At 43.8% G+C, this 72,089-nt stretch overlaps 1 protein-coding gene across 2 annotated transcripts; it reads left to right on the top strand.

The window, feature by feature from the left end:
- Positions 1-24,720: 24,720 nt before the first annotated feature.
- LOC120997105 lies at positions 24,721-56,484 on the top strand. Of its 2 annotated transcripts, none has more exons than XM_040427041.1 (3): positions 24,721-24,843; positions 30,156-30,280; positions 55,592-56,484. In XM_040427041.1, exons 1-3 carry the CDS (start codon positions 24,769-24,771, stop codon positions 56,142-56,144), a joined length of 753 nt encoding a protein of 250 aa, XP_040282975.1. In that variant the 5' UTR covers positions 24,721-24,768; the 3' UTR covers positions 56,145-56,484. The 2 variants fall into 2 exon arrangements, with proteins under 2 accessions (XP_040282975.1, XP_040282976.1); XM_040427042.1 differs by lacking the exon at positions 24,721-24,843 and adding an exon at positions 27,456-27,609.
- The last annotated feature ends 15,605 nt before the right edge of the window (positions 56,485-72,089 follow it).

The raw sequence follows: 72,089 nt of genomic DNA, 5'->3' as shown, positions 1-72,089 counted from the left end.
CTCCCATGGAAAATTACGTAGTTGATGCAGTGTGTGGTAAGTTGAATTCGCAATGCGATTAATATAACATGCATTAATTGCAAAGCGATTACAACTTAGATCTGAGTTCCTAATGGTTGTATTGCTAAAATTGACGAATATAACGAATATAGCACTATATTCTCAATCTTCATTATATTCTAGCAATACAACCATTAGGAACCCAGCTCTAAGTTGAAATCGAAATGCGATTAATATAACCCGTATTAATCGCATTGCAATTACAACTTAGATCTGAGTTCCTAATGGTTGTATTGCTAAAATTGACGAATATAACGAATATAGCACTATATTCTCAATCTTCGTTATATTCTAGCAATACAACTATTAGGAATCCAGCTCTAAGTTGAATTCGAAATGCGATTAATATATCTTGTATTAATCGCATTGCGATTACAACTTAGATCTGAGTTCCTAATGGTTGTATTGCTAAAATTGACGAATATAACGAATATAGCACTATATTCTCAATCTTCGTTATATTCTAGCAATACAACCATTAGGAACCCAGCTCTAAGTTGAATTCGAAATGCGATTAATATAACCCGTATTAATCGCATTGCGATTGCAACTTAGATCTGAGTTCCTAATAGTTGTATTGCTAGAATTGACGAATATAACGAATATAGCACTATATTCTCAATCTTCGTTATATTCTAGCAATACAACCATTAGAAACCCAGCTCTAAGTTGAATTCGAAATGCGATTAATATAACCCGTATTAATCGCATTGCGATTGCAACTTAGATCTGAGTTCTTAATGGTTGTATTGCTAGAATTGACGAATATAACGAATATAGCACTATATTCTCAATCTTCGTTATGTATTAATCGCATTGCGATTACAAGTTAGTCAAATTTGTGACACTGCAGCTTCCGAATGAATCTAAGATGGATGCTGTCCTTGCTTTTTGATAGGCGGTGGGAGGGTCTGGAAGGGTCTGGGAGGGAGGTTATGCTGATTGGCTGGAATGTGTCTGCTGACTGTGAGGTACAGGGTCAAAGTTTACTCAATGATGACGAATAGGGGGCGGACCGAACATCGCATATGTTTGCCCGCTGCGACGAACGCGAACAAGCTATGTTCGCCGGGAACTATTCGCCGCCGAATAGTTTGGGACATCTCTAATCATGAGTCATTACAAGCAGGGCATTACTCCCCAGATACACCCTAGCAAGCTTATATTACCGCAGATAAAGTGCTAGAAGATGTGTGAATGATAGCAGCAATCCGATATACACCTCAGTGTTAGTGCAGGCTATTAGAGGCTAAGTGCTACACAGTGTTGAGCAGTGTGCCCACTTACTAGCGCCCCAACAAGATGAACAGATGGTTTCATAGTCTTGTGACAAGAGTAATCGTCTTGTCATAAGACTATAAAACCAATAGATGGCGCTGTTCATGAGTCATGAATAGCGCCATCTATTGGTTTCATAGTCTTATGACAAGATGATTACTCTTGTCATAAGACTATAAAACTAATAGATGGTGCTGTTCATGAGTAGTGTAGATTGAAAGTTTTCCATGCAAATGTTTTTTTAGCTGAAAAACAAGGCAGATTCTGCTCATTTGCATGTCTTTCCCATATGCCCATATTTATGCAAATTAGTTTTTACATGACAAAACTGTATAGAAAGGTTATTGAATATTATGTTAGGACAATCAGAAAACTTTTTGGCACCCTGATGATATTGATCTAGGTGCGCAGGTCCACCCAAGCCATCCAACAGATCTGAAGTAACTTTGAGGCTTCAGTCAGATGAGAGCTGGTTTGGAATGTATCATAGTGCACAAGACTGTCATTGTAAGGTATGCTGACTAAGCCTGTTATCTGTCTCATGGATAGATTGATGGCTTGCACATACGTGGCTTTTGGCATATAGCCTTTGTGTGGTTGTCTATTGTATTTTGTAGATAATAGGAGTCTAAGACGCATCCAGCTTTCCTCTTAATGCTGTTTTCAAACCATTTTGATGGTGTTTCCATCAATTTCTAACCTTTTTTTGTGAACCAGACACCCTCTTCTCTTCCAAGCAGGGGGTGTTTGGGGTTATCCCATTGACTTCATTGTGCTCAGGTGCTCGGTAGAGCACACGAGCATACCGATGTGTTTGGCCAGAGCACCCAAGCACTTTGGTGTTTGATCAACACTAATTCCAATTTTTTTTAATCTTCTTATTTGGGACAGAAACCAATCAAAATGTAGAAAAAGTGTGACAGGGAAAAAAAAATTATTACCCAAATGAACATCCTCTGGATGCAACTATACTATACACTGCCATTGTCACACTAAAATATTGTGCACTTGTATATGGTTGAAAAATTGCAACAGTTCCAATAAAATGTCACCTAGCTGCACCCACACTATATGTCCAGTAAAATAATATTATTAGGGCACTTATAAAGGATCGAAAAATTGCAATGAGTTTTTGAAAAGAAAAAAGTGCACATGCTCAGTGTATGCAGCAAAATAAATGTTGCTGGTGGTGCTGGGAATATGCCTATAAAATACTTCTGAACTGTAGAAACTTTGCAACAGGCCTTTGGACAAAAAGGCTGGTTCATGCACAGAACAAAGAGTACCGTCGCTTTGATGTAATTTTTGTGCAGTCCATGCAACAGGTAAAGTTGTCCATGCAAGACATTTAGTACACTAACTGTCCCTGTCCTGTCCCTAATGATAAAACCTGACTTTCTACCTAGTAATTCAATCTACCTAACTAAATATATCTTCTTCATATTCCTTCACTGTCAGTGCAAGAGCATATAATGGCTGGTTTATGTCTGTAATTGTTGTCTGTCAGAGACATGGCAGACACATCCTATCATATCAGTGGCTGAGCTCATAATGGCATCTGTGCTTCACAGCTAGCATAGAGCTTCACAGACCAGCCAGTCAATATTTTCCCAATATGACTGGCTGAGGCTGAATTCAAAGCACTGTGAGCAAGCCCACCAGCCAGGGCTTAGCCCGGGATCATATGATCCTCCTAATTCATTCTCTCTGTCTTGTTTCCTTCGCTAGTGCACTGGATTGTAAAAGTAAAATGATGGTTGCTGTTTTGCTCAATTTGTCTGGATACCTTCCTGACTGCACAGAGCTAACCATACAGTACGGTGGAGGAGGGGTAATGATATAGGGTGTTTTTCAGGGGTCGGCCTTAGCCTGTTAGTTCCAGTGAAAGGAAATCTAAATGCTTCAGAAGACAAGGCATTTTGGACTATTGTATGCTAGTGATGAGTAAAGTTATGAAAAATTTGATTCGGCTGCTTCACCGAATTTCACAAAGAAAATTGATTCATTACAAATTATTTTGTCATGAATCACATTCCTTTGTAAGTAGCAAGCACAATGAGGGGGAACTGCCATCGTGCCATCTGATATTAAAGTTAACGCCTTTCAGGGGTTAATCAGGGTTAAAAAAAAATATATACTATATCCATTTGGTTGTGGAGGGACCATCGCACCCATCTTGATTGAAGAACCAGAGCAAAATCTCACGTCTCACATGTTTCTTCAAAAAAGATGGCCATTACGGCCTCTCCATTAGCATTTTTTTTTTAATGCCATTTCAGGTAAAATAGATTTGATACCCTGGAGAGCAAGGAAATTTGGCTTCGTGGTGAATCAAATTTTTCTTGAAATTTGGATCAAAGTCAATTTGTTTCTCTTCGATTTGCTCATTACTCCCTCTAGCTTTGTGGGAACAGTTTGAAGAAAGCCCTTTTCTGTTCCACCATGACTGTGCCTCAGAGCACAAAGAAAACTCCATAAAGACATGGTTGGGGAAGTTTGGTGTGGAACAACTTGACAGGCCGCACAGAGCTCTTACCTCAACCTCACCCAATATCTTTGGAATTAACTAGAATGGAGATTACGAGCCAGGCCCTCTCATCCAACATCACTGTCTGACCTTACAAATTCATTCATAAACTTCTAGCAGGAATCATAAAAGAATGGCACAACATTCAGTCATAAGAAATTACACAACTTGCAGTCATAAGAATATATGCTCTATCTTTTTATTTTGCATAGGGCAGAATTCTTGGCTCTGGCTTCCAGCTCCTTTTCTTCCCGACCTTGGCTGCTCTGCTATGCTCCGAGGATGTAAAGATCCATTTGACACTGCAGGTCGCAACGGTTAACTGCTCATCTTCTGTCATGTCAAATGGTGATATGACATATGGGGAGCATCAAAATGGAAGTTTACAACCTCGGAGCATGATGGAGCAGCCAAGGCTGAGGAAGAAGGACCCAGGAGCTAGAGCCGGGAAGCGGGTAAGTATGCCACCCCTCCCCTTCAGCCCAAAAAATAGGTGTACAAACCTTTTAAAAAACATAAATGGTATGACTTAGATGAAAGAAGTGATAAAAATGTTTAATTTTGCCAAACAAGGTCCAAGAAAGAAGCAGTTTTAATAAAAAAAAACTGAATGCAAGAACAAGAGGTACAGCCTAAAATTAGTTGGAGGGAAACACAGAAGCATTTTACTAATAGAGTAGTAGATGGTTGGAATAAACCTCCAGCAGATGTGGTTGGAAATCATCACTAAGAGACTGTGAACCTGCCTGGGATAAACCTATCTCCATCCTAAAAGACAAATAAAAATGAAATAATAGAAGGACAAACTAGTCAACCCAATCTTTTTCTGCCATTATTCTTCTACAGTATGATTCCTAAAAATAAAAATCTGTGAAGTGAAAAAAAATAATGATGGAGCTGAATCTTTTGGCAAAAAAAACTAAGAAAACAAAAACAAATAAACATGTAATAAAAGACGAAAGTCAGGTTATATATAGAGCAAATTTCACTTAAGTACAGAAATCGAGACCTCACACAACCATGTAAATAGGGAAATAAAAAAATGTCACTTTTAAAATGCAGTGAGGTAAGAACAATGAATTTCTGAAAAAAATTAATTGATGTGCAATACATTATAGTTATAGTACATGAGCGCAATAGTCTTCTATTTCATTTATCAACTGCAGGAGATTTTGAGAAAAGATGTAAAACAGAAGACGACGCAAGTAACATCCTGGGAAAGAACTGCAGCAGGTGCAGGCTGTGAAATCAGTACCCTCCCCACTGTTGTCTTCTCTGTCTTCCCTCTTCCTTTCTTCATCTCAGTGTCTTTTATCATTTATTTTACCTCCTAAGAAATAAAATTTTAGATAATTATGAATGTAATTTACCCTGCACAAAGTGTTTAATGAGCCCAGGTGGAGGCTGCCAACACTCCAGACAGAGCAATTATTTTAATGTTATTAAAGGAAAGGTGTCATTAGTAAATTAACCATTGTTTCATTCAAGCTTTTATCTTAAACATGTTTTTAAAGATTCTTTTACATTTTCCTGTCACTATCTATATGAAAAAATCCCAGCCTGCAGTTTTTGCACTGGATGCAACACCTAATATAATGATGTCACGTCCTATTCTGTAGAGATTACTGCTCAGCAGTCACCCCATTATCATCACAGGTAGGATTAAAATGCAAAATAGCACATATATAGAGAACTCAGGATCCACCATTTTCAGTTGGTGATGGTCAAAGTTTATCTACTCCTTCCGTGTAAAATAACCTCTGTACATGTCAAAGAGCATACTCACAACACTCAAGTCAAATGTGTCCGCTCCTGTCTGACCTGTCTAAATGTTGTTAAACACAGCTCAAGTAAGATGGATGCTGTCACGTATGCGGTGTGGGTGGAAAACTCCACACCGAGCACAGGAGGGAAGGGGAAAGGAACGAGGCCTGAAAACTAGGGTAAAGTTGAAGGTCACCTCCTAGAATAACCCTAATCCAAGTCCTGACTAACTATCAGTATAAACTGACCTTGATTGTAGGAAAGTTCATACACAGGAACCTAGAGCCCTAACACACCCTGTAGTGCCCTGGTATAGTGACAGGACTTGAGACAACCTATTCCTCCACCAGAAGGATGAACAGAGTCTCCCTCAGGCCTGCATACAACAGACAGGGAAATACAACAAACAAAATACAAATAGGAAATACGACACTTAACTTCATGTGGAGCAAAGGCAGCGCCAGCAGCTCAACCGAGAACCAACAACCAGCTAGCCCAGAGTCCAGAAACTAAAGCTATAAACCGCAACCCTAGAAGCAGTAATAAACAGGGGAAGTTACATGACCAAACCAACCACGCCTGCCAGAGGTGAGGTCATTACCAAAACAATACAGACACAAATGATCCAGGGGGAACCATTCAGATTAACCCACGTGTTGCCAGTCTCTCTGATCTCCTTGACCCTGTCACGGGAGAATCCGTGACAGCTGCCCCATCATAATGTTTAGGAAAAACAATGAGAAAATCTATCTCGATAGTATAGTGTTGTCCTTTGTATTGGAAGACAGAGACTGATGACAGCTAAAAAAAAGGAGAACCTTGGGGGGAAGAGGGAAGAAATGTGGGGTCAGGCAGAGGATGACAATAAGAGTATATTCGGTAGCTGGGAAGTTCAATGGTGCAGGGCAAAGTGTTGTGAAGAGCACCAAAGAGAGGTAGCCAGAAGACTGGAGGTCACAGAAAAACTGGGAGATATCAGCCTCCAGTTCCATTTGCATCTCATTCAAATTTTGTGGAGCCTGCACTAACTTAGTTTAGTCCTAGAAATGAGTAAACCTGGCAAGATTTGATTTGTTTCAAGTTCGCAGAATTTTTCCAAATATTAGGTTCAGGTACAAATTGATCCAACGAGATAGATAGAGAGAGCCTAGTACACAAATGAGTGTTTCTCAACAATATATATGCATTGTCCTCAGGGTACTGTTTCTCAATATAAAGAGTTCCAAGTACATGTGTGCAGAATTGTAGGCCAGGCGATACCCCTCTCAGTTTCTGGGAAAGATATTTAACTTAATTAGCTTTCCTAAACCTATCTGACGCCAGCAGGTGTTAGGCTTGATAATTTGCATATATTTTCCCCAGAAATCAAGAGGAACATTGTCTTTCCTACAATAGTCATCATTAGTGATGAGTGAAGTTATGAAAAATTTGATTTGGATACTTAAACAAAAATCCAGAAACAAATTTGATTTGTGACAAATTACTTTGTTACGAAGCGCATTCCTTTGTATGTAGCAGTAATGACGAGGGACAGCAATCACACCACCGCCCCCCATCATTGAACACCTCAGATTCTGCGTTTATAGTGTAAGGGATCGCTTTCTCAAGCAGGGCGGCGATGACAGATTCCATCTCAGACAACGGGGTTCAATTCCAAATGGTGCTTTATTCTGGCACTTCAGCACCAGCACAAACACAAACCAAAATAAACACCTGCCCGTCTGGGCTCTACCTAATACATGTGTTGTCTCTATCTCACCTATAGAGCACAGTTCACAAACAGGGTATCAGGTTCCGACACTCAGCAGGTCAGCTCATAAGGCACAGTCCCACGCAGGGGAGAGACCCGGCTTCACGCAGCCTCGTGGCCCCTCAGCCCTTCTGGCTGAGACCAAACACAGCCTCTGCAGGCTTCCCCCTTTCTAGGGTCACTTCCTCTCCCCTGGACTCCTACACTGAGGGTTGGTTTATCCCTCAGTGATTACAGCCAGCTTGCCTCACCGGTGGTGGAATAGGGGTGTGGACTGAAATATCCACCCCCTCTACACCTCTAGCATGTATGAGGCCTGCCCCTGCCTCACAATAGGCATCTGGCAGTCAGTCACTGTAATCTTCTCTTGCAGCAGTGTCATGAGGGAGAATCCTGGACTGCACCAAAGGGCCCACTGAGAAGGGGGGGAATATGCTTAATAAAATGTAACTTTTAATTCAATGTGCAGTTAAAACACACCACAAAGATACAGCGACAAAACAAACATAAAAAAGGGGTCCAAGCCTGGTACCCCAATGCTGGTAGGGAGGTCCCTGGGAGGTCTGAAGGAATTGTAACTGGCAATCTTTGTTATTTTTCAGCATTAGGGATCAGGTCCTGGATAGGGACAGGTATCCGGACGGGGTCGCCCTTTTCGGGGCGGGTTCTCTGTATAGGTAGGCAGAATGGAAACAGCCCCCTTCCCCTCATCATAGGGTCAGATAGGGTACAGCTTTAGGCTACTTTCACACTAGCGTTCGGGGCTCCGCTTGTGAGCTCCGTTTGAAGGGTCTCACAAGCGGCCCCGAACACATCCGTACTGCCCCAATGCATTCTGAGTGGATGCGGATCCGCTCAGAATGCATCAGTCTGGCAGCGTTCAGCCTCCGCTCCGCTCAGCAGGCGGACACCCGAACGCTGCTTGCAGCGTTCGGGTGTCCGCCTGGCCGTGCGGAGGCAAACGGATCCATCCATACTTACAATGTCAGTCAATGGGGACGGATCCGTTTGAAGATGACACAATATGGCTCAATTTTCAAACGGATCCGTCCCCCATTGACTTTCAATGTAAAGTCTGGACGGATCCGTCTGAACTACTTTTACACTTAGAATTTTTTCTAAACTATAATGCAGACGGATCCAAACGTCTGCATTATAGGAGAGGAGCCATCTGTGCAGACACCAGACGGATCCTCTCTGAACGCAAGAGTGAAAGTAGCCTTACATCACCTCTTCAGACGCCACGCTCCCACAGGACGACCTCCAATCCGACTTACACCTGACTGAAGCAGATAGTCCCTCCGTGTTGATCCCAGTAGCTTGTGTGGTCTGGTAAGACTGCTTGCACCTTCACTGGTGGAGCAGATTTTTTCTATTCACTACCAGCATTGGGGTACCAGGCTTGGACCCCTTTTTTATGTTTGTTTTGTCGATGCATCTTTGTGGTGTGTTTTAACTGCACATTGAACTAAAAGTTATATTTTATTAAGCATATTCCCCCCCCTTCTCAGTGGGCCCTTTGGTGTTGAACCTTGGAATATTAATGAGGTCCTTATACCTTTGAGTTTTAATTGCATTTTTGTAGAATCCTGGACTGCTATGAACTAGAAGCATATGCTTTGGTGAAGAATCTAGTTTCTGTTGGCAATCGGGTTCTACTATGAAGGTCTTCTGGTGAGCTCTTCCATCCTGCCTTTGCTGTGGAGCAATACATTGCCACAACTGCTGGTGTGATGATTGGGGGAGCCATAGCATATGACAGTCAGTCACCCCTAGTAGTGATACAAGGGATACTAACAGCTCAGCTCATCCTATGGCCACATGTGTTGCCTTTCATGGCAGGGCTTACAACTGGAATTTTCTAGCAGAATAATGCTTGCTCGGTTTCCCAGGAATGTCCATACCAGATTGCAACACTTCCTTGGCCTGCCTGTTCATCATATTTATTAAATATAGAGCATTTATGTTGGGACAGCAGCTTCACCAAACTGTGGTGTGCACATAGGCGGATTGGCCATAGGCCCTACAGGGAAATATCCTGGTCTGCCGATGCCCAGGCCACTTAATCCCTTCTGTTAGCTGTCAGCAAGGTACATAAAAACCTGATGCTCTCTGCATTAATTAATGTAGGACCATCAGGAACTTATGCTAATGAACAGTGGCAGCAGATGCCCTCCTGAATTAAATGATATTGCCAACCACATGGATGATAATACAACTTGATATTGCGTGTGGTATTTTGTGCTGCACTGTAGTATTTGTTTCTTCTGGGGCAGAATCTTGTGCTGCACTGTATTATCTGGTTCCCCTAGGCAGTATATTGTTCTATACTGTGCTATTTGATTCTACACTGTGGTATTTCTGGCCCCTGCCTACTTCTGTTGTCCTGCCTTCTGTCAATTTGGACCCGTCTACAACATGAGGAATTTTTATTCCCCCAGCGCCACTTTAAGGTTCCAGTCTTCCCTATAATGTATATCTATAATCTACAGGCTCAGCTGCATCATCTTTGATCAAATCTGCTATACAATACCATAAAGAAATTGTATGCCACCATGCCCAACCATATCTCATCTTCTATCCAGATAAGAGGCACTATCTCATCATGTATCCAGGTTAAAAGACGTATCTCATCATGAATAAATAACAGTGGGGCACTCTCTAAAACAATGGGAACAGTGGGTAATGGTGTATAAAATTTTTATTAATATGACTAAAAATGCGTCGTTCACCGTAAATATTCCGAATAATTCACAATATTGATTACATAAATATAGCAGCATAGATGGTAGATGTGCATGCTAAAACAACATTGTGAATAAATAAGGGTAAAACCCAATTGGCAATACACAGTAAAAATCAATCAATAGAATCAATAGACACTTCGCCTCCAAAAATATCAAAAGTTTCTTTAAAAAGTTCTGGATATCCACATATGTTAATAACACTCCAATCTCGATTATTGAGCTCCAATCTCAGGTCTCGATTAATAGCACTCCGATTTTAGGTCTCGATTAACAGTAGCTATAACCAGAGCGGCGTCCCACTTCTTAGCCTGAGACAGCGGCGTCCTGCTGTAATTTTCGAAAAGCGATCGCTTAATTTTCATAGACAGTCCGATCTTACCCGGAGGATTTTCGACAGATAATCTCCTACCCTCGTCTCGATGCACCTGCTGGATGTGTCGGTGCTTCGGTCCCGGGGGCTGTTTGTTCTTCGAACGAATCCCACGCCACCGCCGGAAGTACACGTAGTCTCGCTGAAGGTAAACTTCCCTTGTCCAGCAAAGACCTCCTACAGCTGGCGTTCTCAGGATCGTTGCAGCATTAAATTGTTCACCTCCAAAATCGATCGAAAGTCTCAATCTGTGTTCCAAACATGGGGGTCCGTTTACCAAATGCGTTTCGGAGTTAGAGCGATTGACCCCTTCATCAGTGGCTAGTGTCCCCCTATTAGGGCCCCTCCTTTATAGGGCTGCTGGTTCATAGAAAAACCTGATCATGGATCGTCCGAATTTTGGATCATCCGAATTTTAAATGTTCTGAGATTCTGTGGAGTAATCTTACCAGAGCAAATGGTTATTATGTTGGATTGCATATGTCCAATCATACGTCAGGGAACATCAAAAAATATTCTATAAGCATAAAATTGTCATTATGGACTTAAAATTACCCAAATCCAATGTTTAGCAGTCTCTGAAGTCAAAATCCTTCCATACATTTGTTATTGCATCAGTCCCAAGTCCTATGGTCTAAAAAACGCACCGTCGGTTCCAGTGCGGTTTCGGTGTGTTTTTCATAAAATTCTCTAAAACTCTATTAAAAATGTTGAAACTGATAAGAATGGGCATTAAAAATAGAAAATGTAATATAATATTCAATTGGATTACATGCATTGTCTAAATTGTTATAAATACATGATTAAACAGTCAGCATAAAATATGGCCTTCCCCAAAAGTTCTTCTATACATGGGATGTTGATTGGGGAGGAGATGGGGGCCCATCCCAGAGGAAAAACTGGACAGAAAATAAAAAACTGCCCAGTTGATCGTCTGTAAGGGGCGCCCATCTATAAGAAGCCAAACAATTCGAATTCGGCATTTAAGCCGTGTTCAATTCGAAAATTTGTTTGGTTTCTAGTCGGGACATTTTTTCTATATGATTCCCACCTCTCCAATCTCTATGTACTCGATCAATGGCCATAAATTTCAAACATGAGGGATCTTGTTGATGTGCTACTTTAAAGTGACTTGACACTGAGTGGTTTTCGAAGCCCTTTTTTATATTCGCAATATGCTCTGCAATCCGTTTTTTAAGGGGTCTCTTGGTCCTGCCTACATATTGATATCTGCAGGGACACTCCATTACATAAATAACATCTTCCGTGCTACATGTAAGAAATTCCCTAATCTTATGGCAGTATTTGTTAGTAAATGACACTAATTCTGTTGTCTTTTTAGGGAAAGAAGTAATCTTACAGTTGTTACACTTTCCACAACGGAAAAAGCCCTGAATGCCTGCCCAACTCTGAATAGACGAGGTCTTGTCTCTCCTCTTTTGTACAGTGGGTGCTATTTTGGTGTTTAAATTCGAAGCTTTTGTGAATGTAATTTTTGGATTTGGAGTTACCAAGGTCCCTAGCATTTTGTCTTTCATCAAAAGATGCCAGTGCTTTTTAATAATAAATTGTATCTTCTTAAAATCCCCATTAAAAGATAAAACCAAACACAAATCCGTATTTCCTGTGTCTGTGTCTCTTTTTTTTTATTTTCAATAAAAAAACTCCTCCCTATTCATCTTTCTGACCTTATCCAAGGCTGTGTTTAAAATTTTGGTGGGATATTCTTTTTTAAGAAACTGTTGGGTCATTGTTCCTGCTTCTTTTTTTAATTCCATCTCCAATGTACAGTTGCGCTTTATTGTGCGCAGCTGTCCTTGCGGAATATTGATTAATCAGCTTGGAAGGTGACAGCTGTTGAACAAAATGTAACTGTTACATGCTGTAGGTTTGACAAATGTATTGCAGTGTAATTTGCCCTCTTTATTTGAAATACATATATCTAGAAACTCTACTGAATCCTGACTAGTGGTTCATGTAAAAACCAAGTTGCACTCATTGGAGTTGATGGACTTTAAAAATTGATCCAATTTTTCCCTCCCTGCCTGCCAGATAAAAAAGACATCATCAATATATCTTTGCCAGAGCACCAGGTCCGCCCCCAGCTTCGGCTGAATATGTTCTTGTTCCCATTGTGCCATAAATAAATTGGCATAGCTGGGAGCGAACCTGGTGACCATGGAAGAGAATGAGGCGATTGAGAGTCGTCCTCCTGATGACGACAGCGAAGTCTTGTCTGTTGGGACTCTGGCACACATGGTTGACTTTATGTTATGCTGCCTTTCCCGTGATCCTCGCGTTACTGTCATTTTGGCCAATACTGATTAGTGGTTGTTTAACCTTCTTGACCCTCACTACAAAGAGAACGTCTCATCTCTCATTCCTGTGGTGGAGAGGACTAGTAAAATGGTGCAATACTAGAAGGTCCTTGTGGAAAAAATTGCTCCAAAAATTTCCGGCTGACAACGCCGGCAGCAGAGTACTCTTGGGCAACCGAGGAGGGGAGACAAGGGGAACACACAGCAGTTCCAACATAGGCAAGTCAACACTCTCCAAGGCCTGGGACAGTTTCATGACACCCTGCCAGCAACCTCACCCTGATGCGCAGCCTAGTGTCACAAGGAGAGAAAAGTTTTGGAGGATGGTAAAGGAGTACGTAGCAGACCGTGTCAGCATCCTCAGTGATCCCTCAGTGCCTTACAATTACTGGGTGTCCAAGCTGGACACGTGACACGAACTGGCGCTCTAAGCCTTGGAGGTGCTGGCCTGCCCTGCCACCAGTGTTTTGTCTGAGCGGGTATTTAGTGCTGCTGGTGGCATTATAACAGATAAGCGTATCCGCCAGTCAACTGAAAATGCTGACAGGTTGACTCTTATAAAAATGAACAAGGCCTGGATTGCCCCAGACTTCTCAACTCAATACACTGTATTCCCATGCACCCTTTCCACCACAAAAAAAAAGGTATATGGTTAAACCTACCTTTTCTCATCCTCCTCCTCCTCTTCCATCATATCTACATGCTTATTCATTGCATATAATGCCCTCGCATATAATTTTTTACAGGGTCAGCTCACCTGCAGGCCCTTGCATATAATGTTTTACTGGGTCAGCTCAACTGCAGGCCCTCGCATATAATGTTTTACAGGGTCAGCTCAACTGCAGGCCCTCACATATAATGTTTTACAGGGTCAGCTTAACTGCAGGACCTCGCATATAATGTTTAACAGGGTCAGCTCACCTGAAGGCCTTCGCATATAATGTTTTACAGGGTCAACTCAACTGCAGACCCTCACATATAATGTTTTAGAGGGTCAGCTCAACTGCAGGCCCTCACCTACAATCTTTTACAGGGTCAGCTCACCTTCAGGCCCTCGCATACAATGTTTTGCAGGGTCATCTCACCCGCAAGCCGTCGTATATAATGTTTTACAGTGTCAGCTCACCTGCAGGACCTCATCTACAATCTTTTACAGGGTCAGCTCACCTTCTGATGACTACAGCGAAGTCTTGCCTGTTTGTTCTCTGGCATACATGGCTGACTTCATGTTAGGCTGCCTTTCCCACAATCAACGTGTTATGCGCATTTTAGACAACACAGATTACTGGTTGTTAACCCTTCTCGACCCCCACTCCCAAGAGAACTTCTCATGTCTAATTTCTCTGGTGGAGAGGAAAAGCAAAATGGTGCTATACCAGAAGGTTCTTGTTGAAAAATTGCTCCAAAGTTGATAGGGCAGACATCCAAATGGATCGTCGCCGTCACAGGGACGTGCGATTGCCTAAAAGTTATCTAAAGTCAACAAAGCGGCAGAAGGCCATCAACAAAGCGGCAGCAGGCCATCACCTACAAGTCCTTTCTCAGTAGCCAAGAGTCTGGTCAACAGAATCCTCACCATGATGGCACACTGGGTGAACGTTGTGGAGGCCGGGAGCAAGTAGGCTGCTGGCACCAGACTCGCCCTCCAATAGATCCTCGCTAACGGAAAGTGTACTCATTCCAATAACAGGGCCTCTTAAGAGTGCTGAATTGTTATTTATCGTCACTACATCCCCGAGTCGGGAGTGGGAGTGGCAAGGCAACCAGATTTCAGTCATTTACCTCCCTTGGATGTGGTAGCCGTTTCTCAGGCTCCCTCTTCGGCATCGAACCCTGATTCCCCGTTACCCATGATCACCATGGTAGGCACAGAAAAGAACATCAAAAGTTGATATAGCAGACAACCGAATAAATAGTCGCCGTCAAAGGAACGTGCAATCGCCCAGAGGTTATCTAGAGTCCCCAATGCGGCAGCAGGCCCTCGAGCCTAATGTTTAAGATGGTCAAATCAGCAGGCCCTTGCTCCAAATGTTTTTGAGGGTCACCAGCAGGCCATCAATCATAATTTTTCAAGGGTGTGTATGATGCCCTCCTTTATGTGTAACAAAAGGTGTTTTGGAGTGCCGATTCCTTGTAGTTTTGGCAGCCCTACTACATGAACTATTGTACCACAATGTGAATGAGGCCTTCCTTTATGTGATATACAGGTTGTATGGGAGTACCTCTTCCTTGTAATTCTTGGCAGCACTTGCACTTATATACAGGAAAGAATGTTTTGTAACAATTTTTTTTTTTCAAAAGTTTTTTTTTCTTTCCGGTTTTGTGCATATTTGTAACAGGGTGCCGAAAGTGCACTCGGTCTCCCATCAGCCGCAGACCTGCTGCTTAGCTTCGGGAGCAAGGATCTGTGTTTGACCTCGTTCCCAGGGCAGCTTTGCTAGCTGGGAGGCTCCCTGCTCCTAGGTCTGCCTTGAGCGCCGAGCTGATCACTCGGTGCTCAACTGGTCGGTCTGTCGGTCATGTGACGCTGGCCACGTCACATGACCCTCACTCCCCACTATAAATACAGGCAGCCTGCTGGCCACAGGTTGCCTGTTAATTTAGGTTCCTGGCATTTGTTGGATACCTGTATACTTACCTGATCCTTTTCCCTGACAATCCTTTGCCTGCTACTCCTCTGGTATTTTGACCTCAGCTTCCACCTGACTATTCTTTGCGGACTCCTTTGGTACTTCTCAACTCTCCTGATATTTATGACCCTGCCTTTTCCTGACCATTCTTTGCTTATCCCTCTGTACTGCGTTGTCCTCTTGGTTTTGACCCGCTCCGTTCACTATCCGTTATTTGTCTTGACTGTCCTTCCCGCACGTATCCTAAGTTAGAGACTGACGTCCAGTTGTCCCCTGTGATCAGGACTCGTGAGGCAAGTAGGCAGGGCCAGGGGTGAGAGTGGAGCGCAGTGGTCACTATCCTCCCCCCTGTGTGTGTGTGTACGTGACCGTTACAGATTAACAGGCCCGATAACCACTGTATAATGAATCCTCTGGTGACCCTGACTGACCATGTCTCTAATCTGACGCAGATGGTGCAGGATCTAGGGGAAAAACTCTGTTCTTTTGAGTTAGGGCAAGGTTCTTCCACTCCTCAGGCCTTCAGTCTGCATTTTGAGCCCCAGATTAAGCTCCCAGAACCCTTTTCTGGAGACCGGAAGAAGTTTCTCTCTTTTAAGGAGAGCTGCAGACTTTACTTCCATTTGCGCCCCATGTCTTCTGGCCCCGAGAGTCAACACGTGGGCATTATCATTTCCGGACTACAGGGTGATCCCCAGGACTGGGCGTTCTCTTTACCTGCTGGCGCCAGTTGTTTAACTTCTGTGGAGGGGTTCTTTCAGGCCCTGGGTACCCTCTATGATGAACCAGACAGGGCTCTGGTAGCCGAGATGGCTCTAAAGGCACTGGTTCAGGGCAATCTACCTGCGGAGGATTATTGCATCCAATTCAGAAGGTGGTGTGTAACGAACCAGCCCTAAAGAGTCAGTTCAGGTCAGGTCTGTCTGATAATTTAAAGGATCTTCTGGTCAGTTATCAACTTCCAGAGACCTTAGAGATGATGACCCTTGTTGTCCGACTTGACCGACGGGTTAGAGAGAGAAGACAGGAACGACAGTTCTCTTCCCAGATGGTGGTCCAGCCAGAGGCCTATCCCAGAGACAACGCTGAGGTCTCCACCGAGGAACCCATGCAGGTTGGCATGACCCGAGGGAATCTTTGCCGCAGACGTGGAGAATGCTTTAACTGTGGAGATCCTGACCATTGGATCAACCAGTGTCCTAAGAAGGTCCTCTTTGTCAAGTCTCCTAAGACAAGGCAACCTAAAGACCAGGTACACCCAGATTTTTCAAAATATAAGCTTTTGGTACCCATTACGATTTCTCTGGGGGTAGATAAATGGCTGGGTAAGGCCTTTATTGATTCTAGCTCAGCGGCCAGCTTTATTGACTCTGAGTACACTGTAAGATTGGGTATTCCAATGTTTGCTTTAACAACTCCTATCCATGTCATGGCTATTGATGCTACTCCTCTTTTTGGTGGTACGGTGAGCTCATGTACCTCAGAGATTTCTCTAACCGTGGGTGTGTGCCACTCAGAGAGATGATCCCTTTTAGTCCTGGAGAACCTACCGGTTGAGGTGGTACTAGGGTTGCCTTGGCTCCGACTACATAACCCCACTATAGATTGGTCCAAGGGGGAGTTGGTGAGATGGGGGTCTGATACTTTACCCACTGTTGCTAGGGAATATTCTGATGTATTCTGATCACCAACCCCGGAGGTTCTATTCCCCCCCCAATAGACCTTATGATTGTACTATAGAGCTAGTAGGGGGGGGGGGCAAGTTTCCTAAGGGGCGAATTTATAATCTTTCTATGCCCGAACGCAAGGCTATGGAAGATTATATAAAGGAGAGCCTTGGTAAAGGGCATATTAGACCTTCTGTCTCTCCTATGGGGGCGGGGTTTTTCTTCGTTAAGAAAAAAGATGGTGGTCTTAGGCCATGTATCGATTACCGGAGATTAAATAAAATCACTGTCCAGAATAGATACTCCCTCCCATTGATTCCGGATTTATTTAACCAGGTTCTGGGGGCAACCTGGTTTTCCAAGATTGACCTGAAAGGGGCATACAATCTAATCCGAATCAAGGAGGGAGACGAATGGAAGACGGCGTTCAATACTCCGACAGGACACTTTGAATATCAGGTGATGCCTTTTGGACTAAGCAATGCCCCAGCTGTGTTCCAAAACTTTATGAACGACATTCTTAGGGAGTTCTTAGGTAAATTTGTTATTGTCTATCTTGACGACATTTTGATATTCTCTCCTGACTTCGAATCCCATGTGTCTCATGTTAAACAAGTTTTAGAGGTGTTGAGGGAGAATCAGCTATCCGCTAAGCAAGAGAAATGTGTCTTTGGTGTACAGGAGATTCTGTTTTTAGGGCATGTTCTGACTCCTCACGCCTTCAAGATGGATCCTGGTAAGGTACTAGCAATTAAGGAATGGGTAAGACCTTCATCCTTAAAGGCCTTACAACGGTTCTTAGGTTTCGCCAATTACTATCGTAAATTTATTCTGAATTTTTCTGTAATTGCTAAACTGTTGACCGACCTTACTAAGTAAGGGGGCAGATTTGGAGAATTGATCTTCTGAGGCCATTTCTTCATTTGAAAAATTAAAAAAGGCATTCAGTAGCGCTCCCATTTTGATCCAACCTGATCAGGAGAGACCTTTTATTGTGGAGGTGGATGCGTCCGAGGACGGTGCAGGAGCAGTCCTTTCACAAGGTCCTACTAGCCTCACTAACCTGAGACCGTGTGCCTTCTTCTCCAGGAAATTCTCTCCCACGGAGAGAAACTACGACATAGGGAATAGGGAGCTGCTGGCCATTAAATGGGCATTTGAGGAGTGGAGGCATTTTCTGGAGGGGGCAAGGCATTGTGTAACTGTTGTCACTGACCATAAAAACCTTATGTTTCTCGAGTCTGCTAAGAGGTTGAATCCCCGTCAAGCCAGATGGGCTCTGTTTTTTACTCGTTTTGATTTTTCCATTAGTTTAAGGCCGGGAAGTAAAAATGTGAAGGCAGATGCATTATCTCGGAGCTTCCATGCTTTTAAACCTACTGAGGTACCACCTGAATCCATCCTACCAGCAAAAATCTTCATAGCAGCTCTAACCCAGGATATCTCGGCTCGCATTGGGTCTGAACAACATCTGGCACCGGTATCTACCCCAACAGATAAGTTGTTTGTTCCCGTACAATTTAGTCTCCAGCTGTTGGGTGAGTGTCAAGATTCTGCCTTTTGTGGACATCCGGGTGTTGAGGGCACTAAGTATCTGGTTTCTAGATCTTATTGGTGGCCCACTCTAACTAGGGATGTCAAGTCCTACGTGTCAGCCTGTGAGGTTTGTGCCAGGTCCAAGACACCTAGACTCGCCCTGCTGGTAACCTATGACCCCTACCCATTCCCAGTAGACCCTGGTCCCATATCTCGATGGACTTTATAACTGACCTACCGCCGGTGGAGGGTAAGACTGTGGTTTGGGTAGTGGTCGATAGGTTTAGCAAGATGGTCCATTTCATTCCCCTGTCTAAACTCCCAAATTGCAAAACCCTGGCGTCTATTTTTGTGAAAGAAATTGTTCGATTGCATGCTATCCCGGAAAATATTGTTTCTGACAGGAGTGTGCAGTTTGTGTCCAAATTATGGAGGGCCTTCTGTCAACAATGTCTAATTTCATTGTCTTTTTCCTCTGCCTACCACCCGGAGAGTAATGGGCAGACTGAACACAATTCTTGAGGTTGTATGTTGCTGATGACCAGCAATTATGGGTTAAATTTCTTCCATTGGCTGAATTTGCTTTGAATAACTGTGTCAATTCTTCTGCTGGGGTTTCACTTTTCTTTTGTAACCATGGTTTCCATCCCCATTTTCATTATGGGTCATCCATCTCCACCTCTAACCCTGAGGCGGATAGGCTCTCCTCTGAACTGTGCACAGTTTGGGCCCTGGTTCAATCGAACTTAGAAAAGGCGCAAAGTTCGCAGAAACTCAATGCTGATAGGAGACATTCTAGGGGGGTGAATTTTCAGGCTGGGGATAAGGTATGGTTGTCCTCCAAGAATCTCTCTCTTAAGGTAGATTCTAAAAAGTTTGCTCCTCGTTATATTGGACCATATAAGATCACGGAGGTGATTAACCCGGTATCATTTAGGTTGGAGCTGCCCGAGTCATTCCACATTCATAATATGTTCCATAAAACTCTACTTAAAAAATATTTTGAACCGGTAGTACCATTGAAAGCCTTGCCTCTGCGGGTTCTTGTTAATGATGCTGTTGAGTATGTGGTGTCTAAAATAGTGGATGTCAGGAATTCCTTGCAGTATCTGATTCACTGGAAGGGGTATGGACCTGAAGAGAGATCTTGGGTACCTGCCAGGGAGGTTCATGCTCCTAGACTTGTTCGAAAATTTCATTTAGAGCACCCTGAAAGGCCATCGCCTGAAGTCTTGGGTCCGGTGGCCCCTCATAAATGGGAGGGTACTGTAACAGGTTGCCGAAGGCGCACTCGGTCTCCTATCAGCCGTAGACCTGCTGCTTGGCTTCGGGAGCGAGGATCTGTGTTTGACCCAGGGCGGCTTTGCTTGCTGGGAGGCCCCCTGCTCCTAGGTCTGCCTTGAGCGCCGAGCTGATCACTCGGTGCTCGACTGGTCGGTCTGTCGGTCAGCACAAGGTATCCAGCGAAACACACCACAGGGGCACAACTAAAGATTATGACTGCTGAAGAAGGCTCTTCTTCCCCAATAAAGCACAATAAAGAAGGCATCTGCCCTCAATAAAGGACAATTTTTGGCCCAGTTTTAATTTTGAAAAGCATAAGAAATCCAATAACTCAGTGTTATTAACAGGCTGCTTGTTACCACCGGCTCCCATCCGTTTACCCTAAACAATATAAGTCAGTGTCACTCTGACATTACTAATGCTGTCTTTGAATTAGAGAGCTTGAAATTACCTGGATATAGGACATAAGAGACCTCAGAATGTCATACACAACTATTTAGGGCAATCTAAGCACTTTTGATTCCGGTTGAATTTATTTGTACCCGAATCAAATCTCCTGACAGTTTTGTTAAAATTGGACCGCAAATTAATTTCAAGAAATTTGCTCATCTCTAGTCCCCTGCAGTAAGGCACCATTCCAGTCCTTTGGAGCTATAGGTAACATCAAGCCTTATATGCCCACAGTGAGAACACTTATAGGTACTGTATAGTATATTACCCACTTAATGACTAGCATTTTTTTTCTTCGCCTTAGAGATGACCAATTTGATTGTAAACAAATTGGGTTTGTTCCGAATTTTGCAAAAAACTTTCTGACAAATGAAGTTTTTGCAATTTGCTCCAGATGAATCACGTAAAAGTGGCACCCAGTGCCCTTTTACTGTGAATATTGGTGAGGAAAACCATGAGGGAGGAAGATGGAGGATCACATGACTCTGGGAAGAAATGTGGGGGAGGGGTTCAGACAACCTAGATCAGCCAATCAGGGGACAGTAGGCAGGCAGCTCTTTATGCTGTGACAAAAGAATCGTCACTCTGTCTTCGAATTGTGACCTAGAAGGTTATTTTGTGGCAATGTCTCACAAAAAATAATTGCAGACACAGGCCAATAATCTAAGGACATGATAAGGAGAGAATAGGGAAATATAATTGGGTAGATTTTATGAAATTCGTTCAGGGAAAGCTTTGATAGAATGAGGACTGGTTACCAAGTTGTGTCTTTAATATAGCTGCTGGCAGCTAGCTCTGCATTAAACCCAACCCCCTTGCCCCAGCAAGAAAAAGAAACTTAAAAAAAAAAAAAAATTGTTTCTGCAGTTCATATGCCTAATGCCAGCACCCCAATAGCATACATTCCATTCCAAGCAATTGCACATTTTTTCCATCTAAAAAACTGTTTATATTTGCTGTTTTTTAATTGAACATACAGTATCAGTGCATTGTCAATACCAGTGTGATGTGTGTTTGTAAAAATGGAGTGACATTTAATTATTTCTCTGTATTTAAATTACATTATAAAAAAACTTTTGCTAGTACTGTTTAATATTCTGTGTTCAAACATGTGAAGTTTCATTGATAGGAAACGTAACTTTTCATTTATAGGTGTCACAATAAAATGTCTGGGAAACAGAATAATATAAAATAAAATTACCATGCCTCATCATCTGAGACTTAGCAGGTTGGTAGTAGCAGCACCAGCTATCCAGTCAGAAGTTGGGTAGTAGGGAACGTTCTCCCTGGCTTCCAACAGGCACCTATTATTGTGAATAAAGAAGATGAGATTGCGGACTGGATGAGTCACTCCTCCTCTTAGTCACAGCAGAATTATGTACAGTATATGTCACTTCTGAGACATCTGTGCCTAGGAGCCAGGGGTCACCATAATCCTCTTGCTACTCCTCCTTAAAACCCCAGAGACGTTTTTTAGTTGTTTCCTCTCTCTATTCACTGCCCCCTGTAGTGGAGTGCCTTCTTTTTTTCTAAGTAGAGGTAACAAAAACCCCATGTGCTATAAAAGATGGTCAAGATAGTCTCTCTGTTGACTAGTGTGAGAACAGTCAGCATTTGGACCGAAAAGAGGAGGAGGTTCAGGTGGAGGCGTGGTGGTGTAGCTGTATTGGTCGTGATAGTAGCGGCACTTGCAGAGACAGTGGTGATGGTAGGGGCAGTGGTAGCAAAAGTAGCACTCGAAGAAAATACAGAGCAGGGACTCAGGAACCGGTCAAGGAGCCCAGGATGACATATTGCAGTCTCATAAAAGGGACATGGAGGATGAGAATGACAATTATGTTGAACAGGACCTGAGCTGGATGGGGGTGCTGAGGAGATGTCATCAGAGGAGAAGAGTGTTGGCCATAGCAACAATAAACAGAAGCGGCAATGTATGGCTAGAACCTCCCCGAAAACCTCCAGGACCAGATCTGGTTATATTATGGTTAGCTTGTTAACTTGTAATGTTGCTGATACTGTGGAAGCAGGCTCAAAATTTGCAACAAGATATGTCAGAAGAATAGCTTGCACGTCTTGCTGGCTGCCCTGTAGCTGTTGGGAACCCACAAAAAGAAAATCCCATGAAGGAGGAAGTGGATTATGATGAGCCACTGGAGAAAGAGCAGCAGGAGGAGGAAAAGTCGATAGTGCAAAAAGACAAGGCTGATGATAATGATGATGACACTGGTCATGATAACCAATCATCTCAGTGTGGGGGGGGCAGAGTTGGAAAGAACTGAGTCCACGGATATGCAGGCCAGAATGTTAAGCTGTATGCTTGCTTGCTTATGTACTGACAGGTACGTACTATATCATTGCTTACGTACTTTATCATTCACATCAAGCAATCTGATCACTGGATAGTCATTCTTTTAGACCTTCATTATCAAAGCAAAATAGGGGAATATTTTCCTGTTGCAAAGAGTGAGGACAAATTGCTTTATGACCAGGATACGCTGTGTACACAGCTTTTGGCAAGCAGACACCCGCGGTATTGCTGTCCATAAGTCTGAGGCACCTCTCCTCCTCGCACAGAGTCAACCACCTCCCACCATTTCTGCTACCACAAGCATCTGAAGCCACAGCAGCCAGTTCAGTATCATCAAAATGATGGAGCAATTATTTTTATGTGCCAGGGCAAGCTTAGGCAAATCAACAATGGAGACCTACCTGGACTCTCGCCTCTCTCTGACACATACTGTGTTCCCTGACCCCCATAGACTTCTGGGGAGGCAGGCTAGAACAGTGGCCCAGTATGCTCTCTCCGTTTTTTTTTTGCCTGGCCTCTAGTGACAACTCAGAGAGGGTTATCCAAACAACAGGGGGCCTTATGACACCCAAATGGGCCGTGTTGTCCTCTGCCAGTGTCCAAAACATTACTTTTGTCAAAATGAAGGATACATGGATCCATAAGGATTTTCACACCCTCTGGCTGAGGCCGATAAATAGATCTACCTTGCTGATGGTGCCCTATCATGCCACTGCTGCTGTCTGCCTGTCTACCATCTTGTTCCATACTGTATGACCGCTTCTGCTGACATCATGCCACTAAAGCTGTCTTTTTGCCTACTATCATATTCTGTACCGTGTGCCTGCTGGCATCATGCTACTCCTGCTGTCTGTCGGCCTACCATCATGTTCCATACTGTATGATTGCTGCTGACCCTACCACCAAAGCTTCTACTCTCTGCTACTAATTCTTACTGCCATTACCATTGCCGCTACAGTTACTGCTACTACTACTACCCCTAAAGAGCCACACAGACATGTACTGCTTGTATGTTTCATGCTGTGCTGTTACTGTTTTCACTATAATTACCCTAGCCTTTACACATCCACACTATACTGCTGCTGCTCCCAAATAAAAGGGAGAATTTTTCCAGGCTTATTCAGAAGTCAAATTTTTATTCTAATATAACACTTGTGTGTGTACCCATACAGACAAGCATTCTGCCCCTGTTAATAAATAATTTTTTGGACACTTGTTAAGAACAAGCCACTGCTTCTTATGACATTACTATGTGTTTATAAATAGGGGCAGAAATCTGCTCCCTTAAAGGCTTAATTTTTGGATGTTTGGACCCAACAAGCTACAGTCTTTTTTTGTGTTTAAATACCATCAGCCTCTGATAAGGGACAAATTTTGGAAGCTTTAGAACATAAAAAAGCATAACACGTGTTACGCCACAGTCTTTTTTTAAATACACTGTTTGTTAACACGGTCAACCATGCGTTTACCCATTGCTGCATATGTAAGTTTTACTTTTATTTGATATTGTTGTCAATGTGTTCATAAGCTTAAAAAGTAGTGAAGAGAGGTCAGTATCATAAAGCAATGTTTCAGGCCAATTGGAACATATTTGATTTGTGTAGAATCAACATAAATTTTTTAAAAAAATTGAGTCCCCATTGATCATGCAACAGTATAGATAGTGGCAATCAAAGACATCTAAAATGATAATAAAAGAAGAATTAACCTAATCATTGGAAATATTACACAGTTCCCATATGTCAACTCTCTTTCGGTGCAGACAATTGACATGACACAGAGAAGCTTTCTGAGAGAGCTAGTGAACACCACAGCAATATGCCCATAATATGCACCCAAGGGTATGAGTTTATTGCAAATACTAAGATTGTTCTGTTTTTGGAATCTTATTCCCAGAAATGATCTTTAATATACAGTATAATGAGAACAATCCCATGGTGGTGATTTTTTCTTAAGAAATATTTTAGAACTTCTATCTACAGAATTACTCAATTATTTTGTTTTGAAATGAGAGACTAAACAGTAACTGAAACCACACCCCAGTCATAGAGATATAAGTAAGCCTGGCAAAACCAGAGCATGACTGAACCTCTGAGCCTGGACACAGAAAGTACTGAAGAGCCTTTGACAACCTCCAGAAGCAAGACATCGCAGGTCAAATATAGATGGAGTGACCTCATGATATAATATATATATATATATATATATATATACACACAGGTGAAACTCGAAAAATTTGAATATTGTGCAAAGTTCATTTATTTTAGTAATGCAACTTAAAAGGTGAATCTAACATATGAGATAGACTCATTACATGCAAAGCGAGATATTTCAAGCCTTTATTTTATTTTTTTATAATTTGGATGATTATGGCTTACAGCTTATGAAAACCCCAAAATCACAATCTCAAGTCCCCTTTGCTCAGGGGATATGGATTAATTAGCTGACTAGAGTGTGACACTTTGAGCCTAGAATATTAAACCTTTTCAAAATATTCAAATTTTAAGCTGCATTACTGAAATAAATGAACTTTAGCACAATATTCTATTTTTTCGAGTTTCACCTGTGTCTATATATATATATATATATATATATATATATATATACACACATACACACAACATGGGACTACATGTCTGTTATCTTTGGTTTTACATAGGACTGCTGGTCTTTACTTAGAGTTAACATGGTGTTTAGTGTTGAGCGCGAATATTCGAATAGCAAATATTAATCGCGAATATCGCAACTTCGCAAATTCGCGAATATTTCGAATATAGTGCTATATATTCGCTGTATCAAATATTCGTAATTTTCTTACATCTGAAAACATGATTCCTCCCTGCTTCTTTCTTGTGGGTCAATAAGTCATTGGCCCACAAGCAACTTAGGCAGGAAGGAATCATGTTTTCATATGGAAAAAATTACAAATATTCAAAAAAAATGATATATAGCAATATAGGGAATATATTCGTTATTTAGAATATTCGTCTTTTTTATTCCACTTATGTACAGTTGTTCACATACTCCTCCCCGACAAGCGTCCCCGTCACCATGGGAACGCCTGTGGGTTAGAAAATATCATCGGATCTGAGTTTTCCCGGAGATCGCGAAAACTCAGATCCGATGGAATATTCTAACCCACAGGCGTTCCCATGGTGACAGGGACGCTTGTCGGGGAGGAGTATGCCAAAGTGGAATAACAGTACAGATTGAAAAAAAAAGACGAATATTCTAAATAACGAATATATTCCCTATATTGCTATAACTTAGTTTTTTTTAGAAAATTTGTCATATTCTTCATATTCTAAAAAACTAAGTTATAGCAATATAGAGAATATTCGTAAAATACACATATAGACTGCAATTTAGCTAATATAGTACTACAGTATTTTTTTTTATAGTTTACATTTTATTCCAAATTGGAAGTTCAGAAGAGACAAAAAAATTAGACTATAAAAAAAAGATTATAGCACTATATTAGCTAAATTACAGTCTATTTGTGTATTTTACGAATATTCGCTATATTGCTATAACTTTGTTTTTTAGAATATTTGTCATATTCGTCATATAAAAAAAAGGTAAAGCAATATATAGCGAATATTCGTAAAATAAACATATACAGGTAGACTGTAATTTAGCTAATATAGTGCTATAGTATTTTTTTTATAGTGTACATTTTTTCCATATCTGAAGTTCAGAAGAGACAAAGAAAATTATACTATAAAAAAATGATTATAGCACGATATTAGCTAAATTGCAGTCTATATGTGTATTTTACGAATATTCGCTATATTGCTATAACTTAGTTTTTTAGAATATTCGTCATATTCTAAAACAAGAATATATAGCAATATAGCGAATATTCGTAAAATACACATATTAGCCAATAGCCAAGCAATAGGAAAGTTGACTTATACAGTTAAAAAAAAAATAATTGCAATACGCGAATAATTAAATCGCATATTATTCGCGATAAATAGAATAATGACGAATATTCGATTTCGACGAATAAAAGACGAACATTCAATCAATTGAATATGGCACCTCGCACTCATCACTAATGGTGTTATCCGTGTCATGCTGCATATTCTCTCCATCATGGTCCAAACCTCAAACCAAAGAGACATTACAGTCCCACCATATATGTGATAGCTCCGATGACACACATACACTTCCAACAAGTATCTCAGTAAGAGCTAATTATTTTGTTAATCATGGGTGGTGTCAAATTGTAGTACCCAAGACCTGGGGATACTACAATTGTATATAGTTATGTATATATTATGTATTGTTTTGTTGTTATTTGGTCGTTAGTTCCGGTTAGGCTTAATGCACACGGCTGTTGTTTTGGTCCACATCCGAGACGCCGTTTTGGCGGCTCGGATGCGGACCCATTCACTTCAATGGTGCTGCAAAAGATGCGGAGCATCTGTTGCTCCGTTCCGTGTCCCCGCAAAAAAAATATAACATGTCCTATTCTTGTCCGCGATTTGCGGACAAGAATTGGCAGTTATATGTAAAGGCTGTCCGTGCCGTTCCACAAATTGCAGGATGCGCACGGACGCCATCCGTGCATTGCGGATCCGCGATTTGTGGACCGCAAAAAACACCACGGTCGTATGCATGCGGCCTTAAGGATATGGTTGGCAAGGAACAGGGCTAACCATCCTGTTCCTCCCATCTTGTTAGGAGTGGGCCAGTCCTGATTCCTTGCCAGGAGGGAAAGTTCCTGTTGAGTTACACAGTGGAGAGGAAGCACATGCCTGGAAGGATTCTCCAAAGAGAATTATAGCTAAAGACAGCCTCAAGTAAAACCTTGGGAAGACCAACAGTAGAGTGAACAGCTACAACCAGCACTAAAGACACTGCTGTGAGGTGAGGGACTACGGCTAAGACATCCATCACTCAGAATACTACTAGGTCAGTACAACATAAGTGCTAAACTGTAACGATAAAACCTGCCTTCAAATCCTTATTGGTACCAGAGAATTGCACTTGAAATCAGCTGCTATTTAATGTACCTGAAGTTCTATGTTGCACTAAGTAAAAGAGACTTTTATACATTTAATTATGGCTTCATTCTTTAATATTGTATTCCCACTGCACTGATGCCCAGAGATTAATGACCTGAAGTAGTATACCATGTCACAACACTTCATCGGGGCCACTACCATTCAATGTCAAAGGTATTTAACGTTTTGAAGCCTTTTTCTTGAATCAGACAACCTCTAGATACAGTTTTGGGAACTTTTATAACAGAGGATGTCATCTCTTTAGCATATAGCTATTTGTTTCCCCAAGCAGATATATAGGTTGGGATAGGAGAGCGTGAGATTAAATCCTGAAGTAGCGACCTACGGTACCAGTAATGGATATTATTTTATGGGTCATATTTTTTGTAGTGAAAGGTCCTCGAGCATCCATGTAGAATGGCCATATTCACGTTACTTAAAGGGGTTGTCTCACTTCATCCATTTGTCCATCACATTATACACTGCTTGTTTTCAGTGGTTACGACCACCCTACAATGCTTACATACTATAGAAAAAAAGCCTCCCTCTCTGGTGACCAGCAGTTTTTAATATAGTTATATAGGTAGCATCTACTACAATATATGTACTCTGAAAAGTATCTGTGATGTTACATAGGACTGCAGATGACATCTACTACATTATCTGTACTCAGAGAGCTATCACTGTGTTATCTGTGGTGTTACATAGGACTGCGGGTGACATCTACTACATTATCTGTACTCAGAGATTTATCACTGTGTTATCTGTGGTGTTACATAGGACTGCAGGTAACATCTACTACATTATCTGTACTCAGAGAGTTATCACTGTGTTATCTGTGGTGTTACATAGGACTGCTGGTGATATATACTACATTATCTGTACTCAGAGAGTTATCACTGTGTTATCTGTGGTGCTACATAGGACTGCAGGTGACATCTACTATATTATCTGTACTCGGAGAGCTATAACTGTTATCTGTGGTATTACATAGGACTGCAGGTAACATCTACTACATTATCTGTACTCAGAGAGCTATAACTGTTATCTGTGGTATTACATAGGACTGCAGGTGACATCTACTACATTATCTGTACTCAGAGAGTTATTACTGTGTTATCTGTGGTGTTACATAGGACTGCAGGTGACATCTACTACATTATCTGTATTTAGAGAGTTATTACTGTGTTATCTGTGGTGTTACATAGGACTGCAGGTGACATCTGCTACATTATCTGTACTCAGAGAGTTATTACTGTGTTATCTGTGGTGTTACATAGGACTGCAGGTGACATCTACTACATTATCTGTACTCAGAGAGTTATCACTGTGTTATCTGTGGTGTTACATAGGACTGCAGGTGACATCTACTACATTATCTGTACTCAGAGAGCTATCACTGTGTTATCTGTGGTGTTACATAGGACTGCAGGTGACATCTACTACATTATCTGTACTCAGAGAGTTATCACTGTGTTATCTGTGGTGTTACATAGGACTGCAGGTGACATCTACTACATTATCTGTACTCAGAGAGCTATCACTGTGTTATCTGTGGTGTTACATAGGACTGCAGGTGACATCTACTACATTATCTGTACTCAGAGAGATATCACTGTGTTATCTGTGGTGTTACATAGGACTGCAGGTGACATCTACTACATTATCTGTACTCAGAGAGTTATCGCTGTGTTATCTGTGGTGTTACATAGGACTGCAGGTGACATCTACTACATTATCTGTACTCAGAGAGTGATCACCATGTTATCTGTGGTGTTACATAGGACTGCAGGTGACATCTACTACATTATCTGTACTCAGAGAGCTATCACTGTGTTATCTGTGGTGTTACATAGGACTGCAGGTGACATCTACTACATTATCTGTACTCAGAGAGTTATCACTGTGTTATCTGTGGTGTTACATAGGACTGCAGGTAACATCTACTACATTATCTGTACTCAGAGAGCTATAACTGTTATCTGTGGTATTACATAGGACTGCAGGTGACATCTACTACATTATCTGTACTCAGAGAGTTATTACTGTGTTATCTGTGGTGTTACATAGGACTGCAGGTGACATCTATTACATTATATGTATTTAGAGAGTTATTACTGTGTTATCTGTGGTGTTACATAGGACTGCAGGTGACATCTACTACATTATCTGTACTCAGAGAGTTATTACTGTGTTATCTGTGGTGTTACATAGGACTGCAGGTGATATCTACTACATTATCTGTACTCAGAGAGTTATCACTGTGTTATTTGTGGCGTAACAATACCTTATATTACATAAACCTCAGATGACATCACAGAGAACCGGGTTATTGTATTTTTAGTCCTGTTTGTGAACCCATCGTCACTGCTGGTTACTGTCAGGTGTCCATATACTGTATGATACAGACATACATGTTGCTGCTATTATGTAGGTTTTTTGTTACTGTTGCAGATGAGGATGGGGCACATTCTCCTGGCCGCGCTCTGCCTGTGGAGCTGTGCACTGACGGTGACTCCACTACTAAACGAGGAACAAGTGGGAAGAGCAAATAACTACATCCAGCAGCAGTTCGCCAAGTAAGTAGATGTGTGGAGCTGATGAGATTGACATCAGTCAGGAATCTCAGGATGTCACATGTAGAAGTAATGTTCTACTAAGGGGGAGTTCATACCACCATTTTATTTTCCGTTCTTCTGATCCATCAGAAGAATAAAATAAAAACAGCATCCTTTAACAAAGAATGGTCCTGTTGCATCAGTTGGCATCTGCTTGAGCCATTTCTGCCTGAGATTCGTTTTTTTTAACAGAAAAAAAAAGTTCTGCATGCAGTTATTATTTTTTTTTACGTCTAAAAAATCGTATCTCAGACGGAAATGGCTCAAACGGATGCCAAATGATGCAACAGGATCAGTTTTTTCTACAGGATCTTAAAAAAAAAAAAAATGAATCCTATGCATAAGGGCTAATGCTAATAGCTGGCCCATGTCCGTACAGTGGCCCGCAAACAGTGAGTAAATAATATATGGACAGCGGCCGCGTGCTCACAGTATCACGGATGCAGTCCCATTCACTTAATTGGGTCCGCAATCCGGGAGATACAGTGCGGTGTGGAATGGAGGCACAGATCGGAAGGCCACAGAAGCCCTACGGAGTGCTTCCATGGGTTTTCTGCCCATGCCTCCGAACCGCAAGAGAGTAACGAATGCACTACTTTTTTACGGTGCGGACTGTTGGATGCAGATCACAAACCCCATTCAAGTGAATGGGTCTGTGTCTGCAATTTGTGGTCCACAGTACGGGCGGTTGTGTGCATGAGCCGAAACTGATGCAACAAAATCTTTTTTTTTTTACAGGATCCTGTTTTTTTTTTCTTTCTGTAAACTCTCACTAGGCCTGTTACACCAAAACTGTAATAATATTAGTTGTGCAGTGACCCTCTGCGGGGTGCTGTGAGGAGGAGAGGAGTGGTAGTGTTGGCACAGATAGGGGTAGTAGTGGCTCATGGCGCTCCCTGGTGCCGTGCAGTGATCGGAGGGTGCATCCTTTCTTTATTCAAGTCACCATGATCTTTTGGGGTGATGGGGTGCAAGGCAGGACAACTGATGCAGGTCCGGCAGATAATGGAGGCAATGACCCAATTTAGCTATAAAAAGCCAGTTTAGTAAGAATAAAGAACGGTCTCTTTAATAAGGATTAGAGAGGAGCAAATTCAACCCCACAAAGTGGAATTCAATCCAAATTTCAGGATGAATTCAATTTGCCACAAAGCCAAGTTATAGATTGACCTGAAATAGTGTAAAAAACAAAAAACAAAAAAATCATATTTGCCTCCTCCATTTGCTTGCGACGGGACTGAAGAGCTCAGCTGAAATCCTATGCGTGGTGACGTAATCTTGAGCTTTATTTTTCAGTAAATTTCACTCTGTTTTTACTCCAAGATGCCGTGGTCATGTATGAACGCACATTAGCTAGCTGGCCCCCTCTCTCTCTCTCTCTCTCTCTCTCTCTCAGAAGGCTGGTACCCAGGCCAAAATCTTGTGGCCCACAGTCTGCGGCTCAGTAGTCCAGCTGGCTCCTTGATCACAGGACTGGTGACTCATGGTCTGTGGCTCAGCCACCCCATTTCTGCGTCTTCTTCTAGTCATCCATGCAGACTGCCATGAGTCTCTTTTTCTTTTTTAAAAGTTTGTATTTATCCTGTTAAAAGATAAATATTTAAAACAGTTCACTGAACCAATAAAGCACATACCGATGAGACATTGCAACAGCGGCTTGGTACATGATACAAACTCCACAAAAGTCTGTCAGTTGTGTTCCTTCGAGCCTGTAGTTTTGGCTTTGCTTCTTGAGAGTTTCATTATGGATTTAAATACCATTCACTCACTCATACACACCACCGCAGCGCCTTCAGCTAAGCTACTGATGTTCTAGCAGCTAGCCATAGACCCCATATTTTATCAAATCTCTCTGGACTTCCTCTAGCAAGGTAAGTCATTTTGTACATTGGCAAGGCCGCTTCGATAAGTTGCATCCAATGTTGGACTGATGGGGCAGTCCAGCAGCGCTTCACCAAGTAAGTAGATGTGTGGAGCTGATGAGATTTACATCAGTCAGGAATCTCAGGATGTCACATGTAGAAGTAATGTTCATCTAAGGGCGAGTTCATACCACCATTTCATTTTCCGTTCTTCTGATCCATCAGAAGAACAAAAAATAAATAAAAAAAGAACAGGATCCTTTAACAAAAAATAGTCCTGTTGCATCAGTTGGCATCTGTTTGAGCCATTTCTGCCTGAGATCCGTTTTTTTGAGCAGAAAAAAAAGTTCTGCATGCAGTTATTTATTTGTTTTACGTCTAAAAAATTGTACGTGTATCTCAGACGGAAATGGCTCAAACGGATGCCAACTGATGCAACAGGATCAGTTTTTTTACAGAATCTTAAAAAAAAACGGATCATATGCATAAGGGCTAATGCACACGACCATAGCTGGCCCATGTCCGTACTGCGGCCCGCAAACAGTGAGTCAACAATATAGGGACAGCGGCCCGCAAACAGTGAGTCAACAATATGAGAGTTGCATTATGGATTTAAATACCATTCACTCACTCATACACACCACCGCAGCGCCACAGGATCCCCACCTTCAGCTAAGCTACTGATGTTCTAGCAGCTAACCATAGACCCCATATTTTATCAAATCTCTCTGGACTTCCTCTAGCAAGGTGAGTCATTTTGTACTTTGGCAAGGCCGCTTTGATAAGTTGCATCCAATGTTGGACTAAGGGGGATTTAGGGGGTTTCCAGTTCAGCAGGAAAGACTTCCTAGCATAGAACATTAGAAGTCGATATAGTATCCTAGATAGTTATGAGCGGCAGGTGCAATATTCAAGTTCGCGATATTTCGCAAATATTTTGTAGAATATTCGTTGAATATTTGCGAATTCGAATATTCATTATATTCTACATTCTTTTTTTTACTCGAAAATCGGCAAGGTAATGATCGCGTAATATGCTAATATTACGAGATCAAATACAGGCGTGGGTCAAAAACGAATATATAGCACTATAGAATATAGTGCTATATATTCGTTTTTCGAATATTCTGCATTTTTTCCATCTGAACACATGATTCCTCCCTGCTTCTTGCTTGTGGGCCAATGAGTCATTGGCCCAAAAGCAATTTAAGCAGGGAGGAATCATGACTCCAGATGGAAAAAAATGACGAATATTCTAAAAAACTAAAGGTGGGACGAATCCAATTTTTTTCAAATCCGAATCCGAAAATGTTCTCGAATATATTGAATCTTTCGAATCTCGAATCCTGTACATAATTGTGTGAACGGTGTAAGAAATAAAGTCAGACCGCGTCAGTTTGTCTGAACCTTCGCCTCCACCCCCCAGTTACGGTCGCACCCTTTATGACCGCGATCATTACGCCACTGCTCTTATCACTACAGAAATACAGGGTAATACAGTGCCACATACCTCTTACATCCAGTGACGTCTCCTTTGATGTAGATAGAAACATAGAAACATAGAAACATAGAATGTGTCGGCAGATAAGAACCATTTGGCCCATCTAGTCTGCCCAATATACTAAATACTATGGATAGCCCCTGGCTTTATCTTATATGAAGGATGGCCTTATGCCTATCCCATGCATGCTTAAACTCCTCCACTGTATTTGCAGCTGCCACTTCTGCAGGAAGGCTATTCCATGCATCCACTACTCTCTCAGTAAAGTAATACTTCCTGATATTACTTTTAAACCTTTGCCCCTCTAATTTAAAACTATGTCCTCTTGTAGCAGTTTTTCTTCTTTTAAATATTCTTTCCTCTTTTACCTTGTTGATTCCCTTTATGTATTTAAAAGTGTCTCTCATATCCCCTCTGTCTCGTCTTTCTTCCAAGCTATACATGTTAAGGTCCTTTAATCTTTCCTGGTAAGTTTTATCCTGCAATCCATGTACTAGTTTAGTAGCTCTTCTCTGAACTCTCTCCAAAGTATCAATATCCTTCTGGAGATATAGTCTCCAGTACTGAGCACAATACTCCAAATGAGGTCTCACTAGTGCTCTGTAGAGCGGCATGAGCACCTCCCTCTTTCTACTGGTAATTCCTCTTGCTATACACCCAAGCATTATGCTAGCATTTCCTGCTGCTCTGTGACATTGTCTGCCTACCTTTAAGTCTTCTGAAATAATGACCCCTAAATCCCTTTCCTCAGATACTGAGGTTAGGACTGTATCACTGATTTTATATTCTGCTCTTGGGTTTTTACATCCCAGGTGCATTATCTTGCACTTATCAAAATTAAATTTTAGTTGCCAGATTTTTGACCATTCCTCTAGTTTTCCTAAGTCCTTTTCCATTTGGTGTATTCCTCCAGGAACATCAACCCTGTTACAAATCTTTGTGTCATCAGCAAAAAGACACACCTTACCATTGAGGCCTTCTGCAATTTCGCTGACAAAGATATTAAACAATATGGGTCCCAGAACAGATCCCTGAGGTACCCCACTGGTAACAAGACCTTGGTCTGAATATACTCCATTGACTACAACCCTCTGTTGCCTGTCCCTCAGCCACTGCCTAATCCATTCAACAATATGGGAGTCCAAGCCCAATGACTGCACTTTATTGATAAGCCTTCTATGTGGGACAGTATCAAAAGCCTTACTAAAGTCTAGATAAGCGATGTCTACTGCACCTCCTCCATCTATTATTTTAGTCACCCAATCAAAAAAATCAATAAGATTAGTTTGACATGATCTCCCTGAAGTAAACCCATGCTGTTTTTCATCTTTTAATCCATGGGATTTTAGATGTTCCACAATCCTATCCTTTAATAGGGTTTCCATTAATTTGCCTACTATTGATGTCAGACTCACTGGTCTATAGTTGCTCGATTCCTCCCTACTACCTTTCTTGTGAATGGGCACAACATTTGCTAATTTCCAATCTTCTGGGACGACTCCTGTTGCCAGTGATTGGTTAAATAAATCTGTTAATGGTTTTGCTAGTTCACCGCTGAGCTCTTTTAATAGCTTTGGGTGTATCGCATCAGGCCCCTGTGACTTATTTGTATTGATTTCAGACAGCTGACTTAGAACCTCTTCCTCTGTAAAGACACATGCGTCAAAAGATTCATTAGTCTTCTTTCCCAACTGAGGTCCTTCTCCTTCATTTTCCTTTGTAAAAACTGAACAGAAGTATTTATTGAGGCAGTCAGCTAGTTCTTTATCTTCTTCCATATACCTTCTTTAGTTTTTAATTTGGTAATTCCTTGTTTTAGTTTCCTTTTTTCATTTATGTATCTGAAGAATGCCTTATCGCCTTTTTTCCCTGACTGAGCTAATTTCTCTTCTGCCTGTGCTTTGGAAGCTCTTATAACTTGTTTGGCCTCTCTCTGCCTAATCTTATAAATTTGTCTGTCATCCTCGTTTTTTTTTTTTTTTATAATTCCTAAATGCTATCTTTTTGTTTTTAATGATTTTGGCCACTTCTGCTGAGTACCACAGTGGTCTCTTCCTTTTTTTGCTTTTACTGACAAGCCTAATGCAATCTTCTGTTGCCTTCAATAGATAGATGGTTTCTTTCCTCATCTTCTCCTTTCAGACCTTCAGACCAGACCAGCATTTTTCAGCCATTTTTCGTCTCTGCAGTTTGACAAAACAAAAAAATCTTAGTTTACTACTTTTCCATCATCTTCGCATCTTCTGGACAAATTATCCTACCACCCCCAATACTGTGCCGCTGTGCTCCCCAATACTATACTGCAGAAACAGATAATACCCCTGATAATGCTAGTACCACACAGAGCCCCCCATATAAAATACCCCTTCTTTGTGGCCTCGGTAGAAGCCCCCATAGTGCCCCCCAATAATGTGCCAATAAGAAATGGCCCCACAGTGCCACCCAATAATGTGCCAGTAAGTGTCCCCATAGATGCCCCCCTAATCATGTGCCAGTATCAAGTGCCTCTCTCCTCCCCCCCACATGTGCCAGTATCAAGTGTGAAGTGCCTGTCCCCCCCCATGTGCCGGTATCATAGTGCCATCTCCCCCCCAATGTTCCAGTATCATAGTGCCATCTCCCCCCCAATGTGCTAGTATCATAGTTCCATCTCCCCCATAATGTGCCAGTATCATAGTGCCATCTTCCCCCCCAATGTGCCAGTATCATAGTGCCATCCCCCCAATGTGCCAGTATCATAGAGCCATTTCCCCCAATGTGCCAATATCATAGTGCCATCTCCCCCCCATAATGTGCCAGTATCATAGTGCCATCTCCCCCCCATAATGTGCCAGTATCATAGTGCCATCTACCCCCATAATGTGCCAGTATCATAGTGCCATCTCCCCCCCATAATGTGCCAGTATCATAGTGCCATCTCCCCCCCCAATGTGCCAGTATCATAGTGCCATCTCCCCCCCAATGTGCCAGTATTATAGTGCCATCTCCCTCATAATGTGCCAGTATCATAGTGCCATCTCACCCCATGTGCCAGTATCATAGTGCCATCTCCCCCCCAATGTGCCAGTATCATAGTGCCATCTCCCCCCATAATGTGCCAGTGTCATAGTGCCATCTCCCCCCATAAAGTGCCAGTATTATATTGCCATCTCCCCCCCAATGTGCCAGTATCATAGAGCCATTTCCCCCAATGTGCCAATATCATAGTGCCATCTCCCCCCCATAATGTGCCAGTATCATAGTGCCATCTCCCCCCATAATGTGCCAGTATCATAGTGCCATCTACCCCCATAATGTGCCAGTATCATAGTGCCATCTCCCCCCCATAATGTGCCAGTATCATAGTGCCATCTCCCCCCCCAATGTGCCAGTATCATAGTGCCATCTCCCCCCCAATGTGCCAGTATTATAGTGCCATCTCCCTCATAATGTGCCAGTATCATAGTGCCATCTCCCCCATGTGCCAGTATCATAGTGCCATCTCCCCCCCAATGTGCCAGTATCATAGTGCCATCTCCCCCCATAATGTGCCAATGTCATAGTGCCATCTCCCCCCATAAAGTGCCAGTATTATATTGCCATCTCCCCCCCAATGTGCCAGTATCATAGTGCCATCTCCCCCAATGTGCCAGTATCATAGTGCCATCTCTCCCCATAATGTTCCAGTATTATAGTGCCACCTCCCCCCATAATGTGCCAGTATCATAGTGCCATCTCCCCCCATAATGTGCCATCTCCCCCCCAATGTGCCAGTATTATAGTGCCATCTCCCCCATAATGTGCCAGTATCATAGTGCCATCTCCCCCCATAATGTGCCAGTATCATAGTGCCTTCTCCCCCCCAAATGTGCCAGTATCATAGTGCCTCCCCCCCCAATGTGCCAGTAGTATCATAGTGCCTCTCACCTCTCCCCCTTGCCAATGTGCCAGTAACACATAAAAAAAAAAAAACACTTTTACTTACCTCCGCTGCGATGCAGGCCTCTTCTGGCCTGTGTCCCGCGCTGTACAGCTCAGGCGGCGCAATGTCGTCATCGCGCCACCTGCACCGGCCTCTGATAGGAACAGGGAAAGGAAACGCCTCCCCTGCCACAGCAGCGAAGCGCTCATCTTTTGCTGTGCCCTGCCGCCGCCACCACCAGTCTGAGCCCCACTGGGATTCGTCGGATTCGTATGCGGTAAATTACATCGGGATTCGAGTCCACGAATCCAGCAAGATTCGAGGGATTCGTGGATTCGACGAATCCCCCGTCCCATCTCTATAAAAAACGAATATACCGTATAGCACTATATTGAATATAGTGCTATATATTTGTTTTTTAGAATATTCGTCATTTTTTTCCATCTGAAGTAAACAGTGTTCAGTGTTCATTTCAGATGGAATAAAATGACGAATATCCGAAAAACAAATATATAGCACTATATTCTAAATATTCACGAATTCTCGAAGTTGCGATATTCGAGATAAAAATAAGCTTTTCTAATATTCGCGCTCAACACTGATTCTAGAGTATTTGGTTTGCAACAGATCATTAACCAATCCTAACAAGCTATTTTCAGGGGAATATACCAACGGCAATCCTAGCTTCAAATTTGAGAACTCATGGACCCCTGACAAAAACTCTGCAATTATCGGGCAATCCCAGATCATATGGATCAAGGTGCCAATCTCTCCATTACACCTCGTACATAAAGAGCTATTTAGCATTCGTTCTAGTCGGACTGGGGTTAAATAAACACGGTGTATCCATTTGACTTGTATCAACTGATCTCTGGCACATGTGACTGTATTCCTCCAATTATGCATAAGCTCCCTTTCATGCCTGTCCTCTAATCTGGGAATGTCCTTCTGCCAGCTTGCCAAAGCTCTGGTCAGCGGGGAGGCCAGTTGAGACGGAAAGCACTAAATAAAAGAAAGATACTGTTTTATATGAAACTGTTTGTCTAGCAATTTTTTAGATCTCTCCATATTCTACATTGATCTTACCTCTTCCAAATTGCTCTACACAGGCATGGAAGTATCTAAAGAGGCTAGTGCCGGGTAGGCAAAATTCCTATTGTAGATCTAGAAAGGTTTTAAAGACTCCCTCTGAGTACAAATGGGTCACATATTTTTCTAAGCACTGTTCCCTAACTGCAGAACACTAGGGACTCTAACTGCTCCCCCTATATGCAGTTTTTAGCTGAACTAGACCCTCCTAATGGGAGGGGTGGAGTAGAGAAACTAAGCCCAAACAAATACAAAGTTACAATTTTCATATCTCGTAGACTTGCATTATAGATTTAATAATACTCAATGACACAGTGATGATACATACTTAGTAGTGTTGATCGAGCACCAAAGTGCTTGTGTGCTCTGGCCAAACACATCTGTATGCTCATGTGCTCTACCAAGCACCCGAGCACAATGGAAGTCAGTATGAGAACCCCAGGCAGGTTCAAAATTGATGGAAACCCCATCAAAATGGTTTGGAAACAGCATTAAGAGGATAGCTAGATGCATCTTGGACTCCTATTATCTACGACATACAATAGATAACCACACAAAGTCTATATGCCAAAAGCCATGTATGTGAAAGCCATCAATCTATCCATAAGACAGATAACAGGCTTTGTCAGCATACCTTACAATAGCAGCCTTGTGCACTATGATACATTCCAAACCAGCTCTCATCTGACTGAGAGCCTGTAAGCCTCAAAGTTACTTCAGATCTGTTGGATGCCTTGGGTGGACCTGCACACCTAGATCTATTAATATCATTAGGGAGACAAAAAGTTTGTCCTAACAAAATATTCAATAACCTTTCTATACAGTTTTGTCATCTAAAAACGAATTAGCATAAACATGGGCATATGGGAAAGACATGCAAATGAGCAAAATCTGCTTTGTTTCTCAGCTGAAAAACCATTTGCATGGAAAATCCGCAATCTACACTACTCATAAACAGCGCCATCTATTGGTTTCATAATCTTATGACAAGAGTAATAGTCTTGTCATAAGACTGTGAAACCAATCGATGGAGCTGTTAATGAGTCATGAACTGCGCCATCTATTGGCTTTATAGTCTTATGAGAAGACTATTAGTATAGCCTTTTGCATGGAAAATTCACAATAACAATTCGCGATCAGAATATTCACGATCTACACTACACTTGTCATAAGACTATGAAACCAATAGATGGCGCTGTTCATGAGTCATTACAAGCAGGCAATAGTCATCAGATACACCCTAGCAAGCTTATATTACCGCAGATAAAGTGCTAGAAGATGTGTGAATGATAGCAGCAATCCGATATACACCTCAGTGTTAGCGCAGGCTATTATAGGCTGAGTGCTACATGGTGTGTGGACTCTGTTGAGCAGTGTGCCCCACTTACTTGCGCCCCAACAAGATGAACAGTGTCATCTATTGGTTTCATAGTCTTATGACAAGACTATTACTTTTGTCATAAGACTATAAAACCAATAGATGGCACTGTTCATGAGAAGGGTTGAGCGAACCCGACTGTAAAGTTCGGGTTAGTACTTTAGGATTTTTGGACCCCGGACCCGAACCCGAACTTTTAAATAAAAGTTCGGGTTCGAGTTCGGTGTTCAGCGATTTAATGGCGCTTTTTGAAAGGCTTCAGAGCAGCCAATCAACAAGTGTTTAACTTGTGTACCCTTAGAAGCCATCACAGCCATGTCTACTAATGTCATGGCTGTGATTGACCAGTGCAGCATGAGACCCAGCCTCTATATAAGCTGGAGTCACGTAGCGCTGCATGTCACTCTGCTCTGATTAGTGTAGGGATAGGATGCTGCTGCTATGAGGGAGAGAATAGGAAAGAACCTTTAATCTGAAGTGCTTGTTAACTCAGCGATGTACCTAGATTTTGTTTTGTGGGTGCAGTGCACAATCTTTTTACCCTGCCCTGAGCCCAGTGACACAGAAAAATGACTTTTATCCGTCTGTTAATTAGGTGGTTGGAGGGGGCCATTTTATGCAAGTTCAGTGCACCAGCACAGCATATATGCATTTGTGACAGTCAAATACAAGCTTGAAATACTGCAATAATTTCCTGGGTATACAAAAAACACCAATTTTTGGCAATATCCTACATCTGGTGCCTTTGCAGCATTTGTCAGTGTAAAATATAAGCTTGAAATACTGCAATAATTGTCTGGGTTTAAAAAAAAAAACACTTTTTGGGCAAAATAAAACATTTTCAGCTTTTGCTGCATCTGTGAGTGTGAAATACACGCGTTAGATACTGCTGTTATATTCTGTTATTAAAAAAAACACCCATTTTGGGCAAAATACTAAATTTGTGGCGTTTGCTGCACATGTCAGTGTTAAATACAAGCTTGAAATACTGCAATAATTTTCTGGGTTTAAAAAAGCACCCATTTTTGACAATACCCTACATCTGGGGCCTATACTGCATTTGTTAGTGTGAAATACAAGCTTGAAATACTGCAATAATATTCTGGGTTTAAAAAAAACACACCTATTTTTGGCAATATCCTACATCTGGTGCCTTTGCAGCATTTGTCAGTGTAAAATATAAGCTTAAAATACTGCAATAATTTTCTGGGTTTAAGAAAACACCCTTTTTGTGCAAAATATAAATTTCCAGCCTTTGCTGCATCTGTCAGTGTGAAATACACGTGTTAGATAAATATAAGCTTAAAATACTGCAATAATTTTCTGGGTTTAAGAAAACACCCTTAATGAGCAAAATACTGCCTTTGCTGCCTTTGTCAGTGTGAAATACACGCGTTAGATACTGCTGTTATATTCGGTTATTAAAAAAACACCCAAGATTAATGGAAAATGGAGATGAATTTTCAGAATTTCACTTTTTTGGCAGATTTTCCATTTTTAATAATTTTTTTCACACTAACAAAGCAAGGGTTAACAGCCAAACAAAACTCAATATTTATTGCCCTGATTCTGTAGGTTACAGAAACACCCCATATGTGGTCGTAAACTGCTGTATGGGCACATGGCATTAAGTAAAAGGAAAGGAACGCCATATGGTTTTTGGAAAGGAGATTTCACTGGGATAATTTTAAGCTGCCATGTCACATTCGAAGACCCCCTGATGCACCCCTAGAGTAGAAACTTTAAAAAAATGACCCCATTTTAGAAAATACACCCCTCAATTTATACAAAACTGATTTTACAAACATTGTTAACCCTTTAGGTGTTCCACAAGAATTAATGGAAAATAGAGATAACATTTCAAAATTTCACTTTTTTGGCAGATTTTCCATTTTAATCCATTTTTTCCAGTTACAAAGCAAGGGTTATAAGCCAAACAAAACTAAAAATAATGGCCCTGATTCTGTAGTTTACAGAAACACCCCATATGTGGTTATAAACTGCTGTACGGGCACACGGCTTTGATAAAGGAAAGGAATGCCATATGGTTTTTGTGAGGCAGATTTTAATGGACTGTTTTTTTTTACCCTATGTCCCATTTGAAGTCCCCCTGATTCACCCCTAGAGTAGAAACTCCAAAAAAGTGACCCCATTTTGGAAACGACAGGATAAGGTGGCAGTTTTGTTGGTACTATTTTAGGGTACATATGATTTTTGGTTGCTCTATATTACACTTTTTGTGAGGCAAGGTAACATAAAATTGCTGTTTTGCTGTTTCATTTTTTTGTTATTTACAAAGTTTATCTGAAATGTTGGATCATGTGGTATTTTTATAGAGCATGTTGTTACAGATGCGACAATACCAAATATGACTACTTTTTGGGTTGTTTGTTTCAGTTTTACATAATAAAGCATTTTTTTTTAATGATTTTTTTGTGTCTCCACATTCTGAAAGCCGTAGTTTTTTTATTTTTTGGGCAACTGTCTTGTGTAAGGGGTAATTTTTTTCGGGATGAGATGACGGTTTTATTGGCACTATTTTAGGGTGTATATGACTTTTTAATCGCTTACTATTGCACTTTTTGTGATGTAAGGTGACAAACAATGGCTTTTTTTACACCGTTTTAATTAAAAAATTTGACGGTGTTCATCTGAGGGGTTAGTTCATGTTATATTTTTATAGAGTAGGTTCTTACGGATGTGGCGATACCTAATATGTCTACTTTTTTTTATTTATGTACGTATGTATGTATTTACACAATGATATCATTTTTGAAACAAAATAAAAAGATGTTTTAGTGTCTCCATATTCTGGGAGCCATAGTTATTTCAGTTTTTGGGCGATTGTCTTAGGTAAGGTAACATTTTTGCGGGATGAGATGACGGTTTGATTGGCACTATTTTGGGTTGCATATGACTTTTTGATCACTTGCTATTACACTTTTTGTGGTGTATGGTGACAAAAAATGGCTTTTTTGACACTTTTTTTTTTTTACGGTGTTCATCTGAGGGGTTAGGTTATGTGATATTTTTATAGAGCAGGTTGTTATGGATGTGGAGATACCTAATATGTATACTTTAATTTACATACTTAAGTTTTACACAATAACAGCATTTTTTAAATTAAAAAAAATCATGTTTTAGTGTCTCCATAGTCTGAGAGCCATATTTTTAAAAATATTTTGGGCGATTGTCTTAGTTAGGGTATCATTTTTGCAGGATGTGGTCACGGTTAGATTGGTTCTATTTTGCGTGACATACACCTTTTTGATCGCTTGGGAACTTTATTTTGGGAAAAGGACGCTTTTTTTTTACTTGAAACTTTTTATTTTTTTTGTAAAACTTAATTTTTTTCATTTTTTTTTACATTTTTTCTTTATTTTTTGTCCCACTCTGGGACTTCAACTTTTGGGGGTCTGACCCCCTTTACAATGCATCACAAAACTTCTGTACTTTGATGCATTGGCTGTAAGTGTATTACCAGTGTAATACACTTACAGCCTTCCTGCCTTTGAGATCCAGGGGGCTGGATCTCACAGGCTCTCCCAGAAGGCAGTCACGATGCCTAAGGAAGGCATCGGGCTGCCTTCCAATACCCGCAATGACATCGCATGTGCCGCGGTCAGCGCTGAGTTAATGCGCCGTGATCGGTGATTTCACCGATGCTGGCACATGCAGCAGGGGTCTGCCTATCAGTGACTGCTGGACTCCTGTTGCGGATCGGGCGGGTGCACCTCCTGATCCTTAAGTCACGGACATCCTTCACGGGTTAGAAAGAAGGCTGTGTTCATGCAAGCACTGCCTTCTCTTCATTGTTTACCTGCTCACTGTTGACATCGAAGAGGTAAGCAGGTGTAATTACAAGAAGCCCTCCCATTCACTTCTGTGGGGTGGCTCCTTCCTATTGCTAATGCATAGATTTTAACCTTTTTGAAAGAATAAGAAATCTATTTGGCTTACTTTTTTAGGAGTCTGGTGGCCAGCAATAGTGCTCAGTTATAGGAATGATGTGAATTTGGTAACAAAGCTCTCAATGTTGCACAAAAAATAGATAAAAACACACATTCAGGTAAAAAAAAAAAAATATCCGCCATTAGGTTGTATGCGGCTGTCAATTGGATGGTCCTGATTACAGGAATCTGTAATTATCATCTCAATGCCCCAATAATGCTCAATACGGATGTCCATAATTAGGACCTGTAAGGGTGTGTTCACCCTCAGGGGTCTTTCTAGGGGACCTTACCAGCATGTCTAGACCTGCAGAGGGAATCATACTTACCTCAACTCTGCCGCGGCATTCCAGCACCTTTACTCTCCAGCTACCACTGCAGCCATTTTTTGGGGTGCAAAACACTTCATTTGCACCCATGACACAGGAATACAATTGTTCGTCTGTCAGCCAATTTGTTGGATGACTGAAAAAAAATGAGGAGAGCTTCATATAAGAGACGTGGACTTGGCCGTGGTGCTACTGGAGCTTCTGCTGCAGGGAGAGGACGTTATTGATCTGTGCCAGCTACACTAACAAATGAAACACCTTCCTCTGGTGCGCGCAGGCAACAGGACGTTCTGCGTCATTTTGTAGGCCTGAATACCGCTCTATGAATGGTGAGGCCAGAACAAGTAGAGGCGGTAGTAGATTGGGTGGCTGACAGGGCCTCCAGTTCCTTCACATTGTCTTCCACCTGGTCCACTGCTGAAAGCGCAGAGTAGGCACAGGCGGCCCATAGGCATCTGTCTTCCACCTCAAACCCTTGCACAAAACCCAAGCACTCTGAGCCCCAAGGCATGCAGCAGTCACTTATGTCTTTTGCTGACTCTGCTGGCGGGGTTTCCGTGGACCATCCAACTAGCCCTGCCCCAGAAGTGGAAAAGATTGAGTGCACTGATGCTCAACCACTTATGTTTGAGAATGAGGATATGTGAGAAACACCACAGCATGTCTCTGATAACAATGATGAAACTGTCACAGATGGTGTTGCAGAAAGCTGGAACTTATAAATAAACATCCGACTGGCTTGATCCCAAACTAAGGAGCATATGGGTGAGCCCTATAAAACCCCTAGAGCTCTCCCTGACTGCTATGCCCATGCAAAGTTCTTTATGTTAGACGATTTCATGTCCACGTACCTTATACTATGAAAACCCTATAATAGTGAGGGGACACGACCACCGGCTCCCTGCACTTAATACGGACGGAGTCAGGGTCACCTACAATCAAGCCAGCAAGTAAACACAAATAAAGGAAACAGACTTATCTGAGGAATCAGGAGAAGGAGCATCCAGCAGTGAACAACTCATCCAGGAAGAAGTATAAACCGCAAAGTGAGGCAGTATGGGAGGGAATATATAGGGAGACAATCAGTGCAAATAGATGACAGCAGAAGGAAATGAGATGACAAAGTCAAACCAAAACAAAGAACTTCATGCAAGAGGTAGCGAAGAACGTCTAACAGACCTTCTCACAGAGCTGGCGGTGACAGTACCCCTCCCTCTACAGGTGGACTCCGGACACTCAGAGCCCACCTTCTCAGGATGAGACCTATGGAAAGCCCTGATGAGACGAGTGGCCTTAATGTCCGCCACTGGGACCCACATCCTCTCCTCAGTACCATAACCCTCTCAATGAACGAGGTACTGGAGAGAACTGCGGATAATGCAAGAATCCACAATCCTAGAGACCAGAAATTTAAGATTACCATCAACAACAATCAGAGGAGGAGGCAAAGAAGAGGGTACCGTGGGTTGGACATAAGGTTTTAATAGGGATCTGTGAAAAACATTATGGATCTTCCAAGAAGATCAAGACGGAAGGCAACGGGATTGATGACGGACAAGATCTTGTAAGGCCCAATAAACCTAGGACCCAACTTCCAGGAGGGAACCTTCAGTTTGATATTCTTTGTAGACAACCACACCAGATCCCCCACATTAAGGTCCGGACCAGGCACACGTCTCTTATCCGCCACACGCTTATATCTCTCACTCATCCTCTTCAGATTACCCTGAATCTTTTGCCAAATAAATGACAAAGACGAGGAAAATCTCTCCTCATCAGGTAAACCAGAAGACCCCTCTCCAGAGAATGTCCCAAACTGCGGATGAAACCCATATGCACCAAAAAATGGTGACTTATCAGAAGACTCCTGGCAACGGTTATTTAAAGCAAACTCAGCAAGGGACAAAAAAGAACACCAATCCTCCTGATTCGCGCCACAAAACAGCGCAGATATGTCTCCAGATTCTGATTGACGCGTTCGGTCTGACCATTCGACTGCAGGTGAAAAGCAGAAGAGAACGACAACCGAACCCCCAAGCGAGAACAGAAGGCCTTCCAGAATCTGGAAACAAATTGCGTGCCCCTATCAGAAACGATGTCTGAAGGAATGCCATGCAATTTAACAATGTGATCAACAAAGGCTTGCGCCAGCGTCTTAGCATTGGGTAACCCAGGAAAGGGAATGAAATGCGCCATTTTGCTAAAACGGTCCACTACTACCAGAATTACAGTCTTCCCCGAGGAACGAGGCAGGTCCATCATGAAGTCCATGGACAGATGCGTCCAAGGACGGGAAGGAATGGGTAACGGGAGGAGAGAACCCGATGGCCGTGAATGAGGGACCTTGGCACGAGCGCAGGTCTCGCAGGCTGCCACAAAACCCTCAACCGTCTTACGAAGAGCCGGCCACCAGAATCTCCGAGCAATGAGATCCACTGTGGCTCTGCTCCCCGGGTGCCCAGCAAGGACAGTATCGTGGTGCTCCTTAAAAACCTTGTGTCGTAAAGCGAGAGGCACAAACAACCTCCCAGGGGGACAAAGATCAGGAACCTCTGCCTGGGCTGCCTGAACCTCTGACTACAAATCAGGATAAAGAGCAGAGACGACCACCCCTTCAGCCAAAATGGGACCCGGGTCTTCAAAGTTCCCCCCTCCCGGAAAACAACGTGACAGGGCATCCGCCTTCACATTTTTAACCCCAGGGCGGAACGTAACAACAAAATTTAATCTAGAAAAGAACAAAGACCATCTGGCCTGTCTCGGGTTCAGACGCTTGGCCATTCCAAGTAGGCCAGATTCTTATGGTCTGTAAACACGGTAATAGGGTGTCTGGCTCCCTCTAACCAATGGCGCCATTCCTTAAAAGCTAATTTGATGGCCAACAACTCCCTATCTCCCAAATCGTAATTTCTCTCTGCAGAGGAGAGTTTCCTTGAGAAAAAGGCACACGGTCGCCATTTGGCAGGAGAGGGACTCTGAGATAAGACCGCACCCACCCCCACCCCAGAAGCGTCCACCTCAACAATAAAAGGTAGAGAGACATCAGGTTGTACCAAAATGGGAGCGGAAGCAAAACTCTCTTTGATACTAGAAAAGGCCTTAGGCGCATCTACTGACCAGGAGGAAAAATCTACCCCCTTTTTAGTCATATCAGTGAGTGGCTTAACAACAGAGGAATAATTCAAAAGGAACATTCTGTAATAATTGGCAAAACCCAAAAACCGCATCAGCGCCTTCTGATTCTCAGGAAGCTCCCAATCAAGCACAGCGCTGACCTTCTCAGGGTCCATGCGAAAAACCAGAAGCGGAGAGAAGAAAACCAAGAAATTTAATCTCCGGAGCCGCAAACACACATTTTTCCAGTTTAATATACAGTTTATTATCCTGCAGAATCAGCAAGACCTGACGTAGGTGGTCTCGATGAGTCTTGAAATTAGGAGAAAAAATCTAAATGTCATCCAGATACACCAGTACAAATTTCCCCATTAAATGATGAAAAATGTTGTTCACAAAATGTTGGAAGACGGCCGGAGCATTCATCAAACCAAAGGGCATAACCAAATTCTTGAAATGACCCTCAGGGGTATTGAAGGCCGTCTTCCATTCGTCCCCTTCCCTGACCCTGACTAGGTTGTATGCCCCTCTTAAATCCAACTTAGAAAAAACCTTAGCCCCAACAATCTGGTTAAACAGGTACGGGATCAGAGGAAGCGGATATGGGTAATGAATCGTGATACGGTTCAGCTCCCTGAAATCCAGACAAGGTCTTAAAGAACCATCTTTTTTCTTAACAAAAAAAAAAACAGCGGCAAAAGGTGACTTCGAGGGTCGGATGTGTCCCTTTCTCAGACTCTCAGAGATATAAGTACGCATAGCGACTCTTTCAGGTTGGGAGAGATTGTATAAAAGTGATTTTGGCAGTTTGGCGCCTGGGATGAGATTAATAGGGCAGTCGTACTCCCCGTGCGGGGGCAACTCCTGGACAGCACTCTCGGAAAACACATCCGAAAATTCAGAGAGAAAAGATGGCACAGTCTTGGTAGAAACCTCTGAAAGAGACGCAGTGAGGCAATTCTCTCTGCAAAACTCACTCCAACCATTTATTTGCCTTGCTTGCCAATCAATGGTGGGGTTATGTTTAGTGAGCCAGGGTAGCCCCAACACTAGAGGAGTAGGTAATCCGCTTAAAACGAAACATGACATATCCTCAACATGAGCGTCACCCACAGTCAAACGGATATTGTGAACTATGCCCTTTAACGATCTTTGAGAAAGTGGAGCGGAATCAATAGCAAAAACAGGTATATCCTTGTCTAAAGTGCATACCTGGAAACCATGCGTTATTGCAAATTGATTATCAATGAGATTGACAGCTGCTCTACAAAAATCTCTCAATGTTCTTGCTGTCTAGCGCCACCCAGGCAGGTAGGAGAAAAACGGAACTACAAGTAAATGGCAAACCTTCAATTTCCGCATCAACCTTGCCAATAGTAGCAAATGGAAAGTTTTTAGAGGGTTTTTTTCTTTTTGTTTTATTACCCTTAGAAAACTCCATAAATCTCCTGGAGGGGCAAACATTAGCCAAATGATTTATACCCCCACAACATAAACAAACCCTCTTCTGAGAGCTGAATCCTCTACTATCAGAGGCAAGCAAACCCAGCTGCATGGCCTCCTCCTCAGAGGGGATTGAGAGAGACTGAGACACCTGCGCAGTGAATGAGACAGCCCCACTGTCCTTGGACTGAATATGACAGGAAGGAGCAGTCTCTTCTCTCTCTCTAAGACGCCTGTCAATACGAACAGCTAGAGACATGGAGGATTCTAACGAGGCTGGTCTCTTATGAAAAGCAAATGCATCTTTCAATCTTTCCGAAAGACCATGGCAAAATGCAGCATCATTTCAACCAGTATTAGCTGCCCATCTCCGAAATTCTGAACAATATATCTCTGCGGACTGTTTACCCTGGCATAAAAGACGCAGTTTAGATTCAGCCAGAGCAATACGATCCGGGTCATTATATATCTGCCCCAGGGCTATGAAAATTCATCCACCGATCGGAGGGGCCGCGCTCTGACCGGCAGCGAAAAGGCCCAAGACTGAGCGTTATCCCTGAGCAGCGAGATGATGATCCCCACCCTCTGCTCCTCATCACCAGAGGAATGGGGAAGTAGGCAAAAATGGAGTTTGCAAGCCTCTCTAAAGCGAACAAAATTTTCACTACCCCCGGAGAACGTATCCGGAAGAGAGATCTTAGGCTCGGAACAAACTTCATAAACGCAAGCAGAACTGGTCACCTGAAACTGAGACACCGTTTTACGGAGATCTGCCGCCTCCAGTGAAAGACCTTGCATGCGGTCAATCAAGGCTGAAACCGGATCCATGCTTAAGACGGTTGTGGCGGTTTATAATGTCACGGATGGTGTTGCAGAAAGCTGGAACTTATAAATAAACATCCGACTGGCTTGATCCCAAACTAAGGAGCATATGGGTGAGCCCTATAAAACCCCTAGAGCTCTCCCTGACTGCTATGCCCATGCAAAGATCTTTATGGTAGACGATTTCATGTCCACGTACCTTATACTATCTGACACCTAAAAACCCTATAATAGTGAGGGGACATAACCATCGGCTCCCTGCACTTAATACGGACGGAGTCAGGGTCACCTACAATCAAGCCAGCAAGTAAACACAAATAAAGGAAACAGACTTATCTGAGGAATCAGGAGAAGGAGCATCCAGCAGTGAACAACTCATCCAGGAAGAAGTATAAACCGCAAAGGGAGGCAGTATGGGAGGGAATATAAAGGGAGACAATAAGTGCAAATAGATGACAGCTGGGAGATGGAAAGGAGATGACAAAGTGAGGTAGCGAAGAACGTCTAACAGACCTTCTCACAGAGCTGGTGGTGACAGAAACACAGGTGTCAACTGCTGTGGCTTTCTGCAGTGTGCAGACCGACAAGGAGGGCAGGGGTGAGGAGTGGGTGGAAGAAGATGGGGAGGATGATGAGGTCCTAGACCCCACATGGACTCTATGTCATGCCAGTGAGGAGTGCAGTTCTGAGGAAGAGGAAAGGGTCATGCAGAGCCAGCCGCACAGCAAAACAGGGAGCAGGGTGCAAAAGCAGAGCGGCCGGCCCCTTGCCAGTATGCCTGATATGCCCAGGGACTGAGCACACCAAACACAGCTTAAAGGAGTTCCCTGGTGTAGCAGTTCTTCAGGCAATGTGCCATTAAATAAAAAAAAGGGTTGGCTACCTCCTCCTTTACATGGACCTCCGCCTCCTGGCTCAAAATTATTAAGTCTTATATTGCAAGAGTAAAGACGTATACCGGGTGCACCTAGCCATTGTTATACTGCAGCACACTTTGTGTATTCTATTTGCCATTTCCCAATGTTTTGGGGCCTCCAAAAACAAACAAACAAAAAAATGTATTAAATATTATAAAAAAAAAAATATAAATGTTGGCTGCCTCCTCCGCCTCATCACCTGCACCGCCACACCCGCCTCCTCCTCCACTCGAACCTCCACTTCCTGGCTCAACATTTTTATGTCTTATATTGGCAGAGTAGAGAATTATACCAGCCAAACCCCAAAAAATGGCTAAATGTCACACTCAGAATTAGGGGGTAGAGAGAGAGTGACTCCTTCTCCCCTGTGCTGCTGAGGAGAACATGGAGCGTGCTGAGAGCAGCACACTCCTTGTTCTCTGATACTAGACTGTGCAATAGCGAAGCCTAGTATCGAAAAGCGTTTTTTATTTTATTATTATTGCATTGTACTCATTTTGAGCTAAAAATATATGTATTTTTTGAATTGGTCTTTTAAAATAAAAATATGGAGTCCTTTTTTCTGTATAGAACTGAGATGCTCTACTGGATTTTCTGTCTTTTCTGTCAGACCAGGAGCAGATGGACTCCTTATCTCTTCTCTCTGACCTCCTAAACACTCATAGCTCAGTCCTTATCTTACTGATAAGAATGTGGCTTAAGTAAGTGTTTATGGCCTCTCAGTAGTTTAGAGAGAAGGGTTATTAGATGATCAAAGTGTAAGTACCAGCCACACAGCTAGAAAAACAGTTAACCATTTGTGACAGTACAGCTCAGTATTTTTAATAAAGGCCAACTGAAAAAAATATTTTTAGCAAAAAATGAGTAACCTGCAATCATAAAAAAATGCCTCCCAAGGTGTCCACAGCCTTTTATGATCCAGCAGAGCTGTGCCTCTGCGCACTTCTCTCTCTCCCTGCCTGACACCCATCTGTATGATCAGTGCAGGTAGGCGGTGTGCGAACTTGAAGAGGAACACAGCCACCTCCATACTGAAAGGTGTTAGTGAAAGGAGATAAAAACTACAATCATTTGAATCTAAAGGACTTTTAATGATGTCACGAGTGGGAGGGGCCAGAATGTGTTTGTAAAATGTGTATGTAGTGGTGCTGTGTGTTAAAGTTACTAATCTAGACCTCTTCACTTCATTATACCACCAGGGAAGGTTTTATAATTTTGTACTGTATAAACCTGGAGTGCATCTTATAGTCCGGAAAGTATGGTATTTATGTGGGCCAATAGAGGAGTGCTTGACACCAAATTGTTTGTACTGTAGTGGACACTCTGGCCCTCCCTCACAAGCTGGAGGATTGGGGTTAAAGAGGACCTTTCATCTGTCCAAACATTGTAAGATAACTTTCAGGCTGTGTAGAGCGGCGCCCCGGGATCTCAATGCACTTACTATTATTCCGGGGAAAAAAAACTCCCAGGCTGTGAGCTCTGCGCTGCGATTGGACAGCGCTACAGTCTGTGAGAAGGAGATGCCTAGGAGAAAAAGGGCAGGCTCCTCCCAATGTTACCAAGTAAGCGAAAATACCAGGGGACATAGCGGGAGAACGGAGCTGAGCCCCGGAATAATAGAAAGTGCAGTAAGAACCCTGTGCACCACTCTACACGGCTGATAGTTAGCTTACAATGTTTGGACCGATGAAAGTTCCTCTTTAAGGGAGAACAATGCCGCGCCACCAACTCACCAGTGTAGCGGAGATCGGCCCCTGCTTCACTCACAGTCAATGCTCACATTGAAGCACTGTACAGAAATGTACAGTGTAATGGGGGGGGGGGGGATGAAAGGGAAGCCGTCTCATACAAATTCACTGCACTGTGCCCTGCACTCAGTAGGCTAACAGAGAACTGCGAACTGCGAAAGTAGGCCAGTGGGGCAACAGACAAAGGGACCTCCATGTTGGTTTGTCCTGGGTATATTGTGTATTCGAAATAGCTGATGCCTTTACAATACAACTGTTATTCCTAATTCCGCTGGGTAATTTTCATGGATATTTCTAGATACAGATTCTGGAACAAGAAGTCTGCCCTTAAGTGGAGGCATTTTCTATTAGTCGCCATCCTGGGGCGGGCTATCTACTATTTTCTTTATATTCTAGAAATTGCTATATTCTATTGCATATGCACAACTTATAATGACTGGCCCTCGGGGCTACAGGTGAATCCCCTCGGGGCTACAGGTGAATCGGGGCTCGGACTGGCCCTCAGGGCTACAGGTGAATCCCCTGTTGTGCCCCTGAGCACGGTGGTTCCCTAGCCCCCCACTCCCTGAACAACTGGCACATGATACAGCAGACTGAGTGCAGCGTACAGCACCTCAACCTATCTATGCTCATATAAAAAACTCTGGGCAGATTATTTAGAAAATTACTATTATTATTATTATTGTTATAATTATACAGTACGTAGATGCAAAGGGTGGCTGAGATTACTTTTAGGTATAGAGGTAGACCCACCAGCATTCTCTTTCCCCAACGACCTCCAATCTTGAAGTCAGTGCAGGACCTCCATAATCAATCATCTTGTAGCATCTTGCTGCTGTCTGTGTGAGCAGGTAAGATTTGCTTTTACCTGTACATTGGACCACCATTATGAATTTTACTGGTGGGCCATAGGCACCCCAGTCCAATACTGGGTGGAGTGAACAAGGTAATTCGCCCATTATGGTTGTGCAATAGGAAGCAAAACACTGGTTAGTACAGTGGTCAGTAAGGAGCCTTCCCCATTGTTCCTCTTTGCTGGGTTAGGATCAGGGACTGACAGCGCTGAGCCTATCCTATTGTTCCTCTTTGCTGAGTTAGGATCAGGGGCTGACAGCGCTGAGCCTATCCTATTGTTCCTCTTTGCTGGGTTAGTATCAGGGGCTGACAGTGCTGAGCCTATCCTATTGTTCCTCTTTGCTGGGTTAGGATCAGGGGCTGACAGTGCTGAGCCTATCCTATTGTTCCTCTTTGCTGGGTTAGGATCAGGGGCTGACAGCGCTGAGCCTATCCTATTGTTCCTCTTTGCTGGGTTAGGATCAGGGGCTGACAGTGCTGAGCCTATCCTATTGTTCCTCTTTGCTGGGTTAGGATCAGGGGCTGACAGTGCTGAGCCTATCCTATTGTTCCTCTTTGCTGGGTTAGGATCAGGGGCTGACAGCGCTGAGCCTATCCTATTGTTCCTCTTTGCTGGGTTAGGATCAGGGGCTGACAGTGCTGAGCCTATCCTATTGTTCCTCTTTGCTGGGTTAGGATCAGGGGCTGACAGTGCTGAGCCTATCCTATTGTTCCTCTTTGCTGGGTTAGGATCAGGGGCTGACAGCGCTGAGCCTATCCTATTGTTCCTCTTTGCTGGGTTAGGATCAGGGGCTGACAGTGCTGAGCCTATCCTATTGTTCCTCTTTGCTGGGTTAGGATCAGGGGCTGACAGTGCTGAGCCTATCCCATTGTTCCTCTTTGCTGGGTTAGGATCAGGGGCTGACAGCGCTGAGCCTATCCTATTGTTCCTCTTTGCTGGGTTAGGATCAGGGGCTGACAGTGCTGAGCCTATCCTATTGTTCCTCTTTGCTGGGTTAGGATCAGGGGCTGACAGTGCTGAGCCTATCCTATTGTTCCTCTTTGCTGGGTTAGGATCAGGGGCTGACAGTGCTGAGCCTATCCTATTGTTCCTCTTTGCTGGGTTAGGATCAGGGGCTGACAGCGCTGAGCCTATCCTATTGTTCCTCTTTGCTGGGTTAGGATCAGGGGCTGACAGTGCTGAGCCTATCCTATTGTTCCTCTTTGCTGGGTTAGGATCAGGGGCTGACAGCGCTGAGCCTATCCTATTGTTCCTCTTTGCTGAGTTAGGATCAGGGGCTGACAGCGCTGAGCCTATCCTATTGTTCCTCTTTGCTGGGTTAGGATCAGGGGCTGACTGTGCTGAGCCTATCCTATTGTTCCTCTTTGCTGGGTTAGGATCAGGGGCTGACAGTGCTGAGCCTATCCTATTGTTCCTCTTTGCTGGGTTAGGATCAGGGGCTGACAGCGCTGAGCCTATCCTATTGTTCCTCTTTGCTGGGTTAGGATCAGGGGCTGACAGCGCTGAGCCTATCCTATTGTTCCTCTTTGCTGGGTTAGGATCAGGGGCTGACAGTGCTGAGCCTATCCTATTGTTCCTCTTTGCTGGGTTAGGATCAGGGGCTGACAGTGCTGAGCCTATCCTATTGTTCCTCTTTGCTGGGTTAGGATCAGGGGCTGACAGTGCTGAGCCTATCCTATTGTTCCCTCTTTGCTGGGTTAGGATCAGGGGCTGACAGTGCTGAGCCTATCCCATTGTTCCTCTTTGCTGGGTTAGGATCAGGGGCTGACAGTGCTGAGCCTATCCTATTGTTCCTCTTTGCTGGGTTAGTATCAGGGGCTGACAGAGCTGAGCCTATCCTATTGTTCCTCTTTGTTGGGTTAGGATCAGGTGCTGACAGCGCTGAGCCTATCCTATTGTTCCTCTTTGCTGGGTTAGGATCAGGGGCTGACAGTGCTGAGCCTATCCTATTGTTCCTCTTTGCTGGGTTAGGATCAGGGGCTGACAGTGCTGAGCCTATCCTATTGTTCCTCAATGCTGGGTTAGGATCAGGGGCTGACAGTGCTGAGCCTATCCTATTGTTCCTCTTTGCTGGGTTAGGGTTGAGATACTTTGTTTCAAAATGATTTTAATAAACAGGATCCTTTTTTTTTAGCAGCACTGCTCCCATGGGATATCAAGACATCTTAGTTGTAAGGAACATTTTTTGTACACAACAACGCGTTTCAGACTGTGTTGTTTTTCTAGACAGGAACTGTGTGTATTACACGAATAATGGTTCCTTACCACTAGGAAGATGTCCTGAGATTCCATGGGAGTAGTGAATTCTGCTACACTAAATGTAACTTCTTGATATGACATGTTTGTTCTTGTTTTCTTGCAGAGATTTTAATTATCAGTATGCCTACTTTGTCAAGTTCACTGCAGACGAATGCAACAGAGGTTTAACGAATCAAGTCTTACGGGAAGCCCTAAAGAATGAAGACGCTGACGACTTGTACCAGAAAGTAAATAATTATGGGATTTATGAAGGAAATCGAATGGTGGCCGCTTCATTCTTAGAACATGAGCACTATACTGACCATTCCGAATATCGCTTGTTAACCCCTGAGAATAATTCCCCGATTAGAAGGCTGCTGGGGAAAGAACCTGTGGTTGGTTGCGCCATATTTTATTCTCTGAACTCCCCATGTATTTCAAAATGCATCAGACCTAATGGAAATTATAATATTATTAACTTACTTCAGTCAGTGACTAATGTCCCCCAAGACAAGGTATTTGCATTTAGACAAGTGTTATGGTATGATGCAGGAAAACCTGAGACTTGGACTTCTTGGAGAACATTGAATAATTATATGCCATTGTATCGCTGTAATGGAAATAACTGCATTCATTGCTTTACAAATGGTGTTCAGCAAAATAATTGTATGGATTAACCCGTATAGAAATGTCTTTAGCCTGCTTTCACATGTAGTTTTTTAGTCGCGCATTTTGCACTTTTGCATTTCTTTTTTGTGAAGCGTTTTGCAGCCTTTTTTTTTTTGCAATACAAATTCCATCTCCTGGTGTTAGCTGAAGGCTTATGGGAAATACGCATTGCGGGACACACAATGTCCATTACCATTCAGTGACCACTGATGTTCATTAGGTGTCATTTTTTGTCTTTCTTAGGCCTCTTGCACACGACCGTATGGTTTTGCAGGACGTTTTTCACGGATCTATTTTTCAGTAGTGTTTCTGTTTCCGTTGCGCTTCCGTTTGTGATCCATTTTTTTGCGGATCGCAAACGGAAGCATTTAATATTTGTATACAGTAATTACATCGAAAAATTGGGCTGGCCATAAAATTTTCAATAGATGGTTCTGCAAAAACGGAATAGATACGGATGACATGCGTTTTTTTCAAAACCATTGACTTGAATGGAGTCACGGACATGTTCTATCTTTGAACGAAACGGAAATACAGAAATACGGAAATGGAATGCATACGGAGTAACTTCCGTTTTATTTGCGGACTCATTAAAAATGAAAGGTTCCGCGTACGGATAGCAAACGTAACGCAAAAAACTGAACGTAATTTAAAAAAAAAATTATTTGTGTGCAAGAGGCCTTACTTATTTTCAAAAACACAGCCTGCTGGAGCCCTTAGATTTTTTCCCCAGGTTTTCGCACCACCTTCTCTAAAAATTGCGTTTTCGTTTTTTTAATGTTAAAAACTTGCTAAAGCCAAATTCATGGGGCTTGTAAAAATACAATGAAGAACCTATGAATTTTGGGAATTTTTACAGGATTTTTTTGGTCATATATTTTTACGGTACATGCATTTTTTTCAAGCTTTTTTTTTTTCTTTTAAAAAAAAGTCTATGGAAAAAATGCTTACAAAAAAACATACTCAGAGCATGCTGCATTTTGAAAAAAAGAAAAATAGCCACAGAAAGAGCAACAAAAGTGAGAAAAAAAAACAAAGCATTTTTTTTTGCGATGTGTTTCATAGTTTCCCGTAGCCTTACAGCTGGTATACAGTATAGATGCTGCTTTTTTTGCTGGAAAAATATAAATAAATTGAAAATTGGCACAGAAAGTGTAATTTTTCCAAAAACTGCTATGTGTGATACCTGCCTGATATTGCATAATCACATAATTGATTATTATAATACTAATCTTGCATCCTGTGAAAAAAAAACAACATAATCATATACTATCAATAAAGACTACATGAATACTCAGAACATGGATTTGATATTTTATTTTTAGCAGTCCAACATTAGAATAACATGGCTGCCTTTTTCCAAGAGTAGTCCACTGCCATCTTCAGGTTGTGTATGGTATTACAGCTCGGCTCCATTCACTTCAGTGGAATTGAGCTGCAATACCAGACTCAACCTATGGGCAATTGTGGCACTGATTCTGGAAGAAAGCAGCCATCTTTAAGCAATCTGTAAACCCAAACGTCAAACAGGACATTGTGAAGAAGAAAAGGTCTTGCAGAAACCAGGTCCTAGAATTAACGGGATTGTCTATTAGTATTTTGTAATATTGATGACCTATCCTTGCACGAGTGCTGTGTTCTCTTCAAACAGCTGATCGGTTCCCGCCGATCTGATATCGATGACTTACCCTGAAGTCATCAAAATTGTACTGTGCAAAAGGTCTGGAGAGAATGCTGCAAAGTAGAAATGCTTTAAAATAGAAGTAATAGTTCTTTTTTTTTAATCAATTAACAAAATGCAAAATGAGTGAAGAAATCTAAATCTAATCAATATTTGGTGTGACCACCCTTTAAAGGGAGTCTGTCACCAGATTTTGACCTTATAGACCGCTTACATAGCGCTCTAGCATAGTAGTCTATGATTCTAATGGTACCTTTGATGTTTTCTTGTGAAGTTCCCCCAAGGCAAAAACTGACTTTTATTCATATGTAAATTAGGGCTCGCTAGTGCCCAGGGGTGGCGTTCACCTCATTGGTGCCCAGGCTGTTCTGCCTCTTTTTGTCATATCCCAGCCCCAGCCTCTTCCTCTACCCGCCCCGCTCTTCCTTTGTGTCCTTCTCAAGTTCTCTGCAGCAAGATCCCGCTCCTGCGCTCTCCATTGCTTGGCCGGGGCATGCACACTGCGATGCCCATTGTGGGTGTCTCTGGTCCGCCTCCTCGCCGCTGTATCACACCGTTGGCCGGCGCATGCACAGTAGCTACTGCGATGCCGTGCCCACAATGGGCATCACAGTGCACATGCCCCGGCAAAGCTATGGATAGCGCAGGCGCGGGACCTCGCTGCAGAGAAGGAGGACGCAAAGGAAGAGCGGGGCAGGCAGAGGAAGAGGCTGGAGCGGGGATATGATGAAAAAAAGGCAGAACAGCCTGGGCTCCAACAAGGTGAACGCCGCCCCTGGGCACTTGCGAGACTCCGACTACCTAAAAAAACAAAAGCATTTTTTTTCACTGTAATATAATTGCAGTTGCCTGCAAGTGTGTGTGTCAGGCCTACAGCGTGTATTGTGCCCAATACTGGCAGTGCCCAGTTGCACCACTCATATCTGGTGTCACAGTAGATTGATAAAAAAAAAAAAAAAAATTTTCACTGTAATATAATTGCAGTTGCCTGCAAGCGTGTGTGTCAGGCCTACAGTGTGTACTGTGCTCACTACTGTCAGACGTGCCCAGTTGCACCACTCATATCTGGTGTCACAGTAGCTTGTATTTTAAAAAAAAGCAAACACTTTTTTCACTGTAATATAATTGCAGTTGCCTGCAAGCATGTGTGTCAGGCCTACAGCGTGTACTGTGCACTGTGCCCACTACTGCCAGTGTCCAGTTGCACCACTCATATATGGTGTCACAGTACCTTACTTTAAAAAAATAAAAAATTTAAATTTCACTGTAATATAATTGCAGTTGCCTGCAAGCGTGTGTGTCAGGCCTACAGCGTGTACTGTGCCCACTACTGCCAGACGTGCCCAGTTGCACCACTCATATCTGGCGTCACAGTAGCTTGCATTTAAATAAAAAAAACTATTTTTTCACCGTAATATAATTGCAGTTGCCTGCAAGCGTGTGTGTCAGGCCTACAGCGTGTACTGCGCCCACTACTGCCAGTGCCCAGTTGCACCACTCATATCTGGTGTCACAGTAGCTTGCATTTAAATTTAAAAAAAACATTTTTTCACTGTAAAATAATTGCAGTTGCCTGCAAGCGTGTGTGTCAGGCCTACAGCGTGTACTGTGCCCACTACTGCCAGTGTCCAGTTGCACCACTCATATCTGGTGTCACAGTAGCTTGCATTTAAATTTAAAAAAAACATTTTTTCACTGTAAAATAATTGCAGTTGCCTGCAAGCGTGTGTCAGGCCTACAGCGTGTACTGTGCCCACTACTGCCAGACGCCAGTGCCACCACTCATATCTGATGTCACAGTAGCTTGCACGCATAGTACAACTAATCGGAAAACAAAAGACAGGCAGAGGCAGGCCACCCCGCAGGGGCTGTCGTGGTCGTGATGCTGTGATTTCCTTTGGCCCTAGAATAATGCCCAGTGTTCAGAGGCCACGTACCCTGAACTCGAAAAGTTCTGAGGACATAGTTGACTGGCTAACACAGGACACCCAATCTTCTACAGCTTCCGCTCGGAACCTTAACGCACCATCCTCCTCCAGCTCAGCTTCGGACACCTCTCAAGTTACCACTCGCCCGCCTGCCGCCACCACCAACACTAGCACCACAGCCGCTTCACTTGATCTGTCAGAGGAGTTATTTATACATCAGTTGGAAGAAATGAGTGATGCGCAACAATTATTGCCAGAGGATGTAGATAACAGGGATATGTCTCAGTCAGGCAGCATTACACACATGGACGTACGGTGTGATGATGATGATGTTGTACCCGCTGCTGCTTCCTTTGCTGAGTTGTTAGATACAAGTGTAGCGGTTGATGATGACGATGTGTCCATGGATGTCACGTTGGGTGCCCGCTCGAAGAGAAGAACAGGGGGAAAGTTCAGATGGGGAGACAGAGAGGAGGAGGAGACGAGTTGGAAGCAGGGGGAGGTCGTCGCAAGGAGCTAGTGGCACAGTCAGACAGCATGTATCGGCAAGCACACAAACTTGTTCCAGCTCACCTCTATGGTCAATTCATGTAGACCCGGTTCCAAAAGCCTAGGGGTGTGAACCCGCTGCAATTAGCTTCATACGAAAAGACGGCTCTGGATGCGTCTAGAGATCCTCTAAAATTCTCCTTTATTTGAAAATACTATTCACAGCAAACATATCCACCAGTACACAAGTTCAGTTGACGCGTTTCGGAACAATATCCTTAGTCGTAACATTGTGACAAAAGTAGCACCATGCTTAAATACATTAATAACCCTCCTTCCCATTTAATTTCAGGGAGGGGAAATTCATACCATTGGTTGCTACATTGACATTAACACCCCTCACCTAGCACTTCTAATCAACATAGACAATGACTTTCACATTGTGCAGATACCTGAGGCCCTTTAACCCTTCATGTTCTATGGTCCAACTTATTCGAATCTATATGGTACAAAGGCGCAGGAAAAACGCACAATGTGAATGACGTGAAAATTCAAACAATAGATATTTGTTAAAACTGGGTGAGTATGGTCCTCCCTCTATTTTATACCTTTTTTTCACAATACAGAAGTATTAGTGTGTATTATATTGTATTGTATTGTATCATATTATGCTGTATTACACCATATCGTTCTACTATTATATTATATTGTATTGCACATCATGGATCCGTCACCATATAACGTAACGTATCAAATAAATATAAGATCAAAAACCAATATTATATGTAAACTGCAAATTAAACGACAGTGTTCTCGGATTTTATTGATAAATATACATAAGCTCCTTCTTAAGATTTAACCCTCTAGGGACCCTGCTACCCAATCTGAAAATCCAAAATGCCTCCCACAAGAGGAGTTTTTTGCGGTGGTCACCACCTCTTGCGGGGGCAAAAACCCTTTCTATCGCAAATGCAGTAAAGCTATTTACCCCATGGGCATGAACCTGTATGAAGTGTCTGGCTGCATTTGAGATGCCCAGGGCACTAGGATTACTGACATAGTTCAAATGTTCCAACAGTCTGATTTTAAACTTGCGCATGGTACTGCCTACATAAATTAGGTCGCAATCCGAAGAGCGATTAATATATACAACTGCCACCAAGTTGCAGTTGATATAATGTTTAATAGAAAAACTGCAAGAGTGGTCAGAAGACTCAAATGATTGAGTGGGAGTCACATATCTGCAGCATTTACATGGGTTACTCCCACATCTGGTGAACCCTCTATAGCTAAGCCAATGTGATCCCTTGCTGTCATATTTGGATCTGGTGCTGGACGTGAACAGAGACGGAGACAGCGAATTGGATAAAGTAGGAGCTCTCCTAGACACTATTTGACAACCCGATTTCAATGCATTATATAAAATCTCGTCTTCATACAGAATAGGAAGACACCCTCTGACAATTGAGCATATTTTATTAAATTCCTTACTGTATGATATAGATAAAATTGGGATTTTACTCTGTCCCGCCTCTCCATGTCGGTTCGCATCCAGCACCTGACCCTTCTCATTTCTTTTATACTCCTTGGGTCCAAAGAGCATATTGTTCCTATCCCTCTGGGAGGCTATTTTCCTACCTCTTAGTAACATCCAGTTCGGATAATTTCTAGCTTTCAATCTTTTATCCAGTGAACTGAATTCCTCCGAGCTGCAATTTCTCGCAGCCCGGATGTATTCCCCCACAGGGATCGCCCTTATTACATGTAGAGGGTGATGACTCCTGGCATTCAAAATGGAATTGCCTGCTATATTTTTCCTAGATGTTTGTGTGTGTACCACCTCCCCAGCACATCCGTGGAGCGTCAAGTCCAAAAAATCTATCTTGGATTCATTGGCTACACATGTAAATCGCAAGTTATAATCATTGCTGTTTAAATAGGTCTGAAGGTCTGGGACGGCAGACATATCGCCCGCCCATATCATGAGCAGGTCATCGATGTATCTGCCGTACCAGACCAATTCAGAACCAAATGGATTGTCCAAAGCATAGATGTATTTTTCTTCCCAATATGCCATGGCCAAATTGGCCAACGAAGGTGAGAATTTGGCTCCCATTGACACTCCTCGTGTCTGGAGGTAGTACACATCACTGAACCTAAAGTAGTTATGTGTCAGTAAAAAGGTAGCAGCTTCACATGCATAATCTATGTAGTCATCACTAAATCCTGTATGCCTATGGAAATGGTATTCCATGGCTAGAAGGGCAACCCTGTGGGGGATGGAAGGGTAGTTGTTGGTGATCGCATTGAAAAATATAGCAGGCAATTCCATTTTGAATGCCAGGAGTCATCACCCCCTACATGTAATAAAGGCGATCCCTGTGGGGGAATACATCCGGGCTGTGAGAAATTGCAGCTCACACATGTATTTAGAGGAGGAATTCAGTTCGGTGGATAAAAGATTGAAAGCTAGAAATTATCCGAACTGGATGTTACTAAGAGGTAGGAAAATAGCCTCCCAGAGGGATAGGTACAATATGCTCTTTGGACCCAAGGAGTATAAAAGAAATGAGAAGGGTCAGGTGCTGGATGCGAACCGACATGGAACATTTGAACTATGTCAGTAATCCTAGTGCCCTGGGCATCTCAAATGCAGCCAGACACTTCATACAGGTTCATGCCCATGGGGTAAATAGCTTTACTGCATTTGCGATAGAAAGGGTTTTTGCCCCCGCAAGAGGTGGTGACCACCGCAAAAAACTCCTCTTGTGGGAGGCATTTTGGATTTTCAGATTGGGTAGCAGGGTCCCTAGAGGGTTAAATCTTAAGAAGGAGCTTATGTATATTTATCAATAAAATCCGAGAACACTGTCGTTTAATTTGCAGTTTACATATAATATTGGTTTTTGATCTTATATTTATTTGATACGTTACGTTTAGAGTTGAGCGAACACCTGGATGTTCGGGTTCGACGAGTTCGGCCGAACTTTCGAAAAATGTTCGGGTTCGGGATCCGAACTCGACCCGAACTTCATCCCGAACCCGAACCCCATAGAAGTCAATGGGGACCCGAACTTTTGGGCACTAAAAAGGCTGTAAAACACACCCGGAAAGGGCTAGAGGGCTGCAAAAGGCAGCAAAATGTAGTTAAATCCCCTGCAAACAAATGTAGATAGGGAAATGATGAGTTAACATAAAATAAATAAAAATGAAACAATATTAATTGGAGTGAGGTCCCATAGCACAGAATCAGGCTTCAAGTCACCCACCAATGGAGAAGGTCACTTACTATTATTTTGACCACAGCACCCAGACAAAGGAGAGAGGTCCCACAGCAGAGAACCAGGCATCATATCACCCACCACAGGAGTAGGCCACCATTTAGTTACTTTGACCCCTACACCCAGACGGAGGAGAGAGGTTACACAGCAGAGAATCAGGCATTTAGATCACCCACCACAGGAGTAGGCCACCATTGAATCAGACCCCGGCAACCATGTCAGATGGCACAAGCATAAGCTTTATATCAATCAGCACAGGAGAAGGCGACTTTGACAGACTTTGACCCCTACACCCGGACGGAGGAGAGAGGTTTCAAAGCAGAGAATCAGGCATTTAGATCACCCACCACAGGAGTAGGCCCCAATTTAATGGGACCCCGGCAACGATGTCAGATGGCACAACCATCAGCTTCATATCAATCAGCACAGGAGAAGGCGACTTTGAAAGACTTTGACCCCTACACCAAGACGGAGGAGAGAGGTTTCACAGCAGAGAATCAGGCATTTAGATCACCCACCACAGGAGTAGGCCCCCATTGAATCAGACCCTGGCAACCATGTCAGATGGCACAACCATCAGCTTTATATCAATCAGCACAGGAGAAGGCGACTTTGAAAGACTTTGACCCCTACACCCAGATGGAGGAGAGAGGTTTCACAGCAGAGAATCAGGCATCATATCAACCACCACAGGAGAAGCCACCATTTAGTTACTTTGACCCCTGCACCCAGAAAGAGGAGAGAGGCACCACAGCACATATTCTGGCATCATATCAGCCACCACAGGAGAAGCCACCATTGAGTTACTTTGACCCCCGCACCCAGGAAGAGGAGAGAGGCACCACAGCACATATTCTGGCATCATATCAGCCACCACAGGAGAAGCCACCATTGAGTTACTTTGACCCCCGCACCCAGGAAGAGGAGAGAGGCACCACCGCACATATTCTGGCATCATATCAGCCACCACAGGAGAAGCCACCATTGAGTTACTTTGACCCCTGCACCCAGGAAGAGGAGAGAGGCCCCACAGCACATATTCTGGCATCATATCAGCCACCACAGGAGAAGCCACCATTTAGTTACTTTGACCCCTTCACCCAAACAGAGGAGAGAGGTTCCACATCAGAGAATCAGGCATCATATCAACCACCACAGGAGTAGGCCACAATTTAATGGGACCCCGGCAACCATGTCAGATGGCACAACCATCAGCTTCATATCAATCAGCACAGGAGAAGGCGACTTTGAAAGACTTTGACCCCTACACCCAGACGGAGGAGAGAGGTTTCACAGCAGAGAATCAGGCATTTAGATCACCCACCACAGGAGTAGGCCCCCATTGAATCAGACCCTGGCAACCATGTCAGATGGCACAACCATCAGCTTTATATCAATCAGCACAGGAGAAGCCACCATTGAGTTACTTTGACCCCTGCACCCAGGAAGAGGAGAGAGGCCCCACAGCACATATTCTGGCATCATATCAGCCACCACAGGAGAAGCCACCATTGAGTTACTTTGACCCCCGCACCCAGGAAGAGGAGAGAGGCACCACAGCACATATTCTGGCATCATATCAGCCACCACAGGAGAAGCCACCATTGAGTTACTTTGACCCCTGCACCCAGGAAGAGGAGAGAGGCCCCACAGCACATATTCTGGCATCATACTAACCACCACAGGAGAAGCCACCATTGAGTTACTTTGACCCCTGCACCCAGGAAGAGGAGAGAGGCCCCACAGCACATATTCTGGCATCATATCAGCCACCACAGGAGAAGCCACCATTGAGTTACTTTGACCCCCGCACCCAGGAAGAGGAGAGAGGCACCACAGCACATATTCTGGCATCATATCAGCCACCACAGGAGAAGCCACCATTGAGTTACTTTGACCCCCGCACCCAGGAAGAGGAGAGAGGCACCACAGCACATATTCAGGCATCATATCACACACCACAGGAGAAGGCCTCTTTCAGTGATTTAGGCCTTTGGACCCAGACAGAGGAGAGAGGCACCACAGCACATATTCTGGCATCATATCAGCCACCACAGGAGAAGCCACCATTGAGTTACTTTGACCCCTGCACCCAGGAAGAGGAGAGAGGCCCCACAGCACATATTCTGGCATCATATCAGCCACCACAGGAGAAGCCACCATTTAGTTACTTTGACCCCTTCACCCAAACAGAGGAGAGAGGTTCCACATCAGAGAATCAGGCATCATATCAACCACCACAGGAGTAGGCCACAATTTAATGGGACCCCGGCAACCATGTCAGATGGCACAACCATCAGCTTCATATCAATCAGCACAGGAGAAGGCGACTTTGAAAGACTTTGACCCCTACACCCAGACGGAGGAGAGAGGTTTCACAGCAGAGAATCAGGCATTTAGATCACCCACCACAGGAGTAGGCCCCCATTGAATCAGACCCTGGCAACCATGTCAGATGGCACAACCATCAGCTTTATATCAATCAGCACAGGAGAAGCCACCATTGAGTTACTTTGACCCCTGCACCCAGGAAGAGGAGAGAGGCCCCACAGCACATATTCTGGCATCATATCAGCCACCACAGGAGAAGCCACCATTTAGTTACTTTGACCCCTGCACCCAGGAAGAGGAGAGAGGCACCACAGCACATATTCTGGCATCATATCAGCCACCACAGGAGAAGCCACCATTTAGTTACTTTGACCCCTTCACCCAAACAGAGGAGAGAGGTTCCACATCAGAGAATCAGGCATCATATCAACCACCACAGGAGTAGGCCACAATTTAGTTTATTTGACCCCTGCACCCAGGAAGAGGAGAGAGGCCCCACAGCACATATTCTGGCATCATATCACACACCACAGGAGAAGGCCTCTTTCAGTGATTTAGGCCTTTGGACCCAGACAGAGGAGAGAGGTCAGAGATTAGCTTCATATCCCCCAGCACAGCAGAAGACCGCTTTATTTGACTTAGGCCTCAGCACCCAGACAGAAGACAGAGGTAGCATGGCAGAGGTTATGGCTTCATGTCACCCGTTAGTTTAACCGGCCACTTTCATCTGGTTAGGCCCCGGCGCCCAGACAGAGAAGAGTTTCATTCAACTGTGGGTTTCATAAAATTTGTATCAAATAAAGAAGTGGCCCGTAGCACAACAAGACATGTTTTAGGCAGTTAATAAGGACTACTCTGCACAAGGGAGGGACAGGTCCTGTGGGATCCATGCCTGGTTCATCTTTATGAAGGTCAGCTTGTCCACGTTGGCTGTGGACAGGCGGCTGCGCTTGTCAGTAATGACGCCCCCTGCCGTGCTGAATACGCGTTCAGATAAAACGCTGGCCGCCGGGCAGGAAAGCACCTCCAAGGCATAACATGCTAACTCTGGCCACGTGGACAATTTCGAAACCCAGTAGTTGAATGGGGCCGAACCATCCGTCAGGATGTGGAGGGGTGTGCAGACATACTGTTCAACCATGTTAGTGAAATGCTGCCTCCTGCTAACACGTTCCGTATCAGGTGTCGGTGCAGATAGCTGTGGCATGGAGACAAAACTTTTCCACATTTCTGCCATGCTAACCCTGCCCTCAGATGAGCTGGCCGTGACACAGCTGCGTTGGCGACCTCTTGCCACTCCTCTGCCTTCACCTTCCACCTGTTCCCCTGTGACATGTGGGAATGCTCTCAAGAGCGCCTCTATCAGCGTGCGCTTGTACTCGCGCATCTTACGGTCGCGCTCCAGTTCAGGAATTAAAGTGGGCACATTGTCTTTATACCGGGGATCCAGCAGGGTGGCCACCCAGTAGTCTGCACACGTTAAAACGTGGGCAACTCTGCTGTCGTTGCGCAGGCATTGGAGCATATATTCGCTCATGTGGGCCAGGCTACCCATGGGTAAGGACAAGCTGTCCTCTGTGGGAGGCGTATCGTCATCGTCCACCGTATCCCCCCAGCCACGCACCAGTGATGGGCCTGGGCTGCCACCCCGCTGTGAACTTGCGTCATCCTCGTCCCCCTCCACCTCCTCCTCCTCATCCTCCTCGTCCTCCAGTACAGTGCCTTGGCTGGCGACTTGTGAACCTGTCCTCTGCTGCTTAAACAAACCTCCCTCTGAGCCACTTCGAACAGACTGGCCCGAAAGTGTTAGAAACGAGCCCTCATCCTCCTCCTCCTCCTCCACCTGGGCCACCTCCTCTAACATCATTGCCCTAAGTGTTTTCTCAAGGAGACATAGAAGTGGTATTGTAACGCTGATAACAGTGTCATCGCCACTGGCCATGTTGGTGGAGTACTCGAAACAGCGCAGCAGGGCACACAGGTCTCGCATGGAGGCCCAATCATTGGTGGTGAAGTGGTGCTGTTCGGCAGTACGACTGACGCGAGCGTGCTGCAGCTGAAACTCCACTATGGCCTGCTGCTGCTCGCACAGTCTCTCCAGCATGTGCAAGGTGGAGTTCCACCGGGTGGGCACGTCGCATATGAGGCGGTGAGCGGGAAGGCCGAAGTTCCGCTGTAGCGCAGACAGGCGAGCAGCGGCAGGATGTGAACGGCGGAAGCGCGCACAGACGGCCCGCACTTTATGCAGCAGCTCTGACATGTTGGGGTAGTGGTGAATGAACCTCTGCACCACCAAGTTCAGCACATGCGCCAGGCAAGGGATGTGCGTCAAACCGGCTAGTCCCAGAGCTGCCACGAGATTTCGCCCATTATCGCATACCACCAGGCCTGGCTTGAGGCCCACCGGCAGAAACCACTCGTCGGTCTGTTGTTCAATACCCCGCCACAACTCCTTTGCGCTGTGGGGCCTGTCCCCCAAACATATGAGTTTCAGAATGGCCTGCTGACGTTTACCCCGGGCTGTGCTGAAGTTGGTGGTGAAGGTGTGTGGCTGACCGGATGAGCTGGTGGAAGCAGTGGAGGAGGAAGCCGAGTAGGAGGAGGAGGCTACAGGAGGCAGAGAATGATGCCCTGCGATCCTAGGGGGCGGAAGGACGTGCGCCAAGGAACTGTCCGCCGGGGGCCCAGCCGCCACTACATTCATCCAGTGTGCAGTTAGTGAGATATAGCGTCCCTGGCCGTGCTTACTGGTCCACGTATCTGTGGTTAGGTGGACCTTGCCACAAATGGCGTTGCGCAGTGCACACTTGATTTTATCGGACACTTGCATGTGCAGGGAAGGCACGGCTGTCTTGGAGAAGTAGTGGCGGCTGGGAACCACATACTGCGGGACAGCCATGGCCATCAGCTGTTTGAAGCTGTCTGTGTCCACCAGCCGGAATGACAGCATTTCAAAGGCCAGCAGTTTAGAAATGCTGGCGTTCAGGCCATGGGCTCGAGGGTGACTCGGGGGGAATTTGCGCTTCCTCTCTAAGGTTTGAGATATTGAGAGCTGAACGCTGCTGTGTGATATAGTGGAGACGCTAGTTGACGGTGGCGGTGGTGGTGGTGTCGGTGGCACATCCTCTGTTTGCTGCTCGGCAGGTGGCAACATTCCTCTCGAGGCGGAAGCCGAGGCAGCAGCGGTAGAGGGAGCAGGGGGAGCCTCAGCGAGTGCCTGGTTTTTAAGGTGTGTACCCCACTTCAGCTCATGCTTTGCATGTAGATGCCTGGTCATGCAGGTTGTGCTGAGGTTCAGAACGTTAATGCCTCGCCTCAGGCTCTGATGGCAGAGCGTGCAAGTCACTCGGGTCTTGTCGGTAGGACATTGTTTAAAGAAGTGCCATGCCAGGGAACTCTTTGAAGCTGCCTTTGTGGGGCTGGGTCCCTGTTGGCGATGTCCAGTAGCAGGCGAACTCTGGGGGCGGCGGCTCGTCTGCTTTGGCCCCCTGCTCCCTCTTTGGCTTCGCTGTTGTCTCGGTCTCACCACTACCTCTTCCTCTGAACTGTGAAAGTCATCGCCACGACCTTCAGTCCATGTGGGGTCTAAGACCTCATCGTCCTCTGCATCGTCTTCCACCCAGTCTCCCTCCCTGACCTCCTCCTGTTCAGTCTGCACACTGCAAAAAGACGCGGCAGTGGGCACCTGTGTTTCGTCATCATCAGAGAGTCGGTGACTCTGCTGTGGTGGTATTCCCATGTCCTCTTCATCTGGAGACATAAGTGGTTGTGCGTCAGTGCATGGTATGTCTTCCTCCACTGGGAAAGGGCTAGGTGGACGCCCCTGGGAAACCCTGGAAGCAGAGTCTTCAAACAGAAGAAGAGACTGCTGCATAACTTGTGGCTCAGACCGTTTCCCTGATATGCTTGGGGGTGATGTGACAGACTGATGGGCTTGGTTTTCAGGTGCCACCTGTGCGCTTTCCGCAGAAGACTGGGTGGAAGACCATGTGGTGAACGTGCTGGAAGCACTGTCGGCCACCCAATCGATTAATGCCTGTACCTGCTCAGGCCTTACCATCCTAAGAGCGGCATTGGGCCCCACGAGATATTGCGGTACATTCTGCCGGCTAGTTGAGGGAGTTCGTTCCCTACTGTGTGCGCCTGGGGCCGAACGGCCACGTCCTCTACCAGCAACAGAGGCTCCACGGACACCACCACGACCGCGTCCTCGTCCCTTAATAGTATTTTTCTTCATTGTTGCGATTCAACTCGCACCACAATGAAATATATTATTTTTTATAAGCAAAATCCCCTCACTGGAATACTTTCAGTCTTTTGACTGTATGGATTACAGATGGAATGACTGTTATATGTGAGTACCGCTTTCTTTGACAGATTCTAGTATGGGTACATATATGTTTTCCCAACCCCAGCACATTAGTTTGCTAATTCCAGATGTATGAAACGCAGGCCTAACTGTATCTAGTATATTGAACGCCAGATAAACTAACTTGGCCTTTTTTAAATAAAAAAAAAATCCCCTCACTGGAATACTTTCAGTCTTTTGACTGTATGGATTACAGATGGAATGACTGTTATATGTGAGTACCGCTTTCTTTGACAGATTCTAGTATGGGTACATATATGTTTTCCCAACCCCAGCACATTAGTTTGCTAATTCCAGATGTATGAAACGCAGGCCTAACTGTATCTAGTATATTGAACGCCAGATAAACTAACTTGGCCTTTTTTAAATAAAAAAAAAATTCCCTCACTGGAATACTTTCAGTCTTTTGACTGTATGGATTACAGATGGAATGACTGTTATATGTGAGTACCGCTTTCTTTGACAGATTCTAGTATGGGTACATATATGTTTTCCCAACCCCAGCACATTAGTTTGCTAATTCCAGATGTATGAAACGCAGGCCTAACTGTATCTAGTAGGGTTGTCCCGATACCACTTTTTTAGGACCGAGTACAAGTACCGATACTTTTTTTCAAGTAGTCACCGATACCGAATACCGATACTTTTTTTAAATGTCATGTGACCGTTTTGGGGGATCTGTGGATCTGTGGATGACGCACTGTCATGTGGGGGATCTGTGGATGGCACTGTTATGGGGGACCTGTGGATGGCACTGTTATGGGGGATCTGTGGATGGCACTGTTATGGGGGATCTGTGGATGGCACTGTTATGGGGGATCTGTGGATGGCTCTGTTATGGGGGATCTGTGGATGGCACTGTTATGGGGATCTGTGGATGGCACTGTTATGGGGGATCTGTGGATGGCACTGTTATGGGGGATCTGTGGATGGCACTGTTATGGGGGATCTGTGGATGGCACTGTTATGGGGGATCTGTGGATGGCACTGTTATGGGGGATCTGTGGATGGCGCTGTTATGGGGATCTGTGGATGGTGCTGTTATGGGGGATCTGTGGATGGCACTGTTATGGGGATCTGTGGATGGCACTGTTATGGGGATCTGTGGATGGTACTGCTATGGGGTGGGATATCTGTGGATGGCATTGTTATGGGGTGGGGGGATCTGAGGATGGCATTGTTATTTGGTGGGGGATCTGTGGATGGTGCTGTTATAGGGGATCTGTGGATGGAACTGTTATGGGGAGGATCTGTGGATGACACTGCTATATGTCATCCACAGATCCCCCTCATACCAGTGTCCCCCAATACACCGGGCCCCGCCGCTCACCGAAGTATTTATAAACGTGAATCCTTATCCTGTTATTAAGTTGAACTAACGCTGCCCTCTCCCATGTTCCCCTGTATCCCCCTGTATCCCCACAGCACTTACTTAAGCTTCCATAGCAGGCAGAGCAGACGGCACCAGTAACGTCACTCACTGACGTCGCGCGTCTGCTCCGCCTGCTTCACTCATAAAGTGGGCGGAGCAGGCGCTCTACGTCAGTGAGTGACGTTACTGCTGCCGTCTGCTCTGCCTGCTATGGAAGCTTAAGTAAGTGCTGTGGGGATACAGGGGGATACAGGGGAACATGGGAGAGGGCAGCGTTAGTTCAACTTAATAACAGGATAAGGATTCACGTTTATAAATACTTTGGTGAGCGGCGGGGCCCGGTGTAAGAGTACAGTGACTGCACCGGGCCCCGCCCATAGTTACGCCCATAGTATTCTATTTATGAATCGGGGCGGGGTATCGGCGGCTGAGTACTGCCGAGAAAACTCGGAATCGGTCCCGATACCGATACTAGTATCGGTATCGGGACAACCCTAGTATC

The sequence above is a fragment of the Bufo bufo genome, chromosome 4, assembly GCF_905171765.1.
Source record: "Bufo bufo chromosome 4, aBufBuf1.1, whole genome shotgun sequence".
NCBI lineage: Eukaryota > Metazoa > Chordata > Amphibia > Anura > Bufonidae > Bufo > Bufo bufo.
This window is presented reverse-complemented; position numbering and strand designations above follow the sequence as displayed.

Excerpts from the sequence above, each read along its gene's own strand:
- LOC120997105 (XM_040427041.1), top strand. The coding sequence starts at position 24,769 with ATGACTGAACCTCTGAGCCTGGACACAGAAAGTACTGAAGAGCCTTTG. Across the intron at positions 24,844-30,155 it reads CCAGAAGCAAGACATCGCAG|ATGAGGATGGGGCACATTCT; the intron begins GTCAAATATAGA and ends TTACTGTTGCAG. Across the intron at positions 30,281-55,591 it reads ATCCAGCAGCAGTTCGCCAA|AGATTTTAATTATCAGTATG; the intron begins GTAAGTAGATGT and ends GTTTTCTTGCAG.